This window comes from Oryza sativa, chromosome 4 (assembly GCF_034140825.1).
Source record: "Oryza sativa Japonica Group chromosome 4, ASM3414082v1".
NCBI lineage: Eukaryota > Viridiplantae > Streptophyta > Magnoliopsida > Poales > Poaceae > Oryza > Oryza sativa.
In genome coordinates, this window is record NC_089038.1 from 21245032 (window position 1) to 21313766 (window position 68735).

Here is a 68735-nt window from a genome sequence, read left to right on the forward strand (position 1 = left end):
ACTGCATAATAGCTACATTCATGTTCAATATACAAAACAATACAAAGGCTATATATTACTACCCCATCCCATTTAAGTGCAGCTAAACATACAAAACAACACAAATGCTATATATTACTACCCCCATTCCATTTAAGTGCAGCTGTGGATTTCTGTGTCCAACGTTTGACCGTGCATCTTATTTGAAAAATTTATGAAAAAAAATTAAAAATGCTAGTCACACATAAAATACTATTCATGTTTTATCATCTAATAACAACAAAAATAATAATCATAAAACTTTTTCAAATAAGACAGACGGTTATACACTGGACACAAACAGTGTGAAACTGCAGTCTTTCTGGGATAGAGGTAGTAGTAGCTAATGTTGAGCTTTGTTAACCTAGATGGGAAGACTATCTTGCGCAAGGCGCCAAACAAAAGCTCTAATTATTTTGGATACACCCGCATTTCAGATCGTAGACCAACAAATGCTTTACCAATTTAATCATACGATGTTTATCCTAATTTTAATTTTTCTCAGAGCAACACACATCATTTTTTTCTATCCAATATTAATGATCAAAATTAGCAAAAGTGGATACCAATTTTATCAGATAAGGTTATCCACCATCTTCATTGAATACTCCTTATCTGGCCACTCCATTCACCCTTATCCATCAATCAAACATACTTAAAATTTGGATAGCCATCTTCTATTGCTGAGGGATATCCCTCTAAATCACACACATGAATCCCCATCATTTGGCTTATCCATTTTATTTTGTAAACAAAAATAATTTATGAATAAAACTTTTATATACGTGTTCTTAACGATATAAAAGTAAAGGTTGAAAAATAAACTTCGGTGAAAAAACCCCCTAAAATCAACTACTCCCTCCGTCCCAAAATATAAATATTTTTAGCATAGTGTCAAAGTCAAATATTAGTAACCTTGACTATTAATAGTAAAAATATAAAAAAGATTAATCATGTAAAATTGATGTTACTAGATTTATCATTAAGGCAATGTTTGGCTAATAGGATAGAGAAATAATTTTCCACCCACCAAAAGACATATTTAAATCCTAACCATCCATTCCCCCTCTCCCATTTAATCCTAACCCTTCATTCATTTCCCAATCCCGATTCCACTCCTCATTTTCCATTATCCAAACACACCCTAAACAAACTATCAGAATATGCAACTCTTTTTATTTAAAACATCTTACTTTTATAAACATCGTTGGTCAAAGTAGCATATCTACCGTGCCCACCTGAGCTCGCTTCGCCGCCATTGGCAGCCTCCCGAGCTCGCTCCTCCTCCGCCTCCACCGCTGGCCACTCGAGCTCGCTTTGCCGCCGCCACCCACCCCTGCTAGGTCCGCCTCCGCCGCCGGCCACCGCTAGGTCCGCCTCCGCCGCCGGCCACCTGAGCGAGAGATACTTCCGCCTCCGGTCACCTGAGCGCGCGCGCGAGAGAGAGAGAGAGAGCGCGAAGGGGGACTTGGAGGGATTTGGTTGAGGAATATGTATGACATGTGGTCCCAGGGAATTTTTTTTATTTTCTTTGCTGACTAGATTGCCATGTTGGCACCATATGTATAAGCTCAAGTCTAAACTGCTAAGAACAGTGTTTAGGGAGGTTATTTGTCCGGTATAAATACTTGAGGGTATAAAATATTTGGTTTTATGATTTAGGGGGATAATTCGATCGGCGGCCGTGATAGTTGAGAAGTAAATCATACTTTTTTTTTTCTTTCTGAACGAAAAGACGAGTCTGGTAAGCAAACCACCAGCCACACGCGGACCGGTACGCAAAGGTCTCCGATGCTCGGTCAGCAAAACTGCTGATCCGTAAAATCACCAATGTTCACATGCGCGTTTTCGCCGTTTGCCCCTGCCGAACCGAACTCGCGCTAGAGTACGCCACGGCTGCCGGTAAAACAGGCCAAGAAACGAAACGAAATCTAAACAGGCCAGACAACCACGCAGCCGCACACGAGAGACCGAGAGACAGAGAGCGCGAGCACGGAATGCTCCGCAGATCCAACCGCCGTTCGGTCCCCCGTTCCGTGCAGCTGCACCTGCATATAGAAAAGTAGAAAACCCAAAACTCCGTAGCGAAATCTCTCCTCCTCCACCTCCTCGCCTCTCTCTCCCTCTCTCTCCCCTCTCATCACTCTCTCCCCACCCCCCTCGTCGCCTCGTCCCAGATCCGGACATGGCGAGCGACAGCGACGTCGACGAGGACGAGCTCCTCCAGATGGCGCTGCAGGAGCAGGCGGCGCGTGACCTCAGCCACCAGCGCCCCGCGGGGGCCGGGAAGCCCGTCGTCAACCTCGTCCGCCCCCCTGCCAACTCCTCCCGCGGCGGCGGCGGAGGAGGACGCGGCGGAGGGGGCCCCGCCAAGGCGAGGCAGCCCAGCCGCGGAGGCGGCGACGACGACGACGACGACTCCGAGGTCGAGATGCTGTCCATTTCCTCCGGGGATGAGGATGGCGCCCCCTCCTCCCGTGACCGTGGCCCCCCGCCCCCCCGCGGCGGCGGCCGCGCCGGGGCACGGCGGGCCGCGTCGAGGGATGATGGGGATTTCGACGACGACGAGCCCAGGAGCTGGAAGCGCGTCGACGAGGCCGAGGTATGTGGGGGGAGATCGGCGAGATCTCGATCTCGGCCGCTCGTCTTCCGTGCTAGTTTTTTGGGGGTCGCGTGCTTTGATGATCCGAAAATTTTGGTTGGTCTCGCGGGTTTGTTAAGGCAGCGAGCCGAGTAGCTTGTTATGAACATGTCAGAATCGTGGTTGAGTGCATTTAGCTAGTAGTGTAGGTTATGAAATTTATGCTGGTTTGATCAGTTTGTTTCTGTTCCTTCTGGGGATCGCACAAATTAGCTGTGGTGCTGCAGAGTGGAGCTGCTTGTTGGGTCGCCTGGGGGGGGGGGGATTTGGGTTAATTCCTAAGACTTGCCTATTGGTGTGAACTCTGGGTACTGGTGTGTTTCAATCATTCATGTTGTGTAGTACTATGATATATGGAGGTATAAGGGATTAATTAATGGACTTATAGACAACATTTTTACAAGTTTGCTGGTCTGACACACAATGCTTGGTCATCACATCAATTGCATTTGTGCAGCGTGCATTACTGTTGGCACACTCTTTCGGTATAGTTCATTTTGATTTCCTTCTAGCTGCACATTCATGTTATTCAAACCTCCTCTCTCAGCTTGTTTGAAATTGAATGCCATGCTTTTCATTTTCTCTGTTGTTGCATTTGTTCATGTATCATTTCATATCTGCATTCTCCATATTAGATGTTAAATGCACCAAATACAAACATCTGTTTTAACATGTTATCTTGTACTGAATATGCCTAATGTCAGTCTGCCTTTGCTCCACCCAGCTTGCTCGCAGGGTTCGGGAAATGCGTGAAGGGGGGGCAGCTCCTACAGTTGATCAGAAAGCAGCTGCTGCAGCAACTCGGAAGGCACTTACCAATGTACAGACTTTACCTAGAGGAGTAGAAGTTCTGGACCCTTTGGGCCTTGGGTAACTATCTGGATCACAAAACTCATGGTCAATACATGACACGCATCATCTTCTTTTATATATTTTTTCCACATTAATGTACCACTTGACCACTTGATAAACATTTTATAAAATGCAATCACCTCATACATTGATAGTATGTTAGATAGCAAACACATTCACTGGTTCTAAAATTTTTGAAAGTGAGCTGTACGTAACCTTACTGAAACATCAAACTTTGTATTATCAATATATTTTGGCAGCAACAAGTATTAACCTCATATATATTAATAATGTCCTGCTCTGCATTACCTAGTACATGTGTGGTATGCTCTTTATCATGGAGAATTAAAATTACCAATCCAATGTCCTCTCTATATTCGTGTTTTAATAGCATTTATTTTCTTACCAGAGTCATTGATAATAAGTCTCTGCGATTAATTACTGATGCTTCAGTAAGTTCTCCTGTTTCAAGGGAGAAGGCTCAGGGTTTAGACCCCAGTATGCGAGGTATGCCTTTTGGTCATACATATTATTTCATTCTGTTATCTGTTCTTCCATAACAAGGGTATGTTTTTATTTGCAGAGAAAGTTATATATTCTTCTCCGAATTTTGACCCCAAGGTTTTTCTTTCGTGGGTTCACAAAGATACAAGTGCTGCTGACTTAGAGTCTGGTGCGCTTACCTTGAAAACTGATCTCAAAGGGAGAACACAGCAGAAAAAACAATTAGTCAAGGAGAACTTTGATTGTTTTGTTTCGTGCAAAACCACGATAGATGGTATCTGTTCCTTTTTTTTCTTCTTCTGCTCTGTTGTAGATAATTCTCATGATCTTAATTTTTGCACCTGTTTTTAATACCGCGAGTTTTTCTGCAGATATTGAGTCAAAGCTGAGACAGATAGAGGAAGATCCCGAAGGTGCAGGAACTGCTCACTTGTACTCAGTCACCCAGAAAATTAGTGGTGTAGCAAACCGTGCATTTGAGCCTCTATTTGAGAGGCAGGTATACCAACTAAGTTTTCTCTAGAACTTCATTTCACTAATCATGGTCATTATTACTGCAATTCTTGAGTGCGGTAACGTAAACCGTTGTGCAGGCCCAAGCTGAGAAGATCAGATCTGTTCAAGGAATGCTTCAGAGATTCCGGACATTATTTAACCTGCCAAGTGCAATTCGTGGGAACATTAGAAAAGGAGAATATGACCTAGCTGTCAGGGAGTACCAGAAAGCTAAATCTATTGTTCTTCCTTCTCATGTACGTCAACTTGATTTATTTTATCTGCGTCTGTTATTTGAAGATATTAGAAGTGGTGGGAATGATGGGGATGGGTGCCAACTGATCATAGCGCACTATCTGGGGTACCGACACCCGTAAAGTGAAAAACAATGTGATTTAGTGGGAACCACAATACCCATCAGGATTCTTACATTATCACCGTCTTACACTACTTCTAGTTTAGTAACACAAGAGAAACATGTACCCGTTCTTTTTATTTGATGGCTTTGACCTTTCACGGTCCAAGATGTAACTTTGACCATTAGCTATATATTGATATAGTATTATGAGAGTACCTCTCGGGTACATACCTAGTGTTACAGTTTCGTATAGCCAATCTCGAGTTCTCATGTATTGATGTTCAAAGTAACATGGGTTCTAGGATGTCAAATAAGAAAGAAAGGGTATTGTCTGACCTACAGGTAGCATGGGTTTATCAAAGTTTTAATGCGGTTGCATTAACATTTCTGTTGCCCCTGTTTTTCTTTTTGGCTATTTTGTGGGACATCCCTTAACCATTTGGAGATCATGAGAAAAGCATGAAATAGTTTTATGTTGGATTAAAAATGCGATGAAATAGATTTGTGGATTATATTCTCTTTCTTCCTTTCATGATGGCTCATATGCCTGATACATGCTATATGATTTTCTTTGTTTTCCAAGATCAATTATCGTATGCTTCTTTGTTCTTTCCTTGCACAAAAATTTTGCATATTGTTTCCTGTTCATGCCAATTTCTTGCACATGTATTTGGTAATTAATATAACATCATAATAACTAATAACATTACATGATTGATTCACACAAAGATCTAAGAAATCCATAGTTTAGATGGCTCATGCATGTCCATTACTTGATTTTATTATCTCTCTATTGTATGACTTACAAAATCTTGAGTATTTTGATGCTGGAGTAATAGGGACTAAAAATTTAACTATTGTCTTGTGACATCCCTTCTATTTTAGGCACAATACGCCACAACAAATTGTTGCTTAAGCACATCCAGTATTTTTACTATATTCTTTTTATGATGAATAACTGACACAGGTGGGGATACTAAAACGTGTACTTGAGGAAGTGGAAAAGGTAATGCAGGAATTCAGAGGCATGCTTTACAAGTCAATGGAGGATCCTCATCTTGACCTCGCTGAGGTTAGTTGACTTTCCAATATTCAATGTAGAATACTTGAAGTTCCTTACTAGTGTTGATAGTCAAATACTCAAATATCACTCAACTCGCTAATTTTGATTATAGAAATTTTGGTAGTTACATGAGGAAGTTACTTGATACCTACACGTAGGATGCTGCTGGCTGTAAACTGAACTACTGATCGCTAGTTGTTTATATTTATGCTATTTAGATACAATATGATTCAGTTCTATCTGCCTCCTGATTTTCTTGCCAACTGCCAGCTTGAGAACATTGTTCGGCTACTGTTGGAGTTGGAACCTGAGACCGATCCAGTGTGGCATTATCTTAACATTCAGGTTAACGCTCTTGACCAAAATTATCTGTGCTTTATGTCATGGCCATACTTGCTTGTACCACTACTTATATGTTCTATCTTCATATCTTCTCAGAATAGCAGGATCCATGGATTGTTTGAAAAATGCACCTTAGATCATGAAGCACGAATGGAGGTTCTACAGAATAAAATTCGTGAGAAAATACTATCTGATGCAAAATGGAGGCAATTGCAACAAGATTCAAATAAATCAGTGAGTAGTTTGGGTTCAGCATAGCACTCATTTGATCATCTACTATGATGCTACAAATTTACATGGTATTTGCACCTTGTCTTAGTTAACATGGCACATGTTCCTTATGTTTGCATAGTTGGAAGTTGATTCTGCTACCGGTGACTCTTTTCAAGATGATCAACTGTCAACAAATATTATGGCTGATGAAGCTGATAGCTTAAGGGCAGCCTACATTCGTAGGTTAACTGCTGTACTTATCCAGCATGTTCCTGCATTCTGGAGATTAGCTTTATCTGTCTTCAGTGGAAAATTTGCAAAGGTATGAATGGGTTTAGCTTTAACATTTGTCAGATATAGTTAAGATCTTGCTCCAAAACATATGAATACATATGAACCTTTTCATCCCACCTCTTCTCATAGATTGCAATGCGTATGAAATAAGCGCCTTTTATATATTTTTTTTTCATATAGTGTATTCTGAAATACTGTGCCTGCTTCATGTCACCTCATGAAAAATGAGAACCACCATCTTTTTATGATTTATGAGAAAGACTTACATGAATTTGTTACCCGTATCTATTGTTTACAGGCAGCTGCGGGGAATGTACTTTCTGATTCTGATATGAATACAAAACAGAGTGTAAATAAGACTGATGATAAAGGTGGAGAAGCAAAGTACACAAACCATACTCTTGATGAAGTTGCTAGTATGGTTCGTGCTACTGTATCTGCTTTTGACACCAAGGTAGAGTTACTGCATGTTTTGCAATTCTAACATTTAATCAGAACCCTTAGTGGTTTGATTGTATTTGTTACAATTAAGCATGTTTTTATATCAACAGGTTCAGAATACTTTCCGTGATTTTGAGGAATGTAACATTCTTCGTCCGTTCATGGGTGATACTATAAAAGAAATAGCTAAGGCTTGCCTTACTCTTGAAGGGAAGGATTCATCTCCAACTGCTGGTATATTTTATTGCCCTTTTTTAGAACTGTAGATACACTTAACTTCTTTTGTATACTGAATGTGGTTAACAATAATTCCAGTGAAAATGTTGCGGGCCCTTCATTATGAAATAACGAAGCTTTACATTCTACGACTTTGTTCATGGATGCGGGCAACAACTAAGGAGATATCGAAATATGAGACCTGGTTTACTTTAACCACCCTTGAGAGGAACAAATCTCTATATGCAATTTCAAGCATGCCCTTGGAGTTCCGTGATATCATAGTTTCGGCAATGGACCGCATTGATTTGTAAGCATATTTTTTGTTCAATATTGCACTTTCTCTGATGATATCTTATGCATGCTGTAGGTATAATTGTTTGTGCTATTAATGGGTAGTTTATGATTTCAATACTGTCTGTGGAATCTAATAATGGGGAATTGGGGATATTTAGTACAGTAATATTTTGCCATTGTGTTAGTCGAAAATAGATTAGATACATGCTTTTGAAAAGCCATGGCAATGACAAACAGACCTAAGCATAAGATTTGTCCTAAAGTAATTGTTAGGTGTGCTTCACATAATGAATACTTCTAGTTTGTTAGTTCATATCATATCATGGCTATGAAATCAGTTCTTCGTTGTGATTTATAATGGTTTGCTTACAATCCTATTCACTGTAAGAGAACTGAATGTTGTTTTCAACTTGTTAATAAAAGAATGATAATAAATATCAAATTGTATATTGAAATAACTGCATTTGAAGTGTGCATTTTTACATTCAAGATCAATCTAAGTCTTGAGGTGACTAGTTTTATAACCAGCCATCAATATCGTGCCTTCATTTTTTATGGTTTCGAACTGCCTCCTGATCTATGCTTTTCTATTGCAGTATGGTTCTTAATCTGAGGAGTGAGACTGCCAAGTCTTACGATATTTCTCAACACCTCCATGAAATTCATGAATCTGTCAGACTTGCATTTCTAAATTCTTTTCTGGATTTTGCTGGTATGGATTTTCTTTGTAACGTAACTACTGAAGGTCTTACAAATTTTGTATCTAATTGTTGCATCATCCATTATTGACAAGCTGTGTTAGTGCATCAGGTTATCTGGAGAGGTTTGGAGGGGAACTAGCTCAGAACAGATCAAATAAAGAAAACAACCATACCCAAAATGGATATGTAAATGGTACTAACAGTGAAACATCTGCTGGCATGGATGGGGACTTGTACAAGAAGCTGTTGGTTGTTCTGAGTAACATTGGATATTGTAAAGCTGAACTTTCAGATGAACTGTATACCAAATACAGGCACATTTGGTCCCCAGTCAGGTACCCGATCATCTTAGCTTATGTTCCACTAACATTGTCTTACTGTCCTTTATAATTTTTGGTGCGAGTCGTTATCCCTGAATAGATTGATTGAAAGCTTGTTATTTCATCTAAAAGCAATGCTTTGATACATTTGCTTCACTCAGTTAGTGTTCCTCTCTCAGGGATAATGATGAGCGTAGTGCTGACATGCGAGATCTGATGACTTCTTTCTCAGCACTTGAGGAGAAAGTCCTGGAACAGTATACATTTGCAAAGGTATGGTAGAAAATCCAGAATTGTTGATTAATCATTATTGGCCAAAAGATTTAGTTATAACCATGTTAGCTTTAATCCTTTCGTGTCTTGGTGTGCAAAGTTACAAGTTTGAAACACCTGATTTAGCCCACTATTTGTTCTTCAGTAGTGGTATGCCCAAAAAGGCCTTAATGGAAGTAATGATCACTTCTTTTTCTGAAGTTGTTCTATGGGAATATCTGCGTAGACATGCACATGCCTCTATGCGTCTACTGGTTGATCTGATGTGAATCAAATGAAGCATTTAACTTATTGCATGTTTATTCAAGATCCGTTGCAATATGTAGTCCTAAATAACTAATAGCTAGATCAAAATGTGCATAGTTCTATTTTCTGTGACTGAAGCATTTTATTATTGATACCCTAGTTAATGTGCTAGTTTTGGATTTATTACTACCTCCATATTTTAATGTATGACGGCGTTGACTTTTTGACCAACGTTTGACCATTCATCTTATTCAAAAAATTTATGTAATTATCATTTATTTTATTATGACTTCATTCGTCATCAAATGTTCTTTAAGCATGACATAAATATTTTCATATTTGCACAAAATTTTTGAATAAAACGAATGGTCAAACGGTGGTTGAAAAGTCAACGGCATCATACATTAAAATACGGAGGGAGTACTAGTTATTACTCTGGAATATGTCAGATGTTTGTCCACTTCATAGATTATTATATTGTTTGATGACTAGGATAACTTTAATTCAAAATTGTTTGGAATGCCTACAGTGGAAGTTCATATATCATGCTTGATAGTAGCATGATTTTTGGGGCTATAAATTCGGAGTCTATGCACATTTTGCTATCTTCCTTTGCTTTGCCCTAATTTTTGTTTTGTAGTCGAACTTGATCAGAAATGCTGCACGAAACTATCTGTTGGATTATGGGATTCACTGGGGAGCAGCACCAGCAGTAAAGGTATGTAGCATAATTAAGATAATCGTACTGATGTTAACGCTTCCAAATGTGTACCACTAAAAAAAAACTGGAAACAACCAATAGTATACTACTGATGGATAGTCTGTAACTTTGTATATGCAGTTCAGTTGCATGTACTATATTATTTGCTGCAAGAAAATTATCATAATATTTTGTGCCTGCATTGCTATGTGCTGGCCATGGCTAGTAGTTGTGTGCGCATATTAATGGTAGCCTCATATAACAGTTGTACGACTGCCTTTGTTATCTTACATGAAATTAACATCTTGATAATGCTCTTGTGGCATTTACATTCTATTACAAATTATTCTTCTCGCAGGGCATTCGAGATGCAGCTCTTGATTTACTGCACATCCTTGTAGCTGTACACGCAGAGGTTTCCATTTCTACATTTCCCCTGATTATTAAAATTGTGCATCTCTCCTTCGCACTGGATGTACATCAATTACTGATAAATCATAAATTTACTTCAATTGCTCTTTACATACTTTCTTCTTTGATGGAATACTGTATCTGTGGTTTCAGGTCTACTCCGGTGCTAGGCCTCTGCTGGAAAAGGCGATGACAATTTTGGTAGAGGGTTTGATTGATATCTTCCTCAGTATTTTCCATGAGAATAAGACCAAAGAACTCAGAATGTTGGACGCAAATGGTTTTTGTCAGCTCATGCTTGAGGTACTAATTTTGTTTCTTTTAGCTTCAACTGCATTAGCCTCTTCAGAGTCTTAAGTTGTGTAAACGATTCAATTATGAACTTAAAGAACTGTTCTGTTTGTTTTACGGGTGCAGCTTGAGTATTTTGAGACTATATTACGGACATACTTATCAACTGAGGCAGAGCAGGCTTTGAGATCCTTACAAGAGAATTTATTGGAGAAGGCCTGCGAAAGTGTGACTGAAGCCTTGGAGAATCCTGGACACCACCGTCGACCAACTCGTGGCAGTGAGGATGCTGCATCAGATGATAGACAATCAGTATCACCTGATGATCTGCTTGTAAGTTCTAAAAGATGTAGAACATATGGATTAATTCTTGCATCAGTGACAACTGAATAACACTTCCAGTAGGTTCTGTTGCATTAAATCTGCCAAATATACATCCCGTTTGCGTTAGGCATCTATATTCTCATTGCCCTGGATTTTGAATTTTGGAAAACACTAAGTCAGGACTTCTGGTGCTTTCATCATCTAATTATGGGAAGCTCTCTTTAGTGAAAGTTTCATCCTGTTCTGATTTTGCAAGGGAGCATGGCTAACCAGGAACTATTTATTTTTTATTTTTCCCAGGCACTTGCTCAGCAATGCAGTAGCGATTTGCTTCAAGGGGAGCTGGAGAAAACCCGGTTAAATATTGCGTGCTTTATGGAGTCAACTCTTCAATCAACGCCTGCACCGGCTGGATCAAAACCTGCTGCTTATCAGTCATACAAGGCACCTGCGACACACCAACCAGTTCAAGTGTCCTCCCCAAGTTTTAGAAGGCAGCAGACAAGTACAAATTCACCTGCAGCCTCGAGGCGGCGTCGATGAAGAAAATGCATCATGTTGAGAGAACCATTCCTTCATCTACGTGCCTCTTCCCTAAATTCTCCTCTTTCTTTGTTCATCTTTCCCATGCTTTCGTTTGTTACCTGTAATTAGTATCATGTTGTCATGTATTATGAATTTTGACCCATTCTTTTGGTGTTGTAAGATAAAAGGGGTGTACAGGGGTTGCTGTACGGGGCTATCTACTTGTATAATTTCCATGAGCCTGGAATTATTGTCGCCATTTTTTCTAAAGACACCATCTCAACTTAACTTTCTGGAACTGAGTGTCAGATTTGTCGGTGGCTGACGAACTCATTAGTCATTACCACCATTGGACCTCACTCTTCCGATTTTCTATGCGGACTTAAATGTGTCTTGTACCAGGCTGAAACGATAGTTGGAGCACGCGATCGATCTTATTTGATTCGTGGATCTGAATACCTTTCTTTAGTCTAATGTAACATGTTTTTTTCTTCCTTCTCGATCGATCATTTTGCTGTTTATACGACTAAACGTGGAAGCCCCCCATCCCCCTTTGTTTTGTTGATTAGTTCTTTTTGTTTGAATCAAATTATTACATTCTTGATCGATAATGATCTCTTCCTCTTATCCTGCTGTCAAAATTCCTGAACTCCTGCACGCACCACGCACTACACGATTACATTATCCACAAAACCACCTTGCATTACACCCCCAGTTGTTATATGTACCCAAAGATTCGGCCATTGCATCCATGTTCTCCATGCATGGCTGCACCTGAACTTGTCCTGCACTCCTGCTGCTCCACCATCGCTCGCACGTGCCCCAGGATCAATGAGCCTCTCGTGGCCCTTTTTCTTTTCTTTTTTAAAATTCCCCTCCTCCAGCTGTGTCCGGTGGTGTCTCATCTCTCATGTGCCGGTTGATAGATACTCGGGCTTTGTTTAGTTCTCAAAATTTGTTTTCCAAAAACATTACATCAAAATCTTTGGACACATGCATAGCATTAAATATAATAAAATAAAAAATTAGTTGCACAGTTTCTATGAAAATCGCGAGACGAATCTTCTGAGCCTAATTAGTCCATGATTAGGCATAAGTGCTACAGTAACCCACATGTGCTAATAACGGATTAATTAGACTTAATAAATTCGTCTCGCAGTTTCCAGGAAAGTCATGAAATTAGTTTTTTCATTCATGTCCGAAAACTCCTTTCGACATCTGGTCAAACATCCGATGTGACATCTAAAATTTTTTTTCGTGAACTAAACAAGGCCAACAAGGCATCAGACTATAAATAGGTGATACCCTGTGCTTGTACTACTGTCTACTGCTCCCTCCCTCCATCCCTTGCTCGCTCGCGCCACAACGTTATCCTCTCCTCGTAGATGTGGCCACAGTTTTTGCAGCCGGAACGAGCTGTCCAGGCTACTACTCCTACTAGCCATCTCCCACCCACTTATCACGAGGCTAACCCGCATGGGCGCGCGCCAAGGAGGCGGGAGGAGTAGCACACCGCCACCATCACCAGCAGCAGCATGGTGCAGCTGAGCCGCCGCCGGCACCGCGAGCACGCTCCATAGCCCTCTGCCATGGCGGCAGCTTCCGTCCTCCTCCTCCTCCCTTCCCCCTTCCTCCGTCCGTCGTCCCCGGCGCACCGCGCGCGCTGCGGCATTGCCACCACGACGACGACGAGCACGAGCGGGAGGAGGGGGCTCTTCCTCTTCGCCTCGCGCTGCCGCCCCGGCCCACGGCGACGCGCGGCGTCGGCGGCGGTGCCTCCCGAGCACGGCTTGTCCCAGCCCCAGCCACAGGCGCGGGCGGTGGGCTCGTACGAGGCCGCCCTCGGCGACGCCAAGGACGCGCTCTACGCCGCTCTGGAAGGTTCCATCTCTCTCTCTCTCTCTCTCGCGCGCGCCTGTTGCTGCTGCCTGCTGCTGATTGTCAACTGTAGCAGCGTCGCTGTTCGATCGATTCGCTGGCAGCCTATTGATTAATTTTATTTTTTTGCCTGTTTGATGCTTTGGAGGAAAGGCATGAACAGAGGGATATTCGGGATGACCTCCGAGAAAAGGTCGGAGATTCACGCACTGGTGGAGCTCCTCGAGTCCAAGAACCCAACGCCGGAGCCAACCGACAAGCTGCAGGACAAGGTATTACTACATACATGCCACTTTCCACCAATGCGCTTATGCTACTACTAATCAATTCGAGCGTTAATTTGGAAGTCTGATCACCTGATATTGATCAGGATTTTCTTTACCTTTTGAGTTTATGATGAGCAGGGATTGTTGTTAGAATCTAGGTGGAAATAGGTGTGTACTAGTTTAAGATAAACAAATGTAGTATGAAATTGCCTCTTTGGTAATGTTACTGATAGTTTGGTGTTGAGACGATGGAAGGTGGATGGATGCTGGAGGCTCGTCTATAGCACGATTTCGATACTGGGGAAGAAGAGGACAAAGTTGGGACTGAGAGATTTCATCAGCTTAGGAGATTTCTTCCAGATGATTGATGTCAAAGAGGTTAGTGAAATTTACCGAGAAATGTTGTCAAGCCAAATTGGTAACGTTGGTGCTGTGCTTGTTTGCTGTATGGCTTGTTCTATGTTTATGCCTGAATTTACAAGTTTTTCATCGGTGTATTTCTCCTATGTTGTATAGAGTTTGATTGAGTAGAATTTGACTTCAGTACTCTTCAATTCTTGGACAATACCAAAATGATCAAAACTTATGTTGGCTAATGGCTACCGCAACGGAAGTACATGACAAATGCTCTGTTTCCTAAAAAGACAAAGTACATGCTTTTGTGCTATAAGCCTATTAACTATGAAGTAAATGTTATTGAAAAAGAACAGTGAATATTGTTACATGATTTTTATACTGGCAAACCAAGTCAGTTTTGATTTTTGATATATCTTGAAATAAATGGAGATTTAGCATCACCTTCTCTACACCCAAAGGAAAAGGCGGTAAATGTGATAAAATTCAGTGCAAGGGCGTTGAAGATATTATCTGGCCAACTTACTATTGAAGCTTCGTACAAGATAACTACTAAAACAGTAAGGATTCTATCTGCTTCTCATCATTGGTTACGTCGTCCTAGAAATTTTTGGAACCTGACCACTTAAATTCTGAAGCACATTATTCTTTTATCCAATTTTTGTTTTCAGAAGGTTGATATCACGCTTGATAGTTCGACCATCACTCCTGATCAGGTATAATTCATGATATTTTCACTTAGAAACTAGCTTCATATACATAAGCAGTACTTCAATACTATTGGAAGGGTAGAGTTATGAGTCAAAACTTTTGTAACAAATCTTTTTACAAATAACCTTGAGCAGAGGCACATTGTTTTCCTTCACAGGATGCATGTGCAACTGTGTGTGATGTCTATTTTCTTCTATGGACATAAGTAACCATTTTAATTACACCATGTAAAGCAACTGTAATTTTCTCTGATGTTCACTTTGACTGTCATGTGCAGCTGATGAATATTTTCCAGAAGAACTATGATATGCTCCTTGCTATATTCAACCCAGAAGGCTGGCTAGAGATAACGTATCCTTTTCGGCTTATGTGAAACTGTTTTGTTCTTCGCTGTTTTTCTAATTTTACAATCTCTGCTACAAATCACTAGTTTCCCTACGCTACATTTTTTCTTTCCAGAAGTGGTGTGGATGCTTTTAACACCAATAATTTCGGGTAGCACATGTATAGCAGCAGAGTAACCCAATTTGCATCCAGATTCCAGAGTTCTCCTCAACATTTTGGTCAGATACGTTGATGAATCTCTACGGATAGGAAGAGATGACAAGGCAAACATCTTTGTGCTGGAGAGGGCAGACCCCTCAGAAGTTTGACAAGATTTATCTGAAGCAAAATGCCTGCATATACATGGACATTCCGGCAAAGATGCCTTTGCACATACCCGTCCTGTAACACGGTGGTTTTTAACAGCCAGTGCAGATCGTGTGCTCAACTTTCCATTTGCGTTAGATTATACTACTGCTATTTTTTTTTCTTTCTGGAGCAAAAGGCATTTCCCTTTGCGACAAAATCATGCAAGCTGGGAAAGCTCATGCAAGTTCAGTTACACTACATAGAGAATTGGTACATTAAGAACTGGTGTACTTTTGAATTTTGAAATACACCATTTTCAATTATTCATCCTTGTAAGACATAATCTAATGAGTGTACAGCTTGGCAAATGGCAATACCCTTTAGACAAAGTTGTTGTTGTTGTTTTTTTTTTTAAATGATCGCTGGGTGATCCCTTATATCAGCTCTTTGTTCCTGCCACGCCATGCGTCATGTAATAATAACTGGGCGGAAAGAAATTCTTGCGTTATGTCATTTTGGTGGAGCTTTGCACCTTTCAACAAGGACATCTCTCTTCGAGTCTTTGCCTCGGGTAGAGACTGGAAATGCCGGAAAATATTTTAAGCCCTTGATGTTGCATATTCTCATTTTTTATACAGTCACGTGGAGCATTCAAAGTCAAACTGAACATCACATGGAGAAAAAGCAACATATCAAACTACACAAAGTGATATAACACTGAATTTGTTATTTTTGTTTTTCCATGTTTGTGAAGGGATATGTAGCACAACTCGTTTATGTTTGTCCATTTTTTTTTATAAAAAGTTTCATAACTATTTGTACTATGTGCAACAAACATTTTAAAATAAGGTATGCGATAAATATACTTCCGTAAGAAAGCATCTTTATCTACAGTCTAAAGGTGCATTAATATTCGATGGTCGAAAGAAGCTAGCATCAAGATTCTCTCTACCTATTATCTAAAGATGCATCATTTATATTTGACGGCTAAAAGAAATTATCATCAAGATTATCTCTATCTATTGTCTAAAGACGCATCATCATCTGTGATCATCAAAAGAAGCCATCATCAAGATTCCTGAAAAGGCCTATATAAAAATCCCAAGAGAAGCCAAGAGAAGTGAGGATCCACTTTTGGAAATGCTAGACTTTGTTTGCATTATATATAGAGTGACTCTAATCCATAGAGGAACGTGGAGAGCTCCTTGGAGGGGTGCACCTTCTTGCGCGTCGAGCCACCATCGTCCTTGTTGGCTCCCGCTCATCATCATCCAAATCTAGAGTCGGCCTCAAAGGCACCGTGCAATAGTGGCATGGCATCATAACCATCGGGAAGAGGTGGCGAGACGAGGTGGCAATTCGTTGGGCGCAAGACCGATGACCTCCCTCAACTGCCACCAAGCGAAACAACAGGTCGTGGGAGCCCTGGGCGGTAGAAGCAGTAACAGGTTGTGCGGGTGGAGACCGGTTGAGGCCACATCTATCTTGCCTCCACTGAGTGCGGTAAGCTTCACAACATTCCCTATTCACCGCTTCCGTGGGCACTTCTCGAGCCGCCGCCGTCGTTGCCATTCATCCATGCTACCAAGCTTCGAGGATGTTGCCTCCATAATTGGATCCATGGTGCCGAGCTTCAGGCTATTGCCACCACCGAGGATTCACGCCAAGCTCCTTGGCCGCCATCACCACAAGCCGGGTCGCGCTGTCCGCTCCTCCTCCACCACCGTTGACAACCACAACACCATCCTCTCCGGCCACCCACCTCTACCGCCGCATTCACTGGATTTTTCACATTTTGATCCTTTTGAAAAACTTATTTCGCAAATAGACCTCTGAAAAAACTTATCCCAGAAATGGTCCTTTTTGGGGCGCCAGAGTGGCTGGCGCCGTCATCCAACGGGACGGCGCCAGCCTCTCTGGCGCCGTCCTCCTGCCACCGTGGCGCACGCGAACCGATGTGGCAGGAGGAGGGCGCCAGCCATGCTGGCGCCGCCCCAGCCTAGTGCCGCCGCCTCCATTCCTGTTTCTCTGTATGGAGTTGCAACGGTGTCATTTTTATTTTATTTTTTCGGATGTTTTTTCACACTCAGGATCACGATACAACCAACCATAAAAAAAATTTAAACTCGAACTACCACTTAGCTAAGTCTGAAAATATCTAGCATACCACTTAGTCTACTTTGCACCTTCACTAAAATTAGACCATAACTCCTTTAGTAAAACCCTTTGATCAGCATGTTAAACATAATGCACTCTACCACTATATGAAATTACTTAATCTAATTCAAAATATAACCATATTCAAAATATAACCATATGAAATGACATATATAAGTTAAACAGTACATAGAGATGCAATTTTTTTATTTTTATTTCATTTTTTGATATTTTTTTTCATACTTAGGAGAACATAGGAACCAACCGTATAAAAAATAAACTCAAACGGACAAAATATGTGACATGTAGAATTTTCCAAAACTCTACCGAAACGAACAAAATATGCCATCTATTAAAATAGGCGTAACTTTCTCATACGGACTCGGAATCAGGCAAATAATATATGCACGGACATCTACAGAAAAAGTTACATCCAATTCTCCCCCGCTTTGCCGGGTTCGGCGATATTAAAACCTCCAAATTCCGCTTGCAAGATTGTGTTTTTGAGGAGAGAAGTTTTTCGGTGGAGCTTTGGAAAATTCCATATGCCACATATTTCGTCCGTTTGAGTTTATTTTTTACGTGGTTGGTTCCTGTGAGTTCCTAAGTGTGAAAAAAATATCAAAAAAGTAAAATAAAAATAAAAAAGTTGCACATCTCTCTCCTCTGCACTAGTTCGGAGAGAGGAGAGGAGAGGAAAAATTCTACATGTCACATATTACGTCCATTTGAGTTCAATTTTTCTATGGTTGGTTCTTGTATGTCCCTAAGCGTGAAAAAAATATCAAACAAATAAAACAAAAATAAAAAAATTCGGGGGGGGGGGGGGGCGCCAGCCACTCTGGCGCACTCCCCCTAGCCACCTCAGCATCACCCCGCCACGTCGGTGGTGGGACGGCGCCAGCCTCTTTGGCGCCGTCCTGTTGAACGACGGCGCCAGCCACTCTGGCGCCCCAAAAAGGACCATTTTTGGGATAAGTTTTTCTAGGGATCTACTTGCGAAATAAGTTTTTCAAAAGGACCAAAATGTGAAAAATCCAGCCGCATTCATGCAGACGGCTGGCGAGTTCGAGCTCGCCGGGTCTCTTGCCACCCTCCTCTTCTTCTCCGCTGCCACGAACCACCAGAGCCCCTCGTCGTCAACCTCCCAGTCTCCCACTGTCACTGCTGCCTCCAGCGGACGGGCTCGCCAGCCACCGCCCCTTTCCCTGCCAGCTAGCTCCCGGGGAAGAGAGGGGATAAGTGGAAGTCCACTTACATGTGGCCCCTACATGTATTTTTTTTCTAACTAGAATGCCACGTCAGCAAAAACGACCATCCATACTGTCTTACACCGTTATTCAACCCAGTTTTGCAAAACATCAGGGTTCGAAATTTCTAGTATCGCGGTTTGAGGATACGATTCAAAACGTTAACATGAGGGACCTAAAGGGAACTTATTCTTCCCCGACAATTATACCGGCTCTCATGGGCCTACATGAGTCGCCAGGTGGTGTAGTTGGGCCTGCATTGAGTGGTTGAGCCGCGAAAGGAAGCCCATACCAATGGTAGCGCGCGAACCAATTATACGGGCTTTGTTGGGCCTGCAATAGCGGAATTAATCCAGCTCAGTGACGTCTCTTTCTTCTCCGGGATTGATCGCCGGCAAATTAAACCTCGATCTAGCGGTGAGCTAGCGCCATGGGGCATGATAATGGTCGCAGAGGTGAAGTCAAAATGGGTGTGCCTCTCATTCAACGATCAACTTCAGATCTAGACTCAACCAAACCCCTTAATTTGAAGCCACATAGCATGCAAAACAAGAGATCAGTATTAGGAGGCACATACGCGTGGCGTGATCTAGCAAAGTGTGTTGATCTCTCTTGTTCTCTTTGTGAAGCAAGGGCATATGAGTGCCTCTGCTGCCCACGCTTAGTTCTCTCAAAATAAACCGTCGCAAGTTTTTTTCTAAAAGCTTTGAAATGTACCTATAATATAATTTTAGTTCAACTACAATATAATTGTACTATGGTGGTGTTTGAATCTCCTGAAGATGAAGATGAAGATTAAGTGTTTCACGTAAAACGAGGTGGTAATAATGTGTGATTAATTAAGTTTTAATTATTACAAACTTGAAAAACGGATTGATTTGATAGTTTAGAACAACTTTCATATAGAAAGTTTTTGCACGAAACGTACCGTTTAGCAGTTTGAAAAGCGTGCCACGAGTATCCAAAATTTAATCCAAAAGTTGTTGGAGAAAAGAACATGGCCTATATATAACTATACCATAACCTCTAAATAATTTATGTATGAAGTTACAGGTATTTTTTTTTGATACTTGTATATAAATTAGATAAAAGTTATTTATAATGTGATTATAATATAGTTATATAGTGTAATTACAGTACAATTACATTATAATTATATTGAATTTTTTTAATAAAAAACTCGTATAGTCCCTAAATAAATCGTCGAGGGTTGTCAAAAACACACTTAAATCTTTCTTGTTTAATCAGTGATGGAGCCAGAAAGTTTTTTAAACTAGTATTTGCTTATTTGCTATAGAAATTTTATCATCAATTTACTGTAAATATATTGAAATTTAATGAAGTTTTCGTCGGTGAGCCTGGGCGGTGGCTCCGCCGCTGTGTTTAATAAAGAACGATGTGCAACAAAATCTCATATAACCATGGATATTCGGATGACAAAAACCGGGCCGAAGAGTAGTCATATTCATCCGTCCACGATCGATCCATTCGATCGATCTTTCGTTTTTGGTGTCTTTGCTATTATCTAGCGGTGACCGCGATCTTCATCATGCCCTTGTCGCAGTCGCCCGGGAAGCCGGAGACGAAGAAGGTGACGCCGGGGGGCAGCGCGACGCGGTCGTCGCCGGAGCCGTACGCCGTCGCGTTGGCCGGCGCCCTGCACAGCGCGTAGTCCACGTCGCCCACCACCACCACGTTGTGCGCGCTCGCGTCGTAGCTGAACACTGCGTTTTACACGCACGCCGCCCGCCGCCGCCGCCGCCGCGGGCGCCATTAGCACCGGCCATGACGGATCAGTTTCAGTAAAAAGAAGAAGAAGAAGAAGAAGAAGAAGAAGAAGAAGACAGATGAAGCAAGCAGAGGGAGAGCAAGCTAAGCTAGCTAGACATGGATGGAGCAATTAGCTACCGAGCACGTCGCCCGCCTTGAAGGGCTTGTAGTTGGGCCACCCGACGACGCCGGGGCTCCAGCCGGCACCGTCGCCGACGGGCCACTCCCTCCGCGCCGCCGCCGGTTCGACGCCGCATTGCAGCGCCAGGATGACAAGGAGCAGGAGCAGGCCGAGGTGAACGGAGCAGATGGCCTTATCGCCGCCGCGGCCGCCGCGTGCCAGCGCCATTGGAGCAGGAGTAGTCTCGAGCGAAGAACGCGGAAGAGCTTAAGGCTATAGGCCTCGGTAAAAGTCCTTGGGTCAAAGGCTCTCCTTTTGTGGCAACAACAGGCCTCCTACCATTCTTGCTCTCTCCATTTTATAATATAAGATATAATTTTTTTCTAGATATTTTATAATATAAAACGTCCATACATACTATATAGAATTAGCTAGCACATCCTCCTTATTGAAATATAATTAACTAGTACATTCTCTAATTTTATTGGGTACATATATTGTATTTATTAGAGTGATTTAAGCTAGGAGGTGATAGTAATTGTTTTTTAATGTTTGGATTAAGGATAATTATACACTATATTTTGAAACGGAGGGATAATAATTTAAACTCTTAGGCAAAACAAGGGATAAGTGTTAGCAGGTATTAATTCTTGGCTTCTTGCCTTTGTGATTGCTCATTGCTCATCATCAACACCGGGTTCACATTCTCTACCATAATGATACTATCATTATAGATACTAACGTGTGGGACAATAGAAGGGTAGAATCCATATGTCAATGATTGTAATGGTAGTACCACCACAAAAATGACTCTGGTCCTACTCTCATTCCAAGGCTTTCTTCGTGACGCTTCTAGCATGAGAGGAAAACCTGATATTCTTAGAGTGTCATTTATTTTAGAACAAATTTTGAATTTTAAGATTGTACTTATTTTGAGGTGGTGTGAGTATATATTTTGTAAACCAAACAACATTTCACATTGATTTGTGAATGTATTCAGAGCTTTAAATGCACAACGGTTTATACAAGAATTGTTGAAAAGTATTTTAATAGAATTCTTGATTTTTTAGTGCGTGGGTTCCATGTGCCCACTTACTAGTATATATGGAGTGCGTTCATTTCACTTCAAACTATATGTAAATATCATTCTCTTGATCCGTTACAACTTACAAGCATACAAAATTAATCATCTTGACCAACTTCCTTCCTAATTGGTCGAAATGCATATATATATATAGGGCAGGAAATCTTTTTTCTGCCGTGAGGACTAATTTCACTACTTGATGCATATGAATTCATTTTTTCTTTTAATCCACGGTCGAGTGCGACGTCCTTCACCGGCGAGCATGCGTTGCGTATAGCTTGTTAATTATTGTTACGACATTACTAGACAGTTTGCATCTGTACATTAGTGGTTTCTTGATCATCATGGCCGTGTTGTTGTTGCAGCACAGGCACAGCTTCCTTGGCTGGATGAGATGATGATGATGATGGTGATGCCTCCTTACTCTTTCCCCAGAGAACGAAATACAGGCCCATGATAACCAAAGCAGAACCTATCACACTGCACATATATAGCTAGTGTCAAATAAAACATGATCAATATGATGACAATAGTAATTACTCACTCCATTTCAGATTATAAGTCGTTTTAACTTTGTAATATTACTCTATTTATCTAAAACTTGGTCAAACTTTAAATAGTTTGACTTTAACAAAAGTCAAAACGACTTGTAATCTGAAACGGAGGGAGTAATTAAACATGACAAATACACATAACTATAACGTACTAACTCCGTTTTAAAATATAATGATTTTTAGAATTCAAATTTTATACCATAATATAAGGATTCGATCATACACTTATTGTCATGATTCCAAAGCCAATCACATGCTTGCAAAGGGAATATAAGTAATTCAAAATTTAAGAATTGACAACTGAAATGACTAAAAGAGAATTTTAAACAAGCTAAAAAAATATTATATTTTTAAAACGGAGAGAGTACTTACGTTCCAAGGTGAAGTTGCTCACGGAGAACGATGACGTTGATAGCAGCTGCAATGATCTGGATTAGAGGCGTGAATGCAGTCGTGAACACCGGCCCTCTCTGCTCCACACACCATGACATTGCCAAGAACCCTATTCCTGACCCAACTATCCCCTGCATATATAGATATCAATTCATCCATCCATCAGTTGCAATTAATTAATAACAATTGTTCTAATTAATTAATTAAGGTATGGTACGTTAAAACGCACTAAGAATGCGCAATAACTAAAACATGCTCCTTACATAGTAAAATTTTTACTGCGAGTTATATCGTTCTCAGATATCATATTCTTCCTCCGTTTAAGGTTATAAGTCGTTTTGACTTTGGTCAAAGTCAAATTGCTTCAAGTTTGACCAAGTTTGTAGAAAAAAATAGTATCAACCCGAGACAAATTTATTTTGAAAATATATTTAATTAACTAATTTGGTATTGTAAATATTACTATATTTGCGTATAAACTTAGTCAAACTTGAAGTAGTTTGACTTTGACCAAAATCAAAACAATTTATAATATGAAACGGATGGAGTAGTAAACATTTTACTACTAGGCTCAATAAGAGTATCCGACAAATTTGACTACTAAGCTCAATAAGAGTATCCGACAAATTTGACTACTAAGCTCAATAAGAGTATGACAATGATTGCTCTCGCAGTTAAAATTATACAATGTTAAGTTTGTTTTAGCTATATTGCAATATAGGTGTAGTATAGCACGGAGTATATCTATAGTCACGTACCACAAAGAGCACGGTGATGATCTGAAGCTTGGTCCTTAAGATCCATGGGGGCAAGCTAACCCTGTCGATGGCCAAGGCGACCACGGCCATCTGGAGGAAGCTGAGGAAGAACATCAGGGCCGTCCCCGAGTAGAGAGCCGGGTACTTCCTGGCGATCCTCGACTGCAGGATGAACCACAGCGACCAGCAGGCCGACCCACCCAGCAACGCCACCGACCCGATCGCCCATCTGTGCGCGCCGCCGACATGACCGGCGGCGATCACCGCCGCCGATGCCATCGGAGAGGAAGAAGATGATGATGAAGAAGATGAAGATGATAGCTTGGTGAGCGATGGGCCCTGGTAGAGAGCAAGGACCATTGCTCCGCTGAATCCTAACACCGTGCCTCCCACTTTAGCTATGCCAGCTATGTTCAGGTTAACTTTCTCCAGCCTGCACATATTTCAATCTTAAATTTGATTAGAAATTTTAAGTATCTCAAGATATTTAAATTTTACACTATTTTTTTTATCTCGGGATACTTAGTACCGAAGATACTAAAATCTAAGTAATTTTATCATTTTTGAAAAAAATATTAGAAAATAGCATATTTTCTAGTGTAAAATTTAATACATATACTTAAGCACCGTAAATTTTCTATCAAAATTTACACTAGAAAATTCGGTACCTATCGATACCTTCTCAAATATGGTAAAATTACCCTAATTTGTTCTTCTATACTCATTTCATATTTTCATGCATACCAATTAAAAAGTCCTGTTTTCCATGCAGATGTATGTATGTTTTGAGTTAGTTAATTATTATATATTCTAGCTAGGGGGAAATTAATGAATGAATGAATGAATTGTAATTACCCATAAGGCAGAGCTACAAGGAAGGTGAAGATGGGAGTCATGTTGATGAAGGCGCAGGCGAATGTTGCGGTGGTGTACTGCAGCCCCAGGAAGAAGAGCCACTGGGTAAGGGACGCTCTGCACGCAGGTACACATTTGATTTAATCAATTCATCATTTGTTAGTGCATATATATACACATATAATGATCTTTCATCACGTTAATTAAACTATCTATGTAGTGTATATATGAAAAATGACTTGCCCGAGCACCGCACTGAAGAAGAGATACACCAAGATTTCAGCTGTTAGCTTTGGTCTTGTCTTCCTGCATCCATTCCATGCAGCACAATATATATCAGTTAATTCCTTAAAACATACATCTATATGTTACTATATATACAGCTACAATATATACAATAACAATTGTCGCTAATTAATCTATCAATTGGCATGCTAATATATACTGATCGCGAATTGGTGAAGAACTGAATCGATCAGAAATTCAGAATGCAGATATGCTATATACCTCTCCCGGAAGTAGGCGATCGGGGCGAGGAAGAGGGTGGCGATGAGCTGACGAAGCGTGATGAGGACGGTGGCGTGCATCCCCTCGTTCAGGGCCATCTTGATGAGGGTGTTCATCACCGCGAACACCACCACAACCCCAACCATTGTCAATGTTGGCTTCCAACTATTGCAGCTACCCATATCGATTCAGGATCGATCGATCTCTATCTAGCTGATCAATGGCTAGCTAGCTACAAAGCTAATCTGAAATATGTGTGTTTGTGTGTATATATATATGTGGTTGTTAATTGCTTTGGCACTGCTAAGTATATTGGCATCAAGGATGCTGCAGGTGGCAAGAATTTATATGCATGCCTGCCCTGGCCTCCAAGTGATGACAATCTGACAATATTCCGTTCCTTGCTTAATTACATGTATCACGCGGTACGGGCGTATTTGCCCTTTGCTTTAATTAGGTGCACTCAAGAATGATGCCAATAAGGTATGGTACGAACAAATGTATTAGTTATTAATTAGCTTTACTTTAATTCCTACACCACTCAAGATGAACAATTTATAATTAATTATCACCTGCATGACCAAAATATTTTTTTTAAAAAAAGCTGAAGAATTTGTTCATCAACTTTATGCAAGCATTTTTTTTAAAAAAAAAGAGGAAAGAGAGGTTTGGATTCTTTGGCTAGCTTGGAAAAGGTACGCGTTAGATTACATATATAATTAACAAGGAGTAATGATCCTAATATATGTATGTGTCAAAGACACTGATGAGGAGAGATCTTCCAAATTAACACAGTTGTTAGTATATGCAAATTAATCCGGCCTGTTCTTAATTTTCTCCTGCCTTAGATCGATCATATCTATCTAATACTCTAGCAGTGGTTAATTTTGTCCTGCAGCTTTAATTTGATCACAGGGAGAGGGATGCTAGCTGTAGATATATATATTTATCAAAGGCCGACAGCATATGTACAGGGAGATTGAAAGGAAAAGAGATGCTTTCTTTGGTGCGTCATCCGTCGTTGGTCAGCAAGGTGACTTGAGGGGAAGGGAAAAAAAGAGTTAAAGGTCATATAGACTTAATAGTATATGCTCCAACAAGGAAAAGAATGATCGTTAAAAAAAGAAAAAAAATATGTACACCTCAAATTGACACAAATATATAGTCCCTCCGCTTCATATTATAAATCGTTTTGACCTTTTTCTAAGTCAAATTTTATAGAAAAAATTAGCACAATCTTAAACATCAAATAGATGTTTGTTTTGTGTTAAAAGTACTACTATATTTTTTTAAAAGTTTGATTAGGAAAATAATTAAACGACTTATAATATAAAACAAAAGGAAGTAGCAAACTATATAAATCAGATACCATGCATGCATATATAGCTGGGCCAGCTCTTTTCTCTTCAGGGCATCCAATGCTCCTCCATTGTTGAACAAGTATTGATCATTTAGAACATTCAATGCTCGCATGAAAGAATTGATGTGCCATTTTTTTTGCCAGATTGAACACATGGGCCGGCCGGGCGACCCCTAACAATTCTGTTTACGTTAGTCATCTTCATGGCATCTTAGACCGTTCTTCCCTCGATGTTCCCAACCTCACTACTCTCATTTTTTATGTGCTCTACCCAACTGCTAAAAGATACGTTTCTTTAACAAGTGTCTATACAAAAGTTTTATTTTTTTTCAAAAACATGCAAAAAGATCGCATGCCAATATATTAAAACGAGAGTTTAGTTACACACTGTATATAAAAGGTGCTATAATTTTTAAAATTTTTTAAAGCTAATACTTAATTATTCTTGTGATAATTCATCGATTTTTTTACATGCGAAGAGAAAGGGTTTTCAATGCCTCCAAAAGAACACGGTCTTTAAAGAAAGAGAAAATCCCCTATATACCTATGAAAGTTCACATAATCCCTTCTATACCCCTGAATTTTGCTCAATCCTTTATATACCCCTGAATTTTAGTTTGGATCCCTTTCATGCCCTTTCCGTTAGTTGACCGTTAAATTCTTTTGAAAAAGTCCATTTTGCCCTTTGCTATGAAGAAACATAATAAATTAATGAAGTATATTGTTGGAATGTAAAAATTTATTGGATGAGACTATTATATTTATGAGTATGTGATGCACCATATTATTTGTGACAAATTTAGTTTTACATATGATATAAAAAGTTGATACTTATTTATTAGTTATTAAAAGTTCTTTTATGTAGCATATGTGTTTTCAAAGTAATACAACAGATTTGTTTATTACTTCAGAACACATATGCTAAAAAAATCTTTTAATAACTAATAAATAATTATTAATTTTTTATATCATATCTAAAAGTATATTTATCGCAAATAATATGGTGCAAAACTATCTCATAAACATAATAGTCTCATATAACAAATTTCTATGCTCCAACAATATACTCTATTAATTTATATGCTTCTTTATACCAAAGGACAAAATGGACTTGTTCATAAGAATTTAACGGTCAACTAACGGTCAACTAGCGGAAAGGACATAGATTGGATCCAAACTAAAATTCAAGGGTATGTAAGGGATTGAGCAAAATTTAGAAATACAGAAGGAATTAGGTGAACTTTCAAGGATACATAGGGGATTTTCTCTTAGAGAAACCGAGTGTAATATTACTCTAATATTATTATTTTCTTCTGCTTGAATTCTTCCTTTTGCTGGCGAAAGGAACCGTGTGTCACACGCTGGCACTTCGTGTCGGCCATATATATTTAGCCTCACATGTGCAGCATTAGTGTGCATTAATATGCTGATTTGTATGCCCCTGTCATATGTAAGAGTATATGCTAACCGACCAGGCATCATATCAGAAACAGTAAATATTCAACCTTTACGTACGTGCGCTGAATAATTTCTCTGCTTTTGCTTGCTCTTTTTTTCTAGGAACAATACTGTTATGATGTTTCATTAATTAAGCAATATTAATAATATTCCTTCTTTTCTGAAAAAAAAGGTTGCACGTATATGAATGGAGGGGCCCTCGCATCATAATTTAAAGAAAATACCTCTGAAACTTCACCCAATCCCTCCCATGCTCCTGAGATTTACTTATTTCCTTCCATACCCCTAAATTTTAGTTTGGATCTCTTCTATACCCCTTTCATTAGTTGACCTTTAGTTGACCATTAAGTTTCTATCACAAAGTCCAATTTGCCCTTTGGTATCAAGAAAATATAAATTTATGAAGTATATTGATGAAGTGAATAAATTTATGGTATGCGAATATTTGCAATGTACGATCAGGGATATGAATCAAGGAATGACCAATATGCTCAATTTTCATACCTGCACCATTTGCAGTGTGGAAGTTCCCTTGTATTTCTCCTTAGTCGTCAGCTTGTCCAACTCACTTGTGAGATGGTCAGTTGCCCCAGTGTGTATATACCAATTGGTATCAACACCGTAGGCATACGCAGCAGCCGCCACATGCCTCTCATCCGGCACATAATTTGCATCAAACCTGTGCCAGCATTCAGCAGCAACATGGCCTCTTTTGTAGCATACCTGACACACGGGACGGGTATCAACACACTGCTGCTGGTTGCCACCTCGCCCTCGATTTGCTCGCATGTTGCCGCGGCCACGGCTACCACCATCACCGCGACCACGTCCTGAGTTGCTCCCGCCAGCAGCGCTGGTACTGCCACCACGGGGAGCAAAGTTGCTGCGGCCTCCACTGCCACGAAGTGCTGCATTTGCCGATCCTTGTTGCCTCAAGTGCAGCATGTTCTCAAAATTAAGTAGTTGTGCATATAATTCTGTCATGGAGATGGGTTCAACCCTCATCCCAAGAGCAGAAACAAAGGAATCATAATCGCCATCTAGGCCATTTACAATATATGCAATCATATCTTCCTCATCTAGAGGTTTCCCGGTAGATGCAATCTCATCACTATAAGCCTTCATCTTCCCAAAATATTCAGAGATTGTCATTGTACCTTTACTTGTAGTTTGGAGCGCCAGCCGCACATTCAATGTGCGAGCACGGGTCTGCGATCCGAACATATCACCGATCGCCTTCCATGCCAGCGCCGCAGACCTTGCTCCTGCCACTTGGTTGAGTATATCACGTGACAGGGAGGAGAGGAGGAAGCCAAGCACCTGCTGATCAGCTGCAAACCACTCCTCGAAGGCCGGATTATCCACCATTACTGTCTTCTCCCCCTTTTCGCCTTCCTTCCGCTCGATCTGAGCTGCCGGCGCCATGGTTTTGCCGGTGAGGTAGCCCTCCAGTCATGCCCCGCGAACGGCCGCCAGGATCTGTGCCGTCCAAATGGCATGATTTTGTTTGGTGAGCTTTTCAGAAACATGGACGCCGAAGAGAGGGTTGCCGGTGGAGGTGGAGGATGAAGAGGAAGCCATGACAATCTATGCCAATAGGCTCTGATACCATGAAAGAAAACTAATATGGAGTAACGTTATCGGTGCGGAGAAAATTGACATTTAGCCACTTTCAAGGATGGGTTTCGCTGTAATGCCATTCCGCCAACTTGCTTCGCTAAAATGCCATTCCCACGCTCGCGCAACACGCTGCTTCGCCGTTTTTCCAATTTCACCGGATTAACACACAAAATCAGGAGTGTTGTGACCAATGTGCCCTTGGGTCATTCTTTAGGTCAGTGAGAGAAAGGGGATCGAGATGCGTTGGCTCTTGCTCACGGCGGCGCCCTAGATCGATCTCGTCGGCATCGCCATTCCACCCGCCGCCGCAGTCACCTCTCGCCCTCACCCAGCTGTAGCTCACGGCGGCGCTGCCATCGCCATTCCACCCGCCGCCGCCGCCGCCGTCGCCGCCGTCGCAGTCCCAATCTCGCGCTCACCAATACTTCAATCAAATTTATCAGCTTATCAATCTTTCCATCATCAACTGAACTCCACTTCATCTCTATAGAACCATCAACCACTGCAACATCACTTGGACCTTCATCAACAACATGCTCACTCATTCCTTCAACCATCTTCCTATAACTTTCGATCCACTTGAAAAACTTGCAACAATTTGGCACCTATACATACATCAGTACAAAATTAGCCCCAATAACCAAAAGCAAGCAAATGCAACAAATTCAACCACTCACATCTTGTTCGTTTTCCTCGCATTTGAAGAAAACCTTTCCACCATGCCTCATCGATCTGCACTCTACTACTGCAGCGCCACACCTAGGGCAACGAATGAGAGGAAGGCCGCTAGATCCTACGGGTAGCCGAGCAGGAAAGGAGCTACCTTGCGACATCCCGAAATCCTCGCTTCCAGCTGCATACCTTCGCTGCATAGCCCCCCTAGGGTTAGGGTTTCCTCTCATCTCCGCAAATCAGCGCCGGCGAAAGTGGCACAGCGGCGGTGGAGCAAAGCGGCACAGCGGCGGCGGCAGATAAGAGCGGCACGGCGGCGGCGGCGAAGTAGAGCGGCAGCGTTGTGGCGGAGTAGAGTGGCGGCGGCGGAGCAAAGCGGCACAGCGCGGCGGCGGAGTAGATCGGCAGAGCGGCGACGGTGTAGAGCGGCAGCGTGGCGGCGCTTGCTGCTTCATTTGGCACAAAAGGACCCCCAGGGGCAATTTGGTCAGCAGACAACTCACTTACGGGATTAATCCAGTGAAATTGGAAAAACGGCGAAGCAGCGTGTTGCGCGAGCGTGGGAATGGCATTTTAGCGAAGCAAGTTGGCGGAATGGCATTACAGCGAAACCCGTCCTTGAAAGTGGCTAAATGTCAATTTTCTCGTCGGTGCGACGGTTCGTGTTAATTGTATCGTAGCAAAACGGCGAGGAGGAGAAGTACATATATGTATGCGTCAGAGATTGGTTAGCCGGGATCCTATTTACATGTAATCAAAACAACCTTAGCTAAACTACCGGCCACCTAATCTCCAACTCATATGGTTTACAATGGATAAGCACATACTCTAACAGGCGGTAGCCATGAACGCCAGCCCTACACAAGAACGCTCTGAGCAAAACACAAGAACACAAATAAAAAAGACTACAAGAATATGGATTCTAATCTCTTGGTGGACGTCCACCCGTTTTTTCGTGTCAACTAAATGGTTATGAATTTTTTTAAAAAAAATTAACAAGATAGATTAATATGTAATATATCACTTTACAAATATGTAAGTTCATATTTGACTTCTACAAGTTGTAACAAAAAACTTTTTTTTAAGTTGTAACAAATATGTTACAAGAAACGGGTGGACGTTCACCCAAGTGTTTAAAACAGTTTCCCCATCTTGCTATAATACTTCACAATCGGTGATAATCCTTGTTCTTGTTGATGCTTCTAGTTTTGCAATCACCAACAATTTTTTTTTTGTTCTGGTCCACTGTCCTCACAAGTTCAGCTGCTAGAGAGGCCGGTCAGTCATTTTGGTAATTTTAGGCAGGAAACAACTGCATAACCAGCATTGGAATCCATCAACACATTGGTGATTTTGGTAATTTTAGGCAGGAAACAACTGCATAACCAGCATTGGAATCCATCAACACATTGGTGATCTAGTACACTCTGTTGACACACCATGCATCCAATCAAAGTGATGAGTATATCTGTGTTCCTTCCTTTACAATATTGCTTGCACTGGATCTTTCACAGCCACAGGAGCCATCTGTTTCTGCAGAACCAGATCGAAGGGGACAAAAAACTATCTGAATTTCCAGCTCAATCCACAGATCCTAGAAAACAGACGGCCAAATAAAACTGAACACCATTTGTCAGCATTTTGGTAAAGGCTCTGAACTTTTCAGGTGTAATGCAATTCATGGAAAGGAAACCAGAAAATGTCCGTAGTTTTGAGTGAAGCGAGGAGGAAGGAACAGAGATGTGAAGAACACTCCACCGACAATCTGTGTACATTTTCCATTCGGGTGCCAATATATACAGAACTCCTCCATTGATCATCTTGCTGGTGGCTTAATTAATATACGCAAGCACGATCAATGCCTCCTGTCAACGCGGGCACGGCGGCGCCGGACTCCGGCACCGGCAGCATTGCCGCGAACGACGGCGACGGCGACCTGCACGGCGAGCAGAGCAAGCTGGTCGCGATCTCCGACGAGGCGCCAAACGTCGACAGGGCGCTCGCCACCAGCCGCCCGGCGACCGCCGACGGCGCAGGCGGCGGGGACGACGTCTCGCCGAGACTGCGGCGGCGTCAGCGGCGGCGGCTGCTGGAGATCAAGAAACGTGGTCTGGAGGTCGAGGAGCAGACGCTGGCGCTGGAGCAGCGGCGGCTGAGGTGGGCCGCCGCGGACGCCGAGGCGCGCAGGGAGGAGGACGCGGAGCTGGAGAAGATGCGGGTGGAGAACGGCGTGGCGAGGGCGGAGAACGCGCGGCTGTGGAGGCGGCTGCTCCGGCGGCGGCGGGAACGGGAGCTCGGCGTCGGCGGCGTCAGGTCGAACAAGTGTCGCGACGGCGCTGCAGCAATGGAAGGAGAAGAGAAATCTGTACCGTAGTGTCATATGTTTCTTTTCTCAATTTTTTTCTTTTTCTTTTTTCTCTGAATTCTAGAAAAAAATTGTTGATGTTTTTTTTCTCCTCGAATTCCTAAAAAAAACAGGTTTAACCATCACCATTATAATAAAATTTGATAACTAAAAAAAAGTACTCCTAAATCTATGTCAGAATTTGATATATCCATATTCATTTACCCTACTTAAAAATTGGTAGTACCGAAATTCATTAAGGCCTTGTTCGGTTTAGAGGGGATTTATTCCACACCACAGGTGTGGAATTATTCCCCTCCAATCCCTCTCTCACAGAGATTAAACTGGACAAGGCCTATTGGAAATTAAACATGCCATGTAGCTATAGAGTAACTCTGGGTGAAATAATTATACAAGCTTGAATGTGCAATGATGCTTTATAAATGCTACTACCTCCTTGTACAAATGTATGACGAACCAACGTCAAACGTAAAAAAATGGAGGGAGTATTTACTTATGTTGTTTATATGTATTCTCTTGTGGAATCTCTTAGCATGTAGGTTCAATGTTTCCTTCTTCTTAGGGATATTGTTTCCCACTTTGTACTTTGTATGTAGTTTGTTTGTGTGAACTACTCCTTAAACCATAACCAATTTTAAATTTTAAGTTCAATTTTATAATTAATTTTGTTCATTGCTTCATCAATCAATCTTTTTTTTGATCCCTAAGAGTAATATAAGTACAAAAGTTTGTACTGAATTATGGTCGGAGGAGATAACTGACCTTTAGGGACATACATGAAAATCATTGGTACAGCTACACGAAGGCCTTTTTAAAAAAGTTTTAAGCCCATGGATCATCTGCTACCATATGGAGTATTTTTCAGGACACATTCCGTGTAGTTTATTCGGCCCAGATTCCACCAAATCTCTTATTAATGGTGCAAAGTTAAAAATAAAACATTTGCTCACAATCATAAAAGTAAAAAGGAAAAAATAGACAACATGATTATAAGCCATAATCATATGAGAATAAGTATAATGTCTACGAAACACTCTTCCCACCTTCAACTAGTATTACGTGCTTGGTTCCTAGAGCTTGCTAGAAGTAACAATTGCGCCAACGTCAACCGCCCACCCAAAATAAGCCAGAAAAGAAGCCCGCCCACCCAAAATAAGCCAGAAAAGAAGCACTCATATTTTGTGGTCACGACAAGAGGTGTCCACCTGTCGACCTAGCTACTTCTAAATGATCGCCATCAACCTTATATCGTAACAAGTTCAATAACTTGCTACGTAACCCCACCCCCTCCCATCTAGATGAAAGGGGCTCAATACCGAAGACCTAGAACTCCGGTGAACCAATCACCGTTTGTTACTAATCCACAATCATTGAGGAGAGGGAGTGGACCTATGACGTTGACCAGATCCAATCTCACTTTGACTTGCCATAAGGAGTAAGCCATATAATAGAGAATCCTCCAAGAAGCCTTGGACCCTCGGTTTGGAATAGTTCTCCCTCACAGTTCTCCTCATGCGCCATTGTCCGACAGTTGAATAGAGAACACACTAGCTGGATATCACAAAGTTGTCACGATTCTTCCTTTTTACCCCTACGAGTTAATTTATATTACAATAAAACTTGTGAAATTCAGCCTCTTGTTATAGGTGGAATTCGTTTATACCTCGCGTACATCGTGCTTCTAAAATTCTCACCAATTAATTACTACATTCGTCATCCGTTATATTTTGAGACGGAGAAAGTAAATTTTTTAATGTAATCCTTGTATCTCTGTAACCTTTGTTCTTAGCACAGCTAATTTTGTCCGTTAGCTCTGTGTACATTTTTTTTAGAGGAAGCTCTGTGTACAGTTGGTTTCTTGCCTACCCGTTTTTTTCCAGGCCGTACGTGAAAGTTGCAACTCATCTATATATCCTCCATTTGCACGCAAAAAGCATACATACTCGCACACGGTTCCTCTTTCGTCCTCCACTAGTAGCATTTTCTATTTATGATCGAGTGAATTCATCCACAGATAGGACTTTCTCTTTTGTCTCTAGCCTTAGCTAAAAGTCTAAAGAGCCTCATCTTTTCGTTTATGCTTATACTTATTTACTAAAATTTAAATTTTCAACCTTAAATTTAAAGATGATTTTGGGCATTTTCTATTTATGATCGAGTGAATTCATCCACAGATAGGACTTTCTCTTTTGTCTCTAGCCTTAGCTAAAAGTCTAAGAGCCTCATCTTTTCGTTTATGCTTATACTTATTTACTAAAATTTAAATTTTCAACCTTAAATTTAAAGATGATTTTGGGTTCTTTCATCGAAGTTTATTTTTCAGCCTTTATTTTTAGATCGCTAAGACATATATAAAAATTTTATTCACAAATTATTTTTCGTTTACAAATATGTCGTTTGGGGGTGTAAGATCGATCGAGTAGTTTTTTTTAAAAAAACAAAAAACTTGAGTAAGCTAGCTAGGCAGGTGGATGTTGTATTGTACCGGTGTTTGGTGCCTGACGATTTAATGCGAAAGCTAGCAAGACGACCAATCCTTCCACCCTGCTTTTGTCGCCATGGATGATGGTACTACTTAGATGACGATCACTGATATTTTGTCCCAGCTCAAATTTTCTACGTGCTCTATTCACGGATATTGTTTATGTCTTATGTCTATCACGCCATGGATGGAGTACGAGTACCAGATATTGTTTGTCTAGTACTGATTATAGTTTCTAGCCATGCATTGTTTATCATCTTCAGGCCCCAATTGATTTTTACGAAAGACATAAAAATTTAAAGGATTTTAATCGTTTAGAAAGAAACTACAATAAAGATCTTTGAAACAAAATAACTGAATCATATCATTTCCTTTATAACTCCTATGAAATAGATAATCCTACGAATATTTTGAAACAAAGTTAGCAAAAACTTCAATCTCTTCAAAGATACCCCTCCGTTTCAAAATGTTTGACACCGTTGACTTTTCAGTACGTGTTTGACCATTCGTCTTATTCAAAAAATTTAAGTAATTATTTATTCCTTTCATATCATTTGATTCATTGTTAAATATACTTTCACGTACACATATAGTTTTATATATTTCACAATTTTTTTTTAATAAGACGAACGGTCAAACATGTGCTTAAAAAGTCAATGGTGTCAAATATTTTGAAACGGAGGGAGTATTCATTTTAGTCTTTTTCTCTCACCCGATTTTTGTTTTTCTTTTACCTAATCAGACTATAATTCTTATGTTTTTCTGTGTTGTAGATAATCCTACAAATATTTTGAAAGAACGTTAGCGAAAACTTCTATCTTTTAAAAAAATATTTATTTTAGTCTATTTCTATCACTCGATTTCTGTTTTTCTTTTACCTAATGAGACTATAATTCTTATGTTTTTCTGTGTTTGTACATTTATATTCATGTGTTTTTTTGTTTAAAAGAGCACTTAGTTTTGTAGCTACAGTAACATGCATTCTCCCATTAAATGTTGGCCGGTCACCAAAACGGAATCGAGCTTCATGCCATAAGAAGGAAGCCGGCCGGAAGCGTAGTAAATGTGTACGTGCATCCATGGACTTCACCTGTAGTGCTAGAGCGTACGGTGAGAAAAACCGGGTGAGATGTTTTTTTTTTTTGCGATGAACAGGGATATATTACTCATGCTCAGCACCCAACAGGTGAGTGATAAAATTATAAGCCAGAAAGTGGTTAGAGCCTCGCTACGCCCTTTATAAGCCAGGGCATGGCTGACACTATTTTGGTTACGGTGAATCTTCATGATAACAATATCTCTATTCCCAGCCATGAGGTGCCAATATCCCTATTCCCAACCATGAGGTGCTTTATCTCCCTAGCTAGGAAAACTAGCTCTGATCGTTCCTCCTCCTTTGACTGGATGAGTTGAATTGCCTGTAAGCAGTCAGATTCTATGATGAGATGGTAACAGCGGCGAATCTAGAAATTTTAATTTGTAAGCCTGAGCAAGCCTAAGAAGATATAATCATGTATTTCCCCGCAAAAAAAATATAATCATGCATATAAAATCCACACAACTACATATAGATAGGGTTATATCGATTAATATATATAGTATGGGAGACTTAGGCTGTGTTTGAGAAAGGAGAGATAGAGAAGATTGGGAAGATACGCAAAACGAGGTGAGCTATTAGTGCATGATTAATTGAGTATTAATTATTTCAAATTTCAAAAATGGACTAATATGATTTTTTTAAAGCAACTTTCCTATAGAAATTTTTTACAAAAAACACACCGTTTAATAGTTTGGGAAGCATGCACGCGGAAAACGATGTGTAATCTATCTCCAGTCTCCCAGAACGAACGCTGCCTTAATATATTGTTGCGTTAGCCTCTAATCACTTTGCTAATTGCTTTATTAATCAAGCAGGGTACGTGCTAGTACAGAGGGCGGAGCCCGGGCAAGTGCCCGTACGTGGTTCCACTTCCGCCCCTGGATGTACACTTGTACGTGCAGAAAGCTGGCTGCCCATGCGTAAGATTGCTCATCTCCGCTAGCTTTGGCTAATCGCCCCCACACGCGCGCGCCCCCGCCCGCGCCGAAGCCACAAGAAACGTGTTTGCATGCAAGGCCAGGCCAGGCCAAGCGAGGCCGCGCGCGCGCATCAGCTCGCGACGCGAGCCACCTGTGCCGCTGTGCGCGCGCGCCGCCTGGCGCCACGCACGCCATGCACGCGCGCGTGGGGTGGAAGGGTGAACTGGAGAGGAGAGCGGCGTCGCACTCGTGAAAACCGAAACGGAGACGAGACGGGACGTACGGCTTGGCTTTGCCTACTACTGCTGCTGCTGCTCTGCTCTCTCCTCTCTCTCGTGAGCAAGCGTAGTAGCCTCGCTCTCTCTCGCAGCCGCGCGCTTGGTGGGAGGGGGGGATTGGGGATGATGGGGAGCGAGTCGGGGAGGGCGGTGGCGGCGATGGTGTCGCTGCAGCTGCTCTTCTCGGCGCTGCAGGTCTTCATCAAGCTGGCGCTCAACGACGGCATGGACGCCCGCGTCCTCGTCGCCTACCGCTTCATGTTCGCCGCCACCTTCCTCTGCCCCATCGCCTTCCTCCGAGAGAGGTCAGGTCACATCCCATATACTACTATGCCCCCACTGTCCTAACCTGCTTTCTTGCTCTTGTTCTTCTGGGGGAAAAAAGCTCGAATTAATACCGGAATGCATGTGCATGCTCTGTAGTGTATCTGTGTATACTTGATGATTGTTAGTATTTGATAATCTCATGTCTCACATGATTATTAGTGCTTTCGTTTACTTGATCGATGATCATGGGCTTATTGAAGTTTAGTTACAGTGCACTTGACGTCTCAGAGTAGACTAAGCTTGGTTAACGATCAAGGGTTTTTTTAAGTTTTCTTCTTTCTTGTTCATAAATGTATTTTTCTTTCTTCTTTATGTACTATTAGTTACGTGCATGTAGTTCCAAATAAAAGGGCTAGCTCTTAGACGTTTCTCAACTAGATCGATCTGGCCTTGCTGAAAAACCAAGCGAACTAAGATTTTATCTGAAGTTTGGTGAATTGATCTCTCCATGTAAATATCCAATGATCTTTTCTGGCTTGCTTCCTTAATTTGTACTCTGCTTTCTTGTTTACTTGTACCAACTATCTTACAATTTATAGTCACCTGCAATTTTCTTATCTTTCTTCTGTCTAATTTTGCACATCACTTATCCTTAGTTGCAGTGCTGATTAAGTAGTATGCAATTTTTTGCTGTCTTTGTTGCAATTTTAGTTTGTGTCTAAAGAGATCCAACTAGGTTTTCTTAACGTTTTCTGCATCATGTAAGGGGTTCAACAATCCATTTCTAGGCCTAAATATATAATTCATGCTGATCTCATCACTAACAAACATATTATCTGAGTTGTTGGCTGTTAATGTGGTAGTTGAAAATGATGAGTGGTTGAAAATTATGACTAGCTATACTGAAGTAGTAAAGCAAACATTTTTCTTTCTTTTTTTATCATCCTGCGGAATAAGAATGAAGGAAAAGAAACCATTTTAGAAATTCTATATGTAACATATAAACCACTCCAAGATTAATAGAACATTGAGTAATCATGTATTTGACTTTTACATGGCGAGTTAAAGGCACATTGCACCTAACGACTTTTATTTGTTTGTTAGATTCTGCAATTAGTAATGATAAATGTTCTGTTGTTCAGGAAGAAACGACCGCCTCTAACCATGAAGGTGGTGCTGCAACTATTCTTGTGCGGGTTGTTTGGGTAAGTACTTGCTATTATAATTCCTAAGTTAAACTCTTATTTCAGAAGTTATCTTTTTGTACAAACAGGTCAATATCCCCCCCCCTCTTTTTTTTTGCTTGTAATTGCCTCTAACTGATGTTTTTCAACACAACTACATGTTAATTCAAAGCTTCTTTATTAGAAGCTCTGTCATGTTGAAGGTATATAAAAGAAAAGTCATGCTGATTGATCAGAAACAGATATTGAATATATATGAGTGTTCACTTTTCCTTCTTTATGTTTCCATGAAAAAAATAAATTATGTGTTGTGCATTGGTGAAAGGCACTTGCTTCATGTTAATCCAGTTATTAGCCTTACTGTGTAAGTAGTAGTAGAACAATGAATGTTTATCATTTGACAGCAGTGTGCCCCCAATTCACCATATACTGCATCACAACTTATATGGTATATCAACTCTTAAATATTTCTTGGTACTCCGTAAATATTTTTCCAGTGATTCTGATAACCAAAGTTCAAATGCAGAGTTCCATAAACATTTGTGTAAAATGGATATATTAGTAGTCAGGAGGTTCAGGGTCTATGTTCATATTTCCTTGGTACTCGCTATATATTTGACTAGGAGCCAAATGAAGATCTTACACTATGTCAAAAATTGAGTAGCCGAGTTGCCTCAACAATTTCATCCAGATGTAAAATCTTGAAACAAACGAAAGAAATTTATAAACTACACCAAGAATAATAAAACTTGAAAATTACTTCCTTCAAAATAAATGATGCATTTACCAATTTTTTTTTCTGTATTAGATGTGTTGACCACAATAACTTTTGTGTCCAACTGCATACACAAGGATCATGTTGATCTCGAAGCCGTCACCTGAGAATAACTAGATGACATGGCACACGTTGCAGCAGGAATTTTTGTGCCACGGCAGGAATTTTTTTGCATTGCATAAAGTGCGATGGTTACATGAAATTGGAACTAAAGCAAAAAAGTATAACCTTTTAGAGGAATAGAATAAAGGAAATGGGGATTTTTGTTAGGTACAAACAACCAAGAGGTTGTATAACTGCTAAATCTGGACACAAAGTGAAAATCACATATAGAAAACAAAAAATGAAGTTACTTACCTTCATTGATCAAGAATTATCCTAACAAAATATATGCAGGCATGTAGCAAAATGAATAAGTCCACTAGCACGGACTATGAAAGACCTTGATCAGATCGGTGGTATTGGGCTGTCTAAAGACGAGGCTTGAGGGGATTAATCCAATGGTGAAATTCTTATGGTGACGTGGCTTCATGTGGTGCTTGTTTTATAACAATAAATGACTTGTAGTGGGTACCAATTATATAGGTAGTAAGGATAGGCCCGCACAACACATCACAATTAGTTTCCCTTCTAAATTCCATAGGAATTGCCATACTCTGACTACCCATGAATCGTGTTGAATTCACAATTCACATGGTACGCACAGGTTGTCATGAAGATGGTAATTGCTGGACACACTCATCAATTTAGGGGCATCATACTACAACTTGTGCTCTACTAACACTAGATTTCAGCAAAGGTTGGTATACGCATTCACTCCCTGGGAAATTTTGGTTGTTACATATGGCCTTCGATTACATGTTTATGTTTCAACCAATCAATTAGTAGACCACTGGCTTACATTTTGAAGCTATATCGAAACGAAACAAGCTTAACATTGTTTCTCATGCCTAAATGGCCCAATAGACCTTCCTAAAGCCTGAGCACCTAGTTATGTCCTTGACAACCTGGCTAGATTGCCTAATTGGGATAGGCATAGTCAAGGCAAACTGTTATCACAGAAAAAAACTTTGGTTAATTCAAAATATCTCCGAATGTGGAAGGGTCCCTTTGTTGTGCAATATCCTTCATCTTGAATGGCATTACTTACCTTTCAATGTTTGTGATTTCCAATAATTTAGTGTAGTACTCATTATATTTAGGAATTTAAAGCTTCCTGTTGCTCAACCGAAAACTCATCGAACATCTTTAGTACAGTAAAAGTGCATGAGATCCTCTGTGCAATCAGTGTGGAACACAAATATTGAGGATGATATTAACCATGGCTTGGTAGTTTTTCTTTCTTTCTCTTATGTAGATTACTCTGGATAATATGTGCTACTTACAGATTTTCTTTCTTTCTCTTATGTAGATGACTGTTTTTCTGATTACACACTTGCAGATTTTCTATAAACCAGAATCTCTATGTGCTTGCTATAAAGTTGACTTCAGCAACATTTATTACTGCTATCAGCAACCTGACACCAGCAACCACCTTCCTTCTTGCTATATTGACCAGGTTACGGATTTACCACTTATAGCTTATATGTTTAATTTCAAGGCATACAGAGATACTCCAGCTTATATCTCTGACTATTTCTGTCTAATATTATCACCTTTGAATATATATTACTTCAAGAACTGGCTAAAAGTATGTTGAATTTCAACTACAACAGTTATGTAGGAGTATTCTTTCAGCAGCCAGAACAGTTTATATTTTCCGTCTTATTTGTAAAAAAAATATGGATATAACAAAGCCATAATTTTTAAGGGTTAACATTAGTTTCCATACTGAACAAAACAACAGGCTCGAGACCTTAAAACTTAAGAAACCTGCTGGACAAGCAAAACTTCTAGGAACACTTGTAGGCATGGGTGGTGCAATGTTGCTTACATTCTACAAGGGACCAAAGATCATGGTACTCGACCAACTTCCCCATCCCAAATTTGCCCACCTCACTGAAAATCCCCAGTCGCACCCAATATCGACGGGCAATCAAATTATAGGATCGTTCCTTGGTATAATCAGCTGTTTCACCTACGCGACATGGCTAGTCATCCAGGTCATAATCTTACACTTAGTTTCTTCTTTCAACAGTGCGCCCACTCAACTGTTGCAGTTCTAATGTTTGGTATTGATGCATTTTTTTTGCCATTTACAGGCGAAAGTGAGCAAGGTTTACCCGTGCCACTACTCGATCGCTGCAATGGTGTGCCTCTTCGGCGCACTTCAGTCCACGGTAATGGCACTTTGTGTTCACAGGGACATGGAGCATTGGAGGTTAGGACTTAACATCAGGCTCTACTCATCGGCTTACGCGGTACGCGGTTCATCCGGCATTTCATATTTTTCATGGTAACAGCATGATCGATCCTTACATTTGTTCCGAGTCTAATGAGGTTAGCACCCTTGTTGATTCAACCAGGGACTCATAGCATCAGGCTCCGCGTTCCCTCTGCTGTCGTGGTGCCTGCGGAAGAAAGGCCCCCTGTTCATCTCCGTGTTCAGCCCGCTGATGCTCATCTTCGTCGCGCTGATGAGCTCGATCATTCTCAATGAGGCGTTGCACCTCGGAAGGTGATGGCCACCATTTCCTTTCTGGATTCATGCATTGCAGTTCAATGTGTAATGTGGACACCAATTTTCTCATGGCGAGTTCTTGTGTTGTTCTGCTGTAATGCAGTGTGCTTGGTTCTGTCCTGATTGTGGGTGGCTTGTACATGGTGCTGTGGGGCAAAGCGAAAGAGGCGGCTGATCTGTCTGAAGATGAAAATCAGGGCAAGGAATCCATCCCTGTGACCACTGGCGGTGAGAATGAAATGAAGTGAAGAGAGCATTGGGCCTACAGGTTGCTATTTGACAGAAATGACAGAAAGATATGATTCTGAAATTCTGATAGAAATATAGAATGTTCGGTTTGGATCAGGCATTGATGTTTCTACATCGATTCATCTCGTGTATTGTGGACGCTATCATTTGTCTGAATAGTCTGATACTGTTAATCTGTTATTGCCGTGGATTTGCTGCTATTCCCAGATTTGCCTTTTATACCCTGTAATCTTATTAGAGCTGTGATTTTCATGCTACTCTCTTGATCAGGGGCGGTACCACCCATTAGGCGGGGTTGGGCGGCCGGCCCAGCTACGGCCCGCGCCGCTCTAACCCTCCATATCCTTCTTGGGCCGCCTACCACAACATCCAATTCACAACTGGCCCATAAATAAGCAGCCTAAGTGTCTAAATTAATCCTGCGTATATGATGCTTTCCTGAGTCAATTCCTCGACGCTGCTCACCCCCGCCCCCTACTATAGTTAGGTGCCTAATGTTTTTTTCTCTCTCTCCCTTCTAAGCAAAATAATAATCATTTTATTCTAGGTATGCGATATCTTCTCATATATTTATGTGGCGGTATGTCATGAGATCCTTCAACCAGACCTGCCGAAACCATGCAACCAGTAAGGGTTCAAGCCCAAGACGTCAAGTTCATCGGGGGCGAAGCCCCCCATGGCGAAGACTGTGAAGCAAAGACGGCGAAGGGTGAAGAATTGCGCTGGTATCCCACAAGGCTGAAGGCATCTTGGGCGAAGACTATACGGCGAAGAGTGTATGACGAAGGAAGGTGACTTCGCCATAACGAGTCCAGCTTCAAGAAGACCCAAGAGGCCATCCCAGCCGCTCAAGCCCGGTGGCCATTGGGCCAACGTTCGCCAGTCGGCCCTTTAGAGGCCCATATACCTCAATTACACTGTATACCCATGTAAGTGTCCCTTTCATAAGGGCAACCATGTAAATTCCCCTGTAAAACCCAAGCCCTAATAGGGAACATGTAATAAGATTATAAATAGACCCCTAGGACATGTAAGAGGGGGATCCCCAAGAAAAATTCAAAAGATAATACACTTCACCGTTTCCAACAACTGTTGAGTAACCACGTCCTTCGACGTACGCAGTTGTCACTTCGACAACAACTGGCGCCGATCGTGAGGAGGCGAACTGGCGCCTGGGTGGATATATTCATATATTTATTTTTTAAAAGATATCTATCAACCATGCTTTATGAATTGACTCATATTTGCAAATTGATATGTTTACTAGTATCTTTTTATGTATGATGAATTATGTATGGCGCAAAAATTATTACTTTATTTTAATATCATTTTTGTTTTTTGTTTGTTTTAATTTATTGATTATACTATATGTTTATATGATTACAAACATAAATATGGTATTTGTTGTGTTTAGTTGCTCTTTATCAAGCATTTTTTTCAGGAATCTCAGAAAGGGATTCAGTGAACAGAGAGCACTAGTCTCTGACAGAATGCATGGGGATTACTGTTTTTACAAACGCATGGTTAGGACTTCGAGCAATCTACAGAGGAGAAAGCAGTAAACACTAGTGATTACAATAGTAAAAAAGAACTATTACTACTAGTTGTACTTCTACTCTACTACCAGAGAGCCGAAAAGAACAGCATCATGACGAGAGGAACGGCGAGCTGCACCTGCACCGTCCTGGCTCGAGGCAGGGTGCCCATCCCCACGGCCTGCAAAAGGCGTCACCACCAACCAATGGAGCAAATTGCAAAAGTTCGTCGTCAGTCAGAGAGCGAGCTACTAGGCTAGAAAAAGGTATGATGGATGCAAAGGGAAAAGGAAAAGTAATATGAGCTCGCAAAGATGCAGCAAGAAAGCTCTGAGAAAAAGGTTTTTGGGGAGTTACAAGAAACTAAAAGAAATGAAATGAATCAGATGTTTGCTGGGTTGCTTTGGAGTTTATCAGAGGAGGAGATGGCATTGGCATCCAAAGAGGTGATGAACAGTTGTTTGATTGGTTGGTTGGTTGGTTACCTGCTGCTGTTCCTGGCCGGGGGTGGGCATGGGCAGGACGGTGGCGGAGTCGGTGACGCCGGCGGGGAGCGGCACCGCCGGGCTGCTGCTGATGAAGGCCGTGCTCGTGCTTGCCGCCGCGGCGGCAGGCGACGGCGCGCCGGCGTTGGCTTCAGCACCCGCATTGCCTCCGGGAAGCGCGCCGCGCGGGCTCCGCCGCTCAGACGGCAGCGTCGGCATGTCGCCGCCGCCGCCGTCGTCCGAGCCAGGCAACGGCGGTATCGCCGGCGCGGGCGCGGGCGCCCCGAACGGAGCCGGCCGCGGCGAGTAGTCCGGCACCACGACCGTCATCGGTACCTTCTCCTCGCCGTAGCCACCGCCGCCGCGAAGCTAACGGCAAACGCGACACGGCGCGGTCAGTAATGTGACTGCAAGTGATCAGAACACCCAAACCAACACAACACTACACGCACGCGCGCCAACGCGCACTTACCTGTTCGACGTACGCGCCCGCGCCGCGCAGGTGGAAGAGCGCGCGCGCCGGCTGCACGGCGGCGAGCGAGCAGCACAGCAGCAGCAGCAGCAGCAGAGGCAGAGCCGAACCGCCTCGCATATCTTTCCTCATTCCTCGATGCTCCTCCGGTGTCCGGTGGTGGCGCTCGTCCGAAACCGCACGGAGGGAAGGACGCCCGTGACTTTGTAGCGCGCGCGGGTGGTGGTGCGTGTGCCGTCGGCCGGTCTGCCCGTGTGCAGTGGACACAGCGTCACAGTGCGTGCACCGGGTCGCTGCAGGCTACAGTACAGTGCAGCGCGAAACAGCAAAAGAAAGCGACAGTGGATTTTAAACTCTCCAGAGAAACGGTATTACCTTCTTTGCGTATCAAAAGTTTGGAAGTTTGCTTGAAATTGGAACTATGTGACAGAAAAGTTGTTTGGGTATGAAAGGTTTGATGTGATGGAAAGTTAGAAGTTTGGAAAAAAAAACTTTCAAACTAAACAGGACCTAAATAGTTATGAAAAAATAATAAAAACATGTAGATATACTTTACAAATAGTATACAAGTTTAAATTCAGCTTCTACATGTAATAAAAATAGTATTAAACGCCTGCATAGAGTATTAAATATAGGCTCTATGCGGCTAACTCTAATGGTACATATTGCGACTAATTTGCGAGACAAATCTTTTAAACCTAATTGCTCCATGATTTAATAATGTGGTGCTATAGTAAACATTTGCTAATGACGAATTAATTAGGCTTGATAAATTAGTTTCGCAGGTTTATTGACGTATTCTATAATTAGTTTTTTTATTAGTGCCCAAACACCCCTGCGACAACCTATATAATATCCGATGTGACGCACTAAAACTTTACATCCCTGATCTAAACACCCCTTAGGCTCCCAGTATGTAAAACGAAGCAGCGTTTAACGCGTGATTAATTAAGTTTTAGGAAATTTTTTTTCAAAAATAGATCAATGTGATTTTTTTAAACAACTTTCGTATATAAACATTTTGCAAAAAACAAACCGTTTAACAGTTTGAAAAGCGTGCGCGTGAAAAAACGAGGAGAAGAGGTTGGTAACCTAGACAAACGAGCTGAGGTTTAATCTTTCTTGTTAAATTTTTTCAATCTTTTAGAGCAAGTTTAATAGTATAGCCAACTAATAGCTCTAATTTATCTATAACCAATCTAATAGCTCATTTATACAATAGTTACATACTACACTATTAATACATAGTCCCACCTATCATACACACATTGTGTCTTAAAGTCTGTGCTACAACTGGCTATAAATGTTACCCGTTGTTTTTCTCTCTTCTCATTTATCTTCTTAAAATATGTTTGTAGCTGTCTTATAGCCTGCTATTGTACCTGCTCTTAGGGCACCCACAATGGTTATCTATAAGCTATCTACAAGAGAACCATGTCAGCATATTTTCCTACTTGGAAGATATTAAATGGAGAGAGGGAGCAAAGCTATCTACTAACTTAGAGATAGTCTATAGAGAAAAACGAGACAATGCATAAGAGAGCTATAGATACCCATGTAGACATGCTATTGAGGTGATTTATTATTAATCTAGTCTATTGCTGAGATGTATATGTTTTATAGAGAGCAACTTACTTTATTATTGCGGGTGCTCTTATTATAATAGAATAGTTACCATAGAAAGCGGAAAATGCGAAGCAAAAAGGGCAGGAAAGGACGGGCTACGGGGGCTAGGCGGCCGGCCGGGCGGTGTGTGTTGGCTGGGCGAAACAAAAGGCTGCGACAGATAAAGCGGCTACCTTTTCTCGGGCGTGGTGGCGGCAGCAGCAAAGGAGGAATCCACCGATAATTGAAGCATCGATGGGTGGGGGGTGGTGGCGCGGCCACCGGAGCACGTGGCCTCCAACACGACCTCCAAATGGTCAAAACCCTCTCTCTGTGCGTTGCCGTTGTTGCCAGGTTCCCCCTCGATTCGATCGATTGATTGACCCTCCCCTCTTCCTCCTCTCTCCTCCTGTGCACAACTGCACACCGCACAGTGAGCCCCCTGTACAGCTTGGGGCTCTATGAAAAAGATGAATCGATGGCGTCGCGACGTGCTTGCCTCCCTCAACTTTGGGGCTCTTAGGAATAAGTCTACTTTGCCTCCCTTTACAAATGGGTCCGGTTAAAACACACCCATCAACCATAAAACCGGGTATAACCCATCCTCTAACTTACAAAACCGTTGCAAATCAACTCCCTCAGCGATTTCGGAGGCAGTTTCGTTCTACGTGGCACTTACGTGACGGTTTGACTTAGTATTTATCCCATGTGGCATCGACATATCGCTCAAGTGGTACTAAAATAAAAACAAACCTAAATAAAAAAATAAATTTTGGGCACATTTGTCAGTTCTTCAGCTCCTCTCTCTTCCCTCTTTATACTCGACGTCGATTGAGATGGAGAGAGCAGGAGCAGCGAGAACTCGGCGGAGCGACGGGAGCAGCAGGACAGCGGGTTGATGGCAGCATCGACGGTGTTGGTGTCAGCAACCGGGAGCTCGGCAGAGTGGCTTGGCGGGAACAGGGAGAGAGCAGAGGTGAGGAAGCCTCGCCGCCGCCTCCTCTCCTCTCTCCTTGCCTCCCCCCCGGTGTCACCGGCAACGAAATGCGCGTCATCGTTGTGGCAGGGATTGAGGTGGAGGCGGAGAACAAGGTCGGTGTTGGGAAGGAGAGCGGAGGAGAGGAGGCAACGACAGCGATATAGGGAGCTGGTGAACATGAGAGGGTGCTGAGCCAGCATGGGGAGTCGTTCCCTTTGCCGAGATCGACGCCGCCGTGTTTGCACGCCATTTGCAGTGGATAGCTCATCCGCTGACCTAGCCGTCGAACTCGGCGGCTTCCACCGTTGTCCTCGCCCTCTACCATGCTCTGTCTCGCCGCCGCTGCCATCCACTGTCGTCTGCCGGTTGATGCCATTCACCATCCACCTTAGAAAGAGAAAGGTTAAAGAGGAGAAAAGGTAGCTGACACATGGACCCTAAATTTATTTTTATTATTTTATTCATTGACATGTGGGTCCCATTTAAGGTTTGTTTTAATTTTAGTGCCATGTAAGCATCACGTTGATGCCACGTGGTATAAATACCAAGTCAACCCGCCGCATAAGTGTCACGTAGGACGAAACCGTCTCTAAAACCACTTGGGGAGTTGATTTGCTATGGTTTTGAGTTGGAGGATGAGCTATGGTTTTGAAAGTTGGAGGATGAGTTATACCCGGTTTTTCGGTTGAGGGATACTATTCAACCAGGGGTATGAGATGAGGGAAGCAAAACAGACTTATTTCGATACTCTTATGGCGGATCAATACTATATCATTAGGGAGTTTGGGACTTTGGGTTCGGGCGCAGCACGGCAGTAATCATCTTCCTGATCATACAGCCCAAGGGAAGAGGAGCCCATGTGTAATCCCCTAGCCCAACTAACCGGCCGGGCCTTTGTTGGGCTTGGCATAGTGTGATGGGCCAGACCAGTTACGACCAAATCCAACCAGGGCCCTCACATCCTGTTTTGAACTTAGGCAGGTTTAGCATAATTTTCTCGTACCCTCGTAGTATGGTAGTTTGTTCGGATAAGATCACAAGACTGCATGGTTCGTGGTGAATTTGCATACAAGGCCAACAAAAGAGGAAAATAAAATCATGCGAGTAGTCTCTCATGCTAATGAGCCGTTTGTGATTAAAAAAAAGAAAAAACAAATATCGATCCATATGGTTCACGATTACAAATGGGAGGTTAATTTTCTCTAAAAAAAACGCTATCATATACTCCCTCTGTACCAAATTATAAAGCCTATATTTTTTATACAGTCTTCAATGACATATTTTGACCATTAACTTATGACATGTTATATTTTTAACAAAAATAGAATATAAATCTAGTGATATAACATGTATAATATTTATCATATATATGGTTAGTATAATTATTACACAAAATTATCAAGTTTAATTTTTCTTAAAAAGAGCGCGCCATATAATTTGGGACGGAGGTAGTATAATTTCCCAATTTGATCATCTCTCAAAATCGATCTACCCGGTACACCCATGCTGCTCCGCCTCGTCCGCCCTCTACTCCGCCGCCATGCACGCGGCGGCGGCGCCGGCGCCGCCGCGAGCTCTCCGACATCGCGTACGTACGCCTCGGCCACCGGAAGCACTAGTGGCCATCTCTACTTGGTGCTGGATGACTGGAAGGAGGGGTACAGCCTGCACAAGCTCGATCTCAATGCCAACTCCGGCGACGGCGGCGACGACCCTTCCCCGCCGCGGCGCCTCCCCGCGCCTCTCCTCCGGCTAGGTTTCCGGACGCTCGGCTCGTGGCCGCACATCAGCGCCCTAGGCAGCAAGATCATCTTCATGGGTCAGCGCCGCCCAGATCAGTTCCGTGTCGACGGCGGCGGCGGCGACGGCGGCGCCTCATCCTCGTCTACGACACGGCGACGGCGGCGGTGGACGTCTCGCACCATCTCCCGGACGACATGCACCTGGTGACCAGCTACGACGCCGTGGCGGACGCCGGGAAGAACAGGCTCTACCTGCTGCTGCCTCAGTTCGAGCGGTCGCCGTCGCCGTCGCCGTCGCCGGAGCCGCCGCGCCGGCGGCCGCCATGGCCAGGGGCGCCAGAACGCGGCGTGGACATGGCGCCCTACCCCTACGTTGAGAAAGTGGAGAGGGTGAAGGCCGGGACCAGGCTCTACTTGCTGCTGCCTGATCCGTTTGATCAGCGGTCGCCGGAGCCGGGCCGCGCCGCCGTGGGCATGCCCTACCTTGAGAAAGTGGAGAAGGTGTACCCCAAGGAGGAGGAGGAGAAACCGGCGGCGCGCGGCGGCCGTGGAAGGTCGTACGGCGGCGCCGGCGACGACAACGACGACGACGAGAAGGACAAGTACTACCGCAACAGATTGACCGAGCGGTGGTCGTGGCGGACCAGCACTTCGCCGCCGCCATTCTCCGGCGGGAGGCGCATCACGGGGCACGCGCTGCACCCCGACGGCCGCACCATCTTCGTCTCCGTCGAGAAGACCCACGCCCGCCGCCATCCCGGCGACGAGGACGACGAGGAGGACGGCACCTTCTCCTACGACACCGAGCGCGGCGGCGAGTGGACGCGCCGCGGCGGCTGGCGCCTGCCGTTCAAGGGCCAGGCGCACTACGACCGCCACCTGGACGCGTGGGTCGGGATCGGCGCATCCTCCTCCGGCGCCGGCGGCCACCCCCGCCTCGTCGCCTGCGACGTCGTCCATCTGTCTGACGCCGCCGACGACCCCGCGCCGCCGCCGAAGTGGACGGCGTGCGAGGAGACGCTGACGTTCCTGCAGGGCGGCGCGCCGCGGGAGCGGAGGGTCGGCGGCGATCCCAAGCTGGTGCCCATGGGTGGGGGCGGAGGCAAGTTCTGCGTCGTCGAGAGCGCGCCGCGCGCCGGGCTCGAGCTGATCGGCCTCGGCTCGCTCCTCGGCGACGGCGACAAGTTCGAGCTCCGCGTCACCGTGTTCCATGCCAAGTACGGCGAGAACGGCGAGCTGCTCATGACGACGACGGCTTCGGCGGCGGCGGCGGCGTCCCACACCTACGCGCTGTCCCGCTATCTCTCGAATTTCCATGCGCCCGCGTTCTGGATGTGAGCCACGCGAGTTAGAAATTAAAATGCGTAATTGCTTCAAAACTGATAGGTTTCATCATTTTTGGTACGACAGCGGCGACGACGGCGACGACGAGGTCGAAACAGCGTACGAGAGCGGCGGCGGCGACGACGATGACGAGGTGGAAACAGAGTACGACAGCGACGACGAGGTGGAAGCATGGTACGACAGCGGGACGGAAACATCGTACGACAACAGCAGCGACGACGAGGAGGTGGAACCATCGTACAACAGCGACGGCGAGGTGGAAACATTGTACGACAGCGACGATTACTACAATAGTTTAAAAGAGAAAGCCTTAGGCCTTGTTCTTTTAGGCTGGGTTTGGGGGGGGGGGGGGGGGGGAATGGGCCAAAATCCCCGTGTGCTATCCCGGCCGGGTCGAATTTTCTTCCGTGGCCCATGTATGCGTTCGCCTGGGCCGGGGTGGGAGTAATTCTCCACCGAATCCACACCAATCCCACGGGGAGAGAAAAATCGCCTCGGAGACGATTTTTTTTCCAAGCCAGCCGCAGCGCTCGGCCTCCTCGACTCCTCGCTGCGCTAGGGTTTGGAGGCGGCGCGAGGTCCGGGAGGCGGCTCTAGGGTGGAGATCCAGGAGCAGCATATCTCCAGCCGCTGCCGCTCTCCATCCCGCCCTCGGTCGCCGACGATCTCCATCCAGCTTCAGCCGCCACCGGTCTCCATCCCGTCCTCAGCCGCCGCCGGTCTCCATCCCGCTTTAGCCGCCGCCACCGCTCTCCTTCCCGCTCTCCATCCCAGCCAGTCGCCGGCGCTCGCCATCTCTCCTTCCTCGCTTCGGATTCACCGGTTGCGGGAGAGGGCAAGGTCGAGGGCAACAGCCCGGACACCAAGAAGCAAGTCTGATTCTTGATCTCCTCTTTTCCCACTCAGAAAAGATTTTGTGACTTATCTAGTGGATGAATTTGTTGCTAGTTGATGTATTGAGTGGCTGTATGGATTGAAGTATCAGTCATGTTCTGCTTAGAAGGAGGGGTGATGTGGTTTGTAGTAGTAGAACCTGAAACCACAGAAAATTCCATGCACATCTCTATGTGTGTGCGCAAATCTTGCCTATCAGTTGCTCTGTAATCAAGGAAATATATATTTGAATTGGCAGATCCTATATTTCTGAACATGGGCTCTCTTCTTTCTTTTCTTTTTTTTTTGTGAGGGAGAAACCTGGTTTGTTGATTCTCCAGGAATTATTGTAGATGCAGTGGGAGCACACCTAAAAAATAAAAACTAGTGCACTCTGTTGTTGCTGTCTAGAATGCATCACTTTGCTTTTGGCCAAGGTCATTTGAGCTTCAGATTGAACGACCAATACTATATGCCAATTGAATGAGCAAGAAGATACAAAATTTTTTAAAGTCATGCTATGAGGTGGTCAGGTGGACACTGTAGTATACATTCTAGTTTTGGTAATTTTTTCCATGGCTTTTTGTTTAGCAAAATGCCCTTGTTAAAACTTGAGAAATGTAGCTGTCCATCTTTTGTTCGAATACCTATTTTACTCTTAGCAATCAATTTAGCATATTTATCTATTCTGAACTGCTACTATGTTCACAACTAGTTTTAGGAAACTGGGTGTTCAGATATATTACTAGAGGTCATACCATACAAAGCTATATAAATTGCTATTGAATGACAAAAATATAATCTGTTGTGCTGAATTAAATTTCAGGAGAGGCACAGGCGTGTGGGGTTGGCAAAAGTAAAGCTGAAGGAGTTGATATTACTCAAGGTATTTGAGAAAAAACTAAATACAGTTGTACTTACATTTGCCTGATATGAAGCATTTAATCTTGCCCTTGCATATTTACTAGAGTAACAGAAGTAATTTGAAGTTGGAGAGAGAGAGAGAGAGATTGTAGGTACAATGTTATGTGATCTTGCTCAGGTGGCAGATGGTCTCAGTTTTTTTTTGCTAGTGAACAGGAGGTTGTTATTTTCAAGTAAACATCCTACCCTAGAAGGATATCCTCACTTTATTAAAGTTGCTATCTCTGAGGTTTAAACAAAACTAAGTACACAAAGTACTTCTGGAACTAGTCAAAATCTGAACACATTATTGATCCCCCTCCTCCCATTGCAATCTGTTTATTTGCTGAAAGTATTAAAAGTATTTATGCATGTAGCCACCTTGAATGCCTCTAATTTCATGTTTAATAATATTGTAATACATATGCATATTATTATGTTCTCACACATAGTTTAAAGTATAGTAATTCTATATCTCTTTTAGTGATAAAATCAGTTCGAGAATGGCGGATGAAATTAAAAGGAGGAGAGAAGAGGACGATGATATGATGCTTTTTGTTTTTCCTGCGATGTATATGCTGTGCGGTACGACAAATAGTGAGAAAATACCTAGACATATCTCAAGACTATCCGGTAAAGAGCGGCTTCAAGAAATCCTTGAAGGACATGTAATGGATTGTAAAGTTGCATTCCGCATGGAGCCTCATGTTTTCAAGACAATAGCGAATTATCTTAGAGAGGAAAAGTTGTTAAAGGATAGTAGAGGCTTGAGGATTGAGGAGAAACTTGGGATATTTATGTTCATGCTCGCCCACAATGCAAGCTTTCAAGATCTACAGTATGAATTCAAGCATAGTGGGTCTACACTTCATTGGCATATTAAGTCTATTTTCAAGATAATCCCAGCTCTCACCTATAGATTTCTCAAGCTTCCTCATGCCGACCAAACGCATTGGAAGATTAGAACAAATCCTCGCTTCTTTCCTTACTTCAAGGTGAATCTGGCACTCAAACTAGAAATGAATATCTATTCCTTTTCCAATTAAATAACTCATGCATATTCTGTCCTTTTCTTCCCTTTTTGCTGCAAAATTGCATAGGGGCTATTGATGGCACTCACATTTCTATAACTATAGATGGAGAGAAGGCAACTCCTTATAGGAACAGAAAAGGGACTTTGAGCCAAAATGTGATGGTTGCTTGTGATTTCGACCTAAATTTCACTTTTATCTCATGTGGTTGGGAGGGGTCTGCAACCGATGCTGGGTCCTTAGATCAGCAATGAATAGTGGCTTTCAAGTCCCAAATGGTAAATTTTTTCTAGTAGATGGTGGTTATGCCAACACACCACATTTCATTACTCCTTATCGTGGTGTTCGGTACCATCTAAAGGAGTTTGGACGTGGTCATCGTCGACCTAGAGACTACAAGGAGTTATTCAATCATCGCCATGCCATTCTGAGAAACCATGTAGAGAGAGCTCTAGGGGTTCTAAAGAAGCGATTTCCCATCCTGAAAGTAGGCACTTTCCATCGGATAAAGAACCAAGTGCGGATTCCAGCAACTGCTGCGGTGTTCCACAACATGATCCGGTTGCCTAATGGTGATGAGGGCTGGTTGGACAACCAACCTGATAATATAGAACCTACTAATTTTGTCGATCTACCAGAAGGTGACAGTGAATACCAAAATGATGTGCCATCTCTTAGCAATAAAATGATCAGTGGGAATAATATTAGAGATATGATTGCTAAGAAGATGTGGGAAGATTATGTTCGTAACTAGCAAGAATAGTATAGATAATATTTTGGTTTTGCATGATTTGTATTTATTTATGCAATCAACATTTATGATATGGACAAATTAATAGTAAGCAACGTAGTTTGTATTTTCTCATTCAATAAAATATTGCAATATAGTTATGATGTTTGGAAGACTATCTCCGAAAGCAAGCCTATTGCAGCAGCAACAAAGGCATCTACAAAAGAAGGCATCACCAAAGAGCTGTAGCATACAGAAGAAGAAGGTTTCTCCAAAAGGTAGTATCTAACTTGTTTTTTTGTGAAGTATTTTCCTTTCATATTAATGATTACAAATTTTACTTACTATAATCTAATTTTGTCTAATAGCTTAACAATCAAGAGCTTCATGGAACCCGGGACTAGAAAAGGCTTTAGTTGATTTACTTCATGAGCACAATAACCCACATTACCGGTGCCAAAACGGGTGGACAAGTGAAGCATGGAACAAGGTCGTCAAAGAATTTCGTGACAGACATCCCTATGTCACCATGAATAAGCAACAGATCCAAGATAAGGAGAAGGAGTTAAAACGAGATTATAGGTTGCTTAAGGAGGCAAGGAAACAGAGTGGAGCTTCTTGGGATAATCAACGGTGCATGATTGTTGCCGATGATGCTGTTTGGGCAAACATAATTACGGTATGATATTTTGAGCATAATTGTTTTGTCCTCATTCAAATCACTATTATTTGTATTCATGCCATAATTATCTGTTTTTGTATCTTGTGCAGTCAAATGAGAAAGTAAGGAAGTTCAGCAAAAACAAATCTTTTCCTCTCTTTGAATCCTTGGGTGAACTTTATGATGGTAAATTTACTTGATGCCATAATTCTTTGATTCCTTGTGCTTACGTTCAGTGCAGCCAACCTTGTTATTTGTTTTCTTCTCTCGTTGTTTGGCACTGCTACCTTCTTTCTTTGGCTTCTTCACATATCCTGCACCTGTACTATGTTCCTTTTGTATGATGTAGTCCTCTTAGGAAACAACAGTAACATAGCTGATTAGTTATGCATAGTGACATTTCTCATATCCGCATATTGGAAATCAATGCCAAATTATTTGGTTGCTCATGATGTTTACTAAGATTGAGGCTTTAAATGGCTGATTCTGTTTGCTAGTGAACACATTCTTTTTTGGTGCAGTATGATCAATGTTCCATTAGTTATGCATCTCCCTTCTCGGATCTAGTATTTTCCCTAATAGGTATATACTGAAACTTTTGTATGGGTAGTGAATTGCAACCTTTTTTATAGGCCAAACTGCTGAGGGCAACATGAATTTCACTTCTATTGAGCCATTCCAACATGCTACTCTCATACAAGTGAATGAATATCTTGAGAGAAGTGACTCTTTTCCTGATGTAAATTGGGTTGCTGATGATGATGAGACCACTGAAGTTCAAGATGAAGATAATGCAGTGGAGCATGAAAATCAGGGAAGCCACATTACTATCACCTCAAGAGCTAATGGAGAAAAGAATGTCAAGAAGACCAAATCTACTGAGAGAGAGAGAGAGAGAGAGAGTAGAAAAGACACCGAAGAGGAATAAGAGGAATGATGTTGTTGATATGATGGAAAGTTACTTGGAGATGAGAAAAAGACAATCTGAGGAGGAGGAAGCAAAGAAGAGGGAGGAGGAAGCAAAGAAGAGGGATGAGGCAAGCAAGGTTGAAGATTGCTCAATAAGGAACTGCATCACTGTTGTGGAATCGATGGAGGAGCTCTCAAATGAAGAAAAGGTCAAATCTTTTGGAGTATTCAAGGACGTGCAGAATAGGGAGATCTTCATGAGTGCAGGGCCTATGACTCGTCTTATATGGTTAAGAACGATGCTGGTAAGTTTGAATTACTATTGTTACTAGCATAATCTTAATTTGTGCAATTCTGAAATTCAATTCTTCTACACTTAAATAGGTGCATTTTTTTAGCCACGTTGCACTTTGTTTATGATGCGATTGTGTAACAATGCAGACCATGTAAGAATGACCTTTGGACCAAAAGGATATTGTCTTTCCAGGTACCCGTTCATACTTTTATAATTTTGACATGATTTTCATGTTATATTTATGTCAGGTTTAGGCTGAAGTTAGCATAATTTTGACATAATTCTTGTTAGTATGCCTCTGAACTTTTATAATTTTGATTCTTGTCAGCATGCCCCCTCTCTTCTGTCATGCAGCCATGCTAGTGTGTGTGCGCGCGCACCACTACTACTAGTACATATCTACATCGATCTACATACATTCCTTGCCTACCACCTTCTTCCTAAAATCAATCTATCTATCTATTTATCTATCGATCTATCATGCGTGCTTGCTGTAACTGATTAACTGGCAGTGTGATCATCTCTCTCTACTGCTGCTACATATATGCAGTGCTATGCTGCAGGTATAATGTGCTATGTCTGCCTACCACAAATCTAAGCTAATTGTGACATGGTAATAAAGCAGGTGCTAGAGTGATTCTCTCTGTGTGTGTATGTGAGTGTGTTTGATGTGTAATTGTATCATTGCTTGTGCTCAACAAAAACTTGAGTACAAGTAACCATCTTTTGCATATTTATCTGATTTGATTCAAGTTCATTTTACCTGTTGTTTAGTTTACATATTAGCAATCACCATTGTCTAGTGTCTAAGACTTGTTTCTTTTTGGTTGTATAGTTCCATGGCCCATTTGCTAGTTGTGCCCATTGGAAGGAATCTTTTGCAAGATAGTTCATAGAGACCGCTTGAATTGTGAAATGCGATGGATGAAGGACAATTTTTCCTAACTGCTTCTTAATTCATGTAGCTGTGATGGTTGCAGGAACCATTTTTTTCTATAGGATTAACACTTGCTTGATCAGACATAGATATATTATTTAGTTTGATCGGATAGAGATATATTACGTTCAAAGAACCTATTTTGTAGCTTGCTTTGCACAATGGCAATTGGATGTTTACTGCCTGTAGAATTTAATCTATCCAAAATTATAATTTTTAATATTCTCGACTATTTTTAGAATCCATCTGTGGTAAATCCATGATTTTCTATCTTTACGCTTTTTAGAATTATTTTGCACGTTGAATTTCTGTTCCATTTTCATGATCGTTTTTTATCTTGTCATTTCTGAATTATTTTGACTTTCGTGACCTTCCAGCTTTTTAAATTTTATCCGAATTTTGCATGATAGTTTCTCACGCTGAATTTGAATGGTAGTAATCCCTTCTAATCTCACCTCTAATCCCACCTTCTACTCCAAATTGCTAGCCAACAGGGAAATCCCAGCTAGCGAACAGGGGAATAGAGGCCAGGAGATTGGGGGAACAAGGGGATTGGGGGGAAGGGATTGGGTGTGGGGAGCGGGGACAACCCAAACCCCACGTGGGTTGGTTTTCCTTTGGATTATTTCCCACAGCTAGCGAACAAGGCCTTAGGGGGTGTTCAATAGTAGAGATGAGTATGGTCTAAACAATAAAAGATTATTTAGAAACCGTGTCTTTACAATACTTGAGACGATAAATACTCTAATTATTAACTCAAAAAATATTCCTTTTGTTAATATTCTTTCCATTTTTTTACCCTCATGCAACCATATTTCAATATTACGGTGATTAAGAGTTGTTGTTAAGCCATTGTTCTGCATAATAACGATGTTTTGTCTCTCCTATTTCTCTTTCTTCCATGTCAACAAGTATTCCTAATTAACAACGCTAAAAGACCACTATTGATAACCATTGTACATGTCTTATTTTTTATAATTTCTGATAATTTATAGTTGTAGAATCTCCATCTTAAAAAATAGTTATAGAATCCAATGAATAGACCACAAGCATAAGCTAATTTCCTTAACTTTTCTATATTTTCGTTAAGCTACGTTCTTATCAGCCGCTTCTTAGAATTAAAGCTTCCCAAAAGACGCTTTTCGTGGCCACATGTTATGAAGTAACTGGTTGGCTGTAGTTGGGCTAGCATAAACATCAGTCACGAGCAATGTTTTAAATAGCGGGCTAAGACATTTCGTGATTAATTTAGCGGGCTAGGTTATTTAGTGGTTAGCTTCTCAAACAGCTACAGCGTACAATTTAGCCGCAACTAAATTGTACATGAGAGCAAATAACTAGAACCCTTCTTAAACCCTGGTCACGAGAAAATCCAGAGGAGCTTCACATTTTGTTTAGGCAGGACGTTCACCGTAATTTCCTCGTGTGATTGCGGTTTGTTGGGATAAGATTGCAATTTGTATTTTTTTTTGTTGCGAATCTCCAACAAAGGAGGAGATAATGGATAATGTTTCACCGTCATCGGAGATTAATTTCCCTCCTTAAAAATAAAAAACACACACTAATTTTTCGGTAATTGCACGGGTTAATTAGTTTCACAAAATCGATCTAAGCTTCCATGCTGCGATCCATTCTCCGCCGTCATGCAGGCGGCGGCGTGAGCCGGACCATGTGTTCGCCGCCGTCGCGTTCGCGTGCGTACGCCGCCTCCGGCGGCACAGGTGGTGGCCACTACCGCTCCCGCTGCCTCCGTAGCTGCAGCTGCGACGAGCACAGCCGGCGGCGACGCCATCTCTACCTGGTGCTGGATGACTGGAAGGAGGGGTACAGCCTGCACAAGCTCGACCTCAGCCATGTCTCCGGCGACGGCGGCGAGCACGAGCACAACCCCATCAACCCGCGGCGGCTCCCCGCGCCGCTCCTCCGCCTAGGTTTCCGGACGCTCGGCTCGTCGCCGCGCGTCGGTGCCCTGGGCAGCAAGATCGTCTTCATTGGTCAGCGCCACCCAGATCAGTTCACCAGCGCCGGAGACGACGACGACGACGGCGACGACGAACAGGAACGCGGTCTCACCCTCGTCGTCTACGACACGGCGACGGCGGCGGTGGACGTCTCGCACCATGTCCCCGACGATGTGCGCCTGGCATGCACCTGCGACGCCGTGGCGGCCGGGAACAGGCTCTACCTGCTGCTGCTGTCTGATCAGTCTCACTTTGAGCGCTGCGAGACGACCGCGCCGTTGGCATGCCCTACGTTGAGAAAGTGGAAGAGGTGGCCACCGGGAACAGGGTCTACTTGATGCTGCCTGATCAGTCCGAGCGCTCGCCGCCGCCGCCGCCGCCGGAGTCCGGCAGCCCAGACCTCGCCGTGGCCATGCGCTACCTCGAGAAGGTAGAGCAAGTGTACGACGACGAGGTGGAAACAGCGGACGACGACGGCGACGACGATGAGTACATGGACGCAGAGAAGAAGAAGCACGTCGTCGTAGCGTACAGCGAGAGGTTGACGGAGCGGTGGTCATGGGGGAGCACCTCTTCGCCGCCGCCGCCGCCCTTCGGCGGCGGCAGGCGGCGCATCACGGGGTACGCGTTGCATCCAGACGGCCGCACCATCTTCGTCTCCGTGGCGAAGAGAACACCCGACCACGACGACGTCGGCGACCGTCCCGACGAGGAGGTCACCTTCTCCTACGACACCGAGCGCGCCGAGTGGGCGCGCCGCGGCGGCTGGCTCCTGCCGTTCGACGGCCAGGCCCACTACGACGCCGAGCTGGACGCGTGGGTCGGGGCGATCGGCTCCAGGGCCGGCCCTCGGCTCGTCGCCTGCGACGTCGTCCCGGCGGCCGCAGCCGGAGATCGCCGCCCGGCGCCGCCGCCACCAAGGTGGACGTTCTGCGAGCAGCCGCTGACGTTCCTCGGTGCGGAGAGCCATCAGAGCCTGGGCGATCCCAAGCTCCTCCCCATGGGGGGCGGCGCGTTCTGCGTCGTCGTCGAGAGCGCGCCGCGCGGCGCCGACTCGGTCGGCGACGGCGACAAGCTCCTGCTCCGCGTCGCCGTGTTCCGCGACAAGTACGGCAAGAACGGCGAGCTGTTCATGACGACGGCGGCGGGCGGGCGCGGATCGTGCCAGACGCACACCTACGTGCGGTCTCGCTATCTCGTGGATTTCCATGCGCCAGCGTTCTGGATGTGAGCAAGCGAATGAGTGAGCGATTCCTTGGCAGAGGCTGTATCTTGCAAATTTGCATGCGTTTCATGAATTTTTTTAGAAATAATATTTTTTAATAGAAAATTGTAAAAACTAGCTGGGTGGCCCGCTCAATTGCGCGGCTAGCACCCATACAAAATTATATATTTTTAATATGATTTTACTTAAAATTTATTAAATAGTTATCTCGTTGTCTTGAGACTTTAAAGACCAAACCTTATCATCCCCGTGTTTCTAATTTTATGATTTTTAAAAATCACATCAATTGCTATCCCTTACTTATGTCATATCCTTCTTTATTATCTGGCTCGATCTACATGGTTTTTATTCATTCTCTTTGGAAACCTTTAAAAATTGGATGTTATACTTTTTAGAGTTTATTGTCCTGATGGGTTTCGTTTTTATAATTTATAGAAGTCCCAACAAACGCTGTCATTATACTCCTCTGTGGCCTCTCCATTGCCTCTTTTCTTTATTGTCATTGATATTTTCAAAATAGAACATAATTATCGTTAGGGTTCATTTTTTTACTTTCTAGAAGTTCCGACAAAATGTCAGCGGTTTTGTTAGTGTACTCCTCTACAGCTTGCCCGCTGCCTCCCTTCTTTATTGTCATTGAGATTTTAAAATCAAACATGATTATCATTGGAGTTTATTTATTTTTTACTTTTTAGAAGCGCGAACCTTTTAAAATTGGACCTTATAGTTTTTATAATTTATTGTCTCGTTGGATTTCGTTTTTTTATAGTTTTTAGAAATCTCGTCAAACACTGTCACTATACTCCTCTACGACCCTTCCACCGCCTACTCTTTATTATCATTGGGATTCTAAAAATCGAACATACACATCTTTGGAATTTATTTTTTACTTTCTAGAAGTCCCACCAACAATTGGCGGCGCTGGCATTGTACTCCTGTACGACCCGCCCGCTGCCTCTCCTTTTTATTGTCATTAAGATTTTAAAAATCAAATATGATTATTATTAGGGTTTATTTTTTTACTTTCTATAACTCCCGCCAACTGCCTTGACCGGTTGCTTCACGACCTGTCCGTCATCCTTCCTTTTAATAGTCATTAGGATTCTATCTGGTGTTTTATTAATAGTTTTTAGATGTTCCATCAACCGCCGCCACTCTACTCCTTTATAGGCCTTTTACTTAATTAATCTCCTCGTGTGTTTGAGATGGTCTTTTCTTGCAATAGTTTTTATTTTTTATCACCAATTTAGTTATTTATAAAAATATTTATAAATTGTATTTCTAGTTGAAATCTTTTTTTTCTTTTTCTAATTTCAGATTTTATTTTATTTTTTATTTCGAATTTCAACTAATATCGTATTGTGTTCTTTTAATTTATTTTTTATTTTCAATTTCAGTCGTTTCAAAATTGTATTTCTACTTGAACTCTCTTTTTAGTTTATCCAATTTTGGATTTTATTTTATTTTTCATTCTGAATTTTAATTAATCTCGTATTAGGTTTTTATATGGATTCTATTTCAAAATTGTATTCCTGTTCGAACTATTTTTTTTATTTTTCTAAAAATTTTTGAATTTACTTTATTTTTTATTTCAAATTTTAATTAATCTTGTATTGGTTCTTATATGGACTCTTCTTCTAAAATTTCTTATTTTTAATTCCGAATTTCAGTTCTTTTAAAATTATATTCCTACTTGGACTCTCATTTTTTTCTCTGATTAATGTGGGAATTTCTAACCTCCACGGCGAAGGTAATGCCTCCTTTCAAAGCTGATTTAATAATATGTTTTTCTAATTTCTTGTTTTATTTTATTTTATTTTTATTTTAAATTTTAATTAAGAAACGGGGTGATAGAATCATACACGTCTAATCATATTCAATGGTGTTATTCTGATTTGATTTCCACAGTCAAGTTGTGTCACTTTGCAATTGGAATTATCATGTTGCTGTTAAATCCATACACACGTCGATTCGTATCTGACTCGGTCTGCCATTGCAACCAATGTGTCCGTCTCTAATTCACTTTACGTAAACATACTATAATTTTTTTAAGTTTTCTATGGACTCTTATTATATCTCAGCCACTAAAATCTAAAGGGACCACAATCTAACGGTCGGTATTTTTTCTTTTTCTTCGATTAATGTGGGAATTTCTAGCCTCCACAGCGAACGTGGTGTCTTTTTTTCGAGCTATCTTAATAATATAATAATAGATAGAAGCTGATAAGCCAAAATCACAAGTTTAATATCCTGTTGAACAACCGAGCCTGTCGAACTATGGTTGTTCAACAGGGTAGTTGGTCCACTAAAAAAATAAAAAAGTACTTGAACAGTGTTGCGCAGTGTTGGGCAGGGGCCAATCGAACTTCCAATGTTCAATATGTCCCGCATGAACAGTGTTGTATAGTGATTGTTCTCTTTTTTAAAATTTTTTTATCCTATCGAATTGTGGTTGTTTGATATGTACCCCTATCGAACTATAGGTGCTAAATTTATGATTTTAGCTGATTAACTTCTATTTTTTATAATTTTTTATTAGAATAATATTATTTCTCTAAAGTTTCAGTTTCATGTTCTTAAGGGTTACTTCTTTCGTCTCAAAATAAAATAGCATATTTCATTCAGTACTAAGTTGCTTTATTTTAAAACGGACAAAGTAAGGAAGATAATCAATTAGTGGATGTTCATTCCCGACGTCAAGTAGATCGATCGGCGGTTTCTTCGACGGACTCTGAAGCGGAGCAAGGCATCGTCATTCATACGTACATATGTATTATTCTTGTCCATAACACAAAAGATACAAACACAGAGCAAGTCATATACTATATCTACTCTCTCCGTTTCACAATGTAAGTCATTCTAACATTTTTCATATTAATATTGATATTAATGAATCTAGACATATATATCTATCTAGATTCATTACCATCAATATAAATGTGTGAAATGCTAAAATGACTTACATTATGAAACGGATGAAGTACACAATAAACAAATACACGCTGACTATTTTTTGGTGAAAAATATGGCAATATAGCTACTCTCTAAACAAATTAAACGGCGACCACCGCACAAGACCTTGTTGGACCCACCCACCCAGCACTATACTACCAACGGCCATCTCCATCGCATGAAAACAACATAGCATCAGCAAAGAATCAATGATTGATTGATCGATCGATGGCACTCTCTATAGACTATAGACTATAGAGGGAAAAAATCTTCTCGATTTCTACTTACTCGTCATGCCATATAGAGAAAGAAAGGAACAAAGAAAGATATTTCTCCCTCTATTTCATATTATAATTTATTTGATTTTTTTATAATCAAACATTTTTAAATTTAATCAAGTTTATAGAAAATATAATATTATTTTCAACACAAAACAACATATTACCAAAATATATTTAATGTTAGATTTTTTTAGGGAATATTTAATGTTAGATTTAACTAAACTAATTTGATATTTTAAATGTTGCTACATTTTTTTTATAAACTTAACCAAATTTAATAAAGTTTGATTAGAAAAAATATCAAGTTGACTTATAATAGTAATCAGAGGAGTACCATACACGGGCACCGCTAGAGTGAGGCTCACCGCTCACACAACATCACGAAAGAAAGAATCGTGTTAGCCTGGTCGTTCTTTCGATTTGTTTACGTCCACATGTGCACAAGTTGGAACCTCGCTTTTGTTGTCCTAGATCTGGCACACACCAACCGATGTGTAGTGTAGCTCAACATTCGCAGCATCAGTGTGCGTGACAAATTTTCAGGAGCTAGGTGACATGGGCGACTTGGGCGGCGGCGGCGAGACGAAGGACGTCATCGACGTGGAGGCGGTGGTCGTGGGCGCCGGGATCGCCGGGCTCGCCACGGCGCTGGCGCTGCGGCGGGCGGGCTTTGCGGCGCGGGACGGCGGCGGTGGCGGTGGCGTCGTGGTGCTGGAGCGGCACGCCGAGCTGCGCGCCACGGGCGCCGCGCTCACCGTCTTCCCCAACGGCTGGTTCGCGCTCCGCGCGCTCGGCATCGCGCACAAGCTCACCCCTCGCTACCAACCCTACGAAACGTACGTATACCCAAGCGCGCGCACTTGAATCGATCGATCGCCACGATGGAAAACAAAAGAAAAAAGAAAAAGAATCGAATCGAATTGCTGCTGCTGCTGATGCTGATGAACGCGCGCAGATCCGTGGTGACCAACCTCGAGTCCGGAGCGACGCAGGTGTTTCGGTTTGGTGGGCACAAGAGCAGGTTTGAATTGATGCAAATTAAAACTTTTTTGAATTCGTGATTTGATCATTTGAACCGGTCGCGATTTGGCTCGACTCGACTGAAATTTTTGAAGGAGCGGCGAGGTGAGGGTGAGGCCGGTGCACCGGAGGGAGCTGCTGGAGGCGATGGCGGAGGAGCTGCCGCCGGGCACCATCCGGTTCTCGTCCAGGCTCGCCTCCATCGGCACCGAGCCCGCCGGCGGCGGCGGCGGCGGCGAGGAGCTCGCTGTCGTGGGGCTCGACGACGGCACGGTGATCCGGTCCAGGGTGCTGGTCGGGTGCGACGGCGTGCACTCGGCGGTGGCGCGGTGGCTGGGCATGGCGGAGCCGGCGAGCTCCGGCCGCTCCTGCGTCCGCGGCCTCGCCGTGTACCCCGGCGGCCACGGCGTGAGGAAGGAGCTCAGGCAGTTCCTCTCCCATGGCCTCAGGGCCGGCATGGTGCCCATCAGCGACACCGACATCTACTGGTTCGTCGTCAACAACACCGTCCCCGCAGGCAAGCCAGCCCAAATGCCTCGAATAAAAATTTGTTCAAATTTGATGATAAGTTTGTTGCAAATGTGCTTAATTATGAATTGGGAATTTAAGTTGTTGCAATTTTTTTAAGTGGAGAACTTTTAAATCTAACTATGCTTACAATATCATTTCATTGTAACTATACTATAAATATAATATAACTTTTATATAAGTATTTAAAAAATTGGATGTGTTCGGCTATGACAATTCAAACTGATTGTGACGTGTAACCAATTTCATTTGTCACAAACGGTTAAAACCAGCACGTCCGAACATAACCAATATATACAACTTTATACGTAAGTTATATAAAGATTATAATATATATAAATGTATGTCATTACATTATAGATGCACTGTTACCATACTATAATTATATTTTAAATTACATTTAACGTTTTCTACAGAAAAAACTTGAAACTGTTTTGTTAGTAATTTCTAATTTATTTTTTTTTTGCAGAGAGAGAAGCTGCCGGCGATCCGGAGAAGATCCTACGCGAGGTGACTGACAACCTGGGCCGCCACCTGCCGGAGGAGTTCCTGGACGTGGCCCGCCACTCGGACCCGGACAACCTCACGTGGGCCCCTCTGCTCTACCGGGCCCCGTGGGCCATCCTCACGGGCCGGGCCGCGCGCGGGCCCGTCACGGTGGCCGGCGACGCGTTCCACCCGATGACCCCCGACATGGCGCAGGGCGGGTGCGCCGCGCTGGAGGACGCCATCGTGCTCGCCCGCGCGCTGTCGTCTCGGTCGCCGTCGCCGTCGCCGGCCGACGGCGTGGCGGCGTACGTCGCGGAGCGCCGCGGCCGCGCCGCGTGGATCGTCGCCGGCGCGTACCTGTCGGGCTACGTCCAGCAGGGGAGCACCAGCGCCCCCGGCGTGCGCGCCGCCGCCGTCAAGCTGTTCCGCGACTGGATCTTCTACCGCTTCGTCTTCCCCTTGCTCGCCGACACCATGTGGTTCGACTGCGGCGACCTCGTCGCGCCGCCGCCGCGCGACGGCGGCGGCGAGGAGGAAGCAGCTGACTGCAAGAAGAGCCATGTACACTGAGAAAGAAACCAATGTACTATCAGTTGTACAGTCACTGCAGGTGGGACCGGACCACCTGTATCATCGTGACACCATCAGCAGGGTGATCGATCGATCGATGACATGTGTTTAATGGTTTGCTAATCGCAATAGTTACCATTTCGTTTCATTTTCAGATGTACAACGTGCTCAATAAGCTTCTTGTGTGTTTTTTGGAAGTGAGGTAGATGAGATGTAGATGTGATGTCATCATTTGCAGTGATCTACATCTGCAAGCTTTTTAAAAATCTGTTGGGGATAGCTTGTTTGTTTTTGAGATCAGCCACAAAGATAGATGCTCGTCCTCCTGTGCAAGCAAGAACAGGCGCAATGCATTTCCAATGTGGCAACCACTTGAAATACCAGAAAACAAATATATATATTAAAATTTCAGCATGGAATCCACTAGCTAAAGGTTGTTTGCAAAACCAGGGTATTACTAGTAGCCCATAGATTTCGCACATATATTTACTGCAGACTGCAGACTTCCCCCTGGGTTTCACAACAAAATTTGTCTCTTATTAACGCAATGTCTGTTGCCTTCAGTAGTAAGAATATATTCAGGGTTTTAATCCTGAAAAATGATCTGAACATCTGATACATCTTGATCTACCTGTTCTTCTCACGTGCCAATTAAACCTAGTACCTGATGAAAAGCGATCATCTGTCCCATACAATACATTGTCCAATTCTTTGGTCATTAGGCCAGCCTGTTCCTGAACAAACACGTTCTGAACACGAGACAATTGAATTGTACCACAAAGTACCTGAGCACGTACAGAAAATCAAAACTGGAAGGCCGTGTGTTGGTACAGTGCTACAAACCAAAGAGAAACCCAATCCGTTTCAGGCCAACTTGCACACCTGACGAAGCACCTATGTTCCTTGTCAGCTTTCTCTCTGGGATCACACCAGAAACCACCAAGAAATGCTTGCACACAATCTAAAGAACGGACACAGGAGAAGATAGTCAGATACACGTCGTTGGATCGACATGTAGACATGACCGGCGAGCCGTTGATTGATTGATTGATGTGGAGTGCAAGGATTGAATTGTCCATGATGGAGAAACAAAAAAAGAGAGAGAAAAAAACACGGCCTAAGGCTGGGGATCAGGAATGGAGATATTGGCTCCCTGATATCCAGGGGTGTCATCCGGGGAGGCAGCTAAGATTGTTCAGTTTTAGTTAGCTTAGCTAGCTAAGTTAGCAGTACAAGACAAAGCTTGAGATTTTTATCTGTCAGGGTCTAGGGGTTCTTGCGTATAAAGGCTTCAGGTGAGGTCCATTTTAAGCCAAGCCAAAGCCGCATCTGGATAAGAGAGGCGATTCAACAGTGCTTGTCCCAAAAAGATCAAGGAACTCCAAGAAAAGCAAACAGTGCTTGTCCCAAAAGATCAAGAAACTCGAAGAAATTCATGTGCCCATCACACCAAGGTAAGATCAGTAGAGAGAAGAAGAAAAAAAAGACAGAATTACATTGAGCTTTTCGTCATCTGTTTATCTGTTCTTGTATTTGTGCTCATAATGCTGAGGATTTTGGTTGATTTGTATTGGAGCAGCCATGGAATCCATGAGCATTGAGGAGGAGTACATCAGCACGCTGCACACGCGATCCAACGCGCGGTTCTTCTCGAGGAGCAAGCAGCAGCTGTCCGGGGTGGAGATGGAGGCGGCGGCGGCGGCGGAGCAGCAGGACGCCGTCGTCGTCCCCGCGGAGTTGCAGCGGATGATGCACCGGAGGACGTCGTCGGAGATCGAGCTAGCGATGGCGGGCTACTTCGACGCCAGCGACGAGGCGTCGGAGATCTGCAGGCAGCTGCTGGCGAACATCAAGAACGCGCAGAGCAACTACCTGTCCATGGACAGCTTCCTCGCCACCATCGTCTCCGACAGCGTCGCCGCCGCGGCGACGACGGCGCCGCTCGCAGCCGTGCGGAGCAACCCGTTCAGCGACGCGGCGACGCGGAGCAGCTTCCGGCGGATCCACGACAGGTACTCGTCCATCCTCCGCGCCATCAAGCGCAGCCACGGGAAGGTGGCGAGGAAGCTGAAGGTGGCGAGGGCCGTCCGGAAGGCCTCCCGGGCGTGCCTCGTCGTGGCGTGCGGCGCCGCGGCGGCCGCCTCCGTCGCCGTGGCCGCGCACCTCCTGCTCTTCGGCCTCCTCGTCGGCCCCGCCGCCATGGCGCTCTGCCCCATGGCGCTGAAGCGGAAGGTGACGAACACGAACGCGGCGGCGGTAGCAAGGCCGGCGAGGCGGTGGTCCACGACGGGGTCGCTGCTGCGGCTGCAGGAGCAGCTCGACACGGCGGCCAAGGGGACGTACGTGCTGGGGCGCGACCTCGACACGGTGAGCCACCTGGTGGCGCGGCTCTCCGACGGCATCGAGCGGGAGAACGCCATGGCGAGGCGGTGCGCGGAGAGGGTGGCCGCCGACAACGTCGGCGCCGCCGCCGCCGCCGGCGGGAGGTTCTTCCCGGTGCAGGAGATGGCGAACGAGCTGAGGAGAAGCTGCTCGAGCTCGAGGAAGCTCGCGGAGGAGCTGGAGGAGCACGTGTGCCTATGCCTCGCCACCATCCATAGGGCTCGACTTCTCGTCATCAAAGAGATCTCCAAGCAAGCATGAACTGAAAATTAATTACTTGATACATGATTAATTACATCTAGGATTAATATAGTTTAATCATAGTGTACAAAATTTCATGTATAATTAGGAGTAGTTGATAGAGATGATTAATTACAGCTTGTACATAAATTGTTTTTTCTTCCTTATATTTAGTACTAACAGGATTCAGGGTAAGTGACATGGTTAGAAATAATTTTGAGAAGATTTCTTAAGATTGAGGGTCTATACAAAGATCACAGAGTTTTGGTCTCATTGGCCATGCCCATGACTCACTAATTAACATTCTTTCGAAATATTAGCAGATCATACATCATTTTTTCTTTATGAAACGAATTGAGACATATGACCACACACTCAAGCTGCTTAATCACAAATATCAGACACCTCCTGTGTTCGCTCC

At 43.0% G+C, this 68735-nt stretch overlaps 9 protein-coding genes, 1 non-coding gene and 1 pseudogene across 12 annotated transcripts; 7 read left to right on the forward strand and 4 right to left on the reverse strand.

The window, feature by feature from the left end:
- The first annotated feature begins 2157 nt into the window (after window positions 1–2157).
- Window positions 2158–11884, forward strand: LOC4335834 (exocyst complex component SEC5B). Its single transcript, XM_015780441.3, has 21 exons — window positions 2158–2620; window positions 3384–3529; window positions 3921–4018; window positions 4095–4289; window positions 4387–4514; window positions 4609–4767; window positions 5836–5940; window positions 6202–6276; window positions 6370–6507; window positions 6626–6808; window positions 7079–7234; window positions 7332–7455; window positions 7537–7747; window positions 8331–8446; window positions 8545–8770; window positions 8935–9028; window positions 9915–9992; window positions 10333–10389; window positions 10539–10688; window positions 10803–11009; window positions 11301–11884. The coding sequence occupies exons 1-21, from the start codon at window positions 2204–2206 to the stop codon at window positions 11541–11543; spliced, it is 3306 nt and encodes a 1101-aa protein (XP_015635927.1). The 5' UTR covers window positions 2158–2203; the 3' UTR covers window positions 11544–11884.
- Window positions 11885–12847: 963 nt separating this feature from the next.
- LOC4335835 (fibrillin protein 5 homolog) lies at window positions 12848–15756 on the forward strand. 3 transcript variants are annotated; one of them, XM_015780444.3, is made up of 7 exons: window positions 12848–13406; window positions 13557–13675; window positions 13925–14047; window positions 14485–14583; window positions 14695–14739; window positions 15012–15085; window positions 15194–15756. In XM_015780444.3, exons 1-7 carry the CDS (start codon window positions 13115–13117, stop codon window positions 15231–15233), a joined length of 792 nt encoding a protein of 263 aa, XP_015635930.1. In that variant the 5' UTR covers window positions 12848–13114; the 3' UTR covers window positions 15234–15756. The 3 variants fall into 3 exon arrangements, with proteins under 3 accessions (XP_015635930.1, XP_015635931.1, XP_015635928.1); XM_015780445.3 differs by having other exon boundaries at window positions 15197–15756; XM_015780442.3 differs by having other exon boundaries at window positions 15303–15756.
- A 4539-nt stretch (window positions 15757–20295) lies between these two features.
- Window positions 20296–20893, reverse strand: LOC107275481 (basic blue protein). Its single transcript, XM_015779349.1, has 2 exons — window positions 20683–20893; window positions 20296–20498 (listed from the first exon to the last, which is right to left on the reverse strand). Exons 1-2 carry the CDS (start codon window positions 20891–20893, stop codon window positions 20296–20298), a joined length of 414 nt encoding a protein of 137 aa, XP_015634835.1.
- Window positions 20894–21783: 890 nt separating this feature from the next.
- LOC4335836 (WAT1-related protein At3g30340) lies at window positions 21784–25349 on the reverse strand. Its single transcript, XM_015779662.3, has 6 exons — window positions 24817–25349; window positions 24553–24615; window positions 24310–24426; window positions 23455–23887; window positions 22676–22827; window positions 21784–22229 (listed from the first exon to the last, which is right to left on the reverse strand). The coding sequence occupies exons 1-6, from the start codon at window positions 24996–24998 to the stop codon at window positions 22052–22054; spliced, it is 1125 nt and encodes a 374-aa protein (XP_015635148.1). The 5' UTR covers window positions 24999–25349; the 3' UTR covers window positions 21784–22051.
- Window positions 25350–28581: 3232 nt separating this feature from the next.
- LOC112938883 (small nucleolar RNA Z247) lies at window positions 28582–28720 on the reverse strand. Its single transcript, XR_003242202.1, has one exon. It is a non-coding gene; the product is annotated as a small nucleolar RNA Z247 (small nucleolar RNA).
- A 2922-nt stretch (window positions 28721–31642) lies between these two features.
- On the forward strand, window positions 31643–32416 carry LOC4335837 (uncharacterized). Its single transcript, XM_015779814.3, has one exon. It carries the CDS (start codon window positions 31785–31787, stop codon window positions 32298–32300), a length of 516 nt encoding a protein of 171 aa, XP_015635300.1. The 5' UTR covers window positions 31643–31784; the 3' UTR covers window positions 32301–32416.
- Window positions 32417–37127: 4711 nt separating this feature from the next.
- On the forward strand, window positions 37128–42365 carry LOC4335838 (WAT1-related protein At1g68170). Its single transcript, XM_015779033.3, has 7 exons — window positions 37128–37375; window positions 38480–38542; window positions 40738–40854; window positions 41143–41398; window positions 41498–41656; window positions 41762–41913; window positions 42020–42365. Exons 1-7 carry the CDS (start codon window positions 37194–37196, stop codon window positions 42162–42164), a joined length of 1074 nt encoding a protein of 357 aa, XP_015634519.3. The 5' UTR covers window positions 37128–37193; the 3' UTR covers window positions 42165–42365.
- A 1257-nt stretch (window positions 42366–43622) lies between these two features.
- Window positions 43623–44976, reverse strand: LOC4335839 (uncharacterized). The gene is made up of 3 exons (XM_066310146.1): window positions 44658–44976; window positions 44186–44554; window positions 43623–43881 (listed from the first exon to the last, which is right to left on the reverse strand). The coding sequence occupies exons 1-3, from the start codon at window positions 44787–44789 to the stop codon at window positions 43786–43788; spliced, it is 597 nt and encodes a 198-aa protein (XP_066166243.1). The 5' UTR covers window positions 44790–44976; the 3' UTR covers window positions 43623–43785.
- Window positions 44977–52591: 7615 nt separating this feature from the next.
- LOC136356217 (uncharacterized) lies at window positions 52592–53888 on the forward strand (annotated as a pseudogene).
- Window positions 53889–63488: 9600 nt separating this feature from the next.
- Window positions 63489–65958, forward strand: LOC4335841 (monooxygenase 2). Its single transcript, XM_015778105.3, has 4 exons — window positions 63489–63921; window positions 64041–64106; window positions 64201–64622; window positions 65103–65958. Exons 1-4 carry the CDS (start codon window positions 63641–63643, stop codon window positions 65690–65692), a joined length of 1359 nt encoding a protein of 452 aa, XP_015633591.1. The 5' UTR covers window positions 63489–63640; the 3' UTR covers window positions 65693–65958.
- Window positions 65959–66894: 936 nt separating this feature from the next.
- Window positions 66895–68547, forward strand: LOC9269727 (putative UPF0496 protein 2). The gene is made up of 2 exons (XM_066309282.1): window positions 66895–67146; window positions 67272–68547. The coding sequence occupies exons 1-2, from the start codon at window positions 67128–67130 to the stop codon at window positions 68333–68335; spliced, it is 1083 nt and encodes a 360-aa protein (XP_066165379.1). The 5' UTR covers window positions 66895–67127; the 3' UTR covers window positions 68336–68547.
- Window positions 68548–68735: the final 188 nt, after the last annotated feature.

Coding starts and splice junctions, on each gene's coding strand:
- LOC4335837 (XM_015779814.3), top strand. CDS start 31,785: ATGCCTCCTGTCAACGCGGGCACGGCGGCGCCGGACTCCGGCACCGGC.
- LOC107275481 (XM_015779349.1), bottom strand. CDS start 20,893: ATGGCGCTGGCACGCGGCGGCCGCGGCGGCGATAAGGCCATCTGCTCC. Junction 20,499..20,682: donor CAAGGCGGGCGACGTGCTCG/GTAGCTAATTGC, acceptor TGTAAAACGCAG/TGTTCAGCTACGACGCGAGC.
- LOC4335838 (XM_015779033.3), top strand. CDS start 37,194: ATGATGGGGAGCGAGTCGGGGAGGGCGGTGGCGGCGATGGTGTCGCTG. Junction 40,855..41,142: donor CTTCTTGCTATATTGACCAG/GTTACGGATTTA, acceptor ACAAAACAACAG/GCTCGAGACCTTAAAACTTA. Junction 41,657..41,761: donor TCTACTCATCGGCTTACGCG/GTACGCGGTTCA, acceptor TGATTCAACCAG/GGACTCATAGCATCAGGCTC.
- LOC4335834 (XM_015780441.3), top strand. CDS start 2,204: ATGGCGAGCGACAGCGACGTCGACGAGGACGAGCTCCTCCAGATGGCG. Junction 7,456..7,536: donor GGATTCATCTCCAACTGCTG/GTATATTTTATT, acceptor CAATAATTCCAG/TGAAAATGTTGCGGGCCCTT. Junction 8,771..8,934: donor CACATTTGGTCCCCAGTCAG/GTACCCGATCAT, acceptor TTCCTCTCTCAG/GGATAATGATGAGCGTAGTG.
- LOC4335835 (XM_015780442.3), top strand. CDS start 13,115: ATGGCGGCAGCTTCCGTCCTCCTCCTCCTCCCTTCCCCCTTCCTCCGT. Junction 13,676..13,924: donor CCGACAAGCTGCAGGACAAG/GTATTACTACAT, acceptor AGACGATGGAAG/GTGGATGGATGCTGGAGGCT. Junction 15,086..15,302: donor GAAGGCTGGCTAGAGATAAC/GTATCCTTTTCG, acceptor CATTTTGGTCAG/ATACGTTGATGAATCTCTAC.
- LOC4335841 (XM_015778105.3), top strand. CDS start 63,641: ATGGGCGACTTGGGCGGCGGCGGCGAGACGAAGGACGTCATCGACGTG. Junction 63,922..64,040: donor CGCTACCAACCCTACGAAAC/GTACGTATACCC, acceptor GAACGCGCGCAG/ATCCGTGGTGACCAACCTCG. Junction 64,107..64,200: donor TTTGGTGGGCACAAGAGCAG/GTTTGAATTGAT, acceptor AAATTTTTGAAG/GAGCGGCGAGGTGAGGGTGA.
- LOC4335839 (XM_066310146.1), bottom strand. CDS start 44,789: ATGAGGAAAGATATGCGAGGCGGTTCGGCTCTGCCTCTGCTGCTGCTG. Junction 44,555..44,657: donor CGGGCGCGTACGTCGAACAG/GTAAGTGCGCGT, acceptor GTTTGCCGTTAG/CTTCGCGGCGGCGGTGGCTA. Junction 43,882..44,185: donor CCGGCCAGGAACAGCAGCAG/GTAACCAACCAA, acceptor CGCCTTTTGCAG/GCCGTGGGGATGGGCACCCT.
- LOC4335836 (XM_015779662.3), bottom strand. CDS start 24,998: ATGGGTAGCTGCAATAGTTGGAAGCCAACATTGACAATGGTTGGGGTT. Junction 24,616..24,816: donor ATCGCCTACTTCCGGGAGAG/GTATATAGCATA, acceptor GAATGGATGCAG/GAAGACAAGACCAAAGCTAA. Junction 24,427..24,552: donor TTCTTCAGTGCGGTGCTCGG/GCAAGTCATTTT, acceptor ACCTGCGTGCAG/AGCGTCCCTTACCCAGTGGC.